The sequence below is a fragment of the Cupressus sempervirens genome, chromosome 8, assembly GCF_028749045.1.
Source record: "Cupressus sempervirens isolate cs-2001-9-10 chromosome 8, ASM2874904v1, whole genome shotgun sequence".
Taxonomy (NCBI): Eukaryota; Viridiplantae; Streptophyta; class Pinopsida; order Cupressales; family Cupressaceae; genus Cupressus; species Cupressus sempervirens.
In genome coordinates, this window is record NC_143125.1 from 572,556,760 (window position 1) to 572,628,848 (window position 72,089).

Genomic DNA, 72,089 nt, shown 5'->3' on the forward strand with positions numbered 1-72,089 from the left:
CACTTCACTATCCCCCTTTTTTGACACTAATGTCATGGGTGGTACACTTATAGTGTGTTTATCTAAAAATGATTTATGGATTTCCATTATGACTTTCAATGCTACATCCCAATTGGTGCATGCTACCTCTAGAGATTGATACTAAATGTCTAGCTTAGAAACAAGGTTAACTAAGCCATCATGAGTGTAATGATTAGAATCTTTCTTTATCAATATTTTAGTATAGGCTAGTTCCTTGTGCAATACTCCCATGTGTAGGGCCAACATGGATTAGACGTTGATCAAGGTAGCTTGACTATTGGTATCTTGTGATTTTATTGTGGTAAGACTACCTTAAGTGAATAGAAATCTCTAAAAATGTGACTGAATTTGACCAAGAGAATGTCCTGTGTGAAAAGATTCACATCACATAACTTAGTGTAAAGAGAGACAATATTCTCCAACACCTTCTTCACACTCTCCATCTTGGTTGCTAAATCAACTTGGCATAGTGCAATGACACTAGATATCTTTTCAAGTACCTTAGTGTGAAATTTTCTTTCAGATCATTCTAAGAGTTTAGTATTTGAATCTAGGTCTTCGTTACTAATCTTATCAACAATATGTACCAATTGTTCAGTAATGGATTTATCTTCATTAGTAGTTGGAAGAATGAAATCATCAATAAATATATCTTTTATTTCATGAAGCACTTTCTTCCTCTATAGAAATTCCTATAGAATTCTCATCTGCTCAATGGTGATTATGTTAAGATCAAACTTGGGTACTTAAATCACCTCATGTAGGCTTACATCCCCATAAGATATGTCATCTAAGCTCCTTGATATTTTTGCACTTGGCCTTGTTATCTTTAAGGATGTGGCATGAATGTTTGGCCTTTGAAGAACTTTACTACTAGTAGGAGTAATAGAAACCAGTAAGGTAATAAGAGTATGTATTGAAATGTGTTCCTTTGGGGCAGTAGTAACCTTCAATTCTTTAGACTTCTCATCTTGTCTCACTTATGTTTGTGGTTCACCTTGATTTTTTGGAGTAGGTGAAAGACTTTATTCTTGACCTAGTTTAACTTTAGTTCCATCTTTCCCAACTGTAACTAAGGCTTTCTTAGTTGAAATAAATGGTACCAGAGATAATGTTACTTGTGTTGTAGTAATAACACTTAGTTGTTTAGTGCTTCCACTTTGATCTTATGTGATGAAGACACAATCCAAGACAAAAATAAATGCAATAGGAAAAGGGGAATATTATTATCAAAAGTGATCTTCTACTACATTTAGTACAATGAAAATAGACCCAAAGACACACCCTATAGGCTTACAATGTTGTATGATCCTAGAGAAAAACCCTCCTCTAGTACCTTCTCTTGAACTCCACCAAAAATTGTCTTTATAATGCCAGAAATGTCCTTAAGTAAACCAAATTAGGTTTAGGGTTAGGAATACATTTTAGAATATGCTATTTGGCATCCACCTCCAAAATAGAAGGTTCTAGAAAACATGTCAAAAGTTGGTGTAAAATTAGAAGAATCCAAAAATGGTAGTCCAACTTCTGGAAGGCATAACTTTTGATTTAGGACTCTAATTGATGAATCGTTTACATTTCCAAAAAGCTCTCCAAGTGCTCTATAGCCCTATGGACTAGCTTTCCTCATCACCCATTTTTTCATCTTCTCTAAGGCTATTTAGTGCCTCAAATCTGACTTTGAAGTGCTCTTAGGAGGTCCCTATGATAATTAAAACTCCAATAAATTTCAAACTATAAAGCCTTTCACTAGTACATTTGGACCCAATTTTTGACCAAGGTTCATTGCTATTTTTCTCGTCAAAATTTTGACCAAATTGCATTCATCAAAAATTTGACCAACCTACAATTTATTCATCAAAATTTTGACCAAACTGTAATTTGGTCAAAATTGTGATGAGAAAAATAGCGATAAACCTTGGTCAAAATTCAACCAAAATTGGTCTAAATTTGGGTCCAAATTTACTAGTGTTTTGATCTAATTCTTTTTCTAGAGTGCTTTAAATTAAAAGTATAATAATCCCTCCAACTTACACCCTCTAAATCATTATAAATATGGCTCAATTACAAAATAATCTATTTTTTGCATTGGCACATATCCCAAGGTGCTCATAAACTCTAACCCAGAAAACCAATAGTGGAGCTATGAGAGTTGGAATCTTTGTTTCACCCAAGTAGGTATCGAGAAATGAAAAAAATTTAAACAAAAGCTAACACTAAGAATATTTGGGTGATACAGGATTTCCCTTACACCACTATATACTCCTGCATCAGATACCTAGGGTAGATTGAAAAGTGACCTTGTCACTTTATAGATGGTAGAAGAAAACCCAAATGGGCAACCTCCATTGTGGATATCCAAGTTGAGTCTTCTATTTGGCATCCTTTACACTTCACCAATCATTCTTCATACTGCATGTTTCTGGTACTCTAGCCTACATGACTATCAAAAATTTCTTCAATCTTTGCTTTTGTAGAAGTAGGAATTGGACATGGCTCTATAATCAACTCCTCATATGTACCATCATCATGATATTCTATCAAGTCTACAATATTGAAAATAGGAGAAATGTGAATCCCATCTAGAAACTCTACCTCATATACATTCCCTAAATCATGTTTCTTCAAAATTTTGCAAGGGCCAAATTTCATCACCTTCAGCTTGTTGTAGGTACCCATTAGAATTCATTCCTTCCTCAAATATACTATAACCTGATCTATAAATTGGAACTCCTTATGTCTCCTCTTTTGATCTTCCCTAGCCTTATACTATAGGTTCATCTTGGTAATATGTGCTCACACCTCCTCATGTAAGTTCTTGACATGTTTAGCAAAGTCTTTTCCCTCAACACTTGTCTTTTCCCCTTGTTCCATTTTCCTTAGCTCTGGTGCATTCCTTAGACTACTTCCATACACAATTTGGAATGGTGATCTACCAGTACTCCTATTTACATAATTATTGTAAGCAAATTCTGCTTATGGTAGAATTAAATCCCATCCCTTGGATTTATCTCCTACTAAACACCTCAGTAAATTTCCTAGACTTCTATTTACTACTTCTGTTTATCCATCAGTCTATGGATGATGTGTAGAACTAAAATTTAATTTTTTCTTCAACTTCTTCCACAAAGTCCTCCATAAATACCTAACAAATTTATTATCTCTATCAAAAATAATACTTTTTGGGAGACCATGTAGCCTCGCCACCTCTCTAAAAAAAAAAGTTGCAATATGCATTGCATCATGAGTCTTGTGGCATGGAATGAAATGTGCCATCTTGGAGAACCTATCAACCACCACAAATACTGATTCATTAAATCTTTGTGTCCTTGGTAATCCAAGAATAAAAGCCATACTTATGTCCTCCTAGGGCTTCGATGGAAGAGGCAATGGCAGATGAAGTCTAGTATTTTGATTAAATCCTTTGGTTGTTTGACATACTCAACAACTCTGTACAAAATTCTTCACATCTTATGACTACTAAAGCCAAAAATAATGTTCTTTAATAATGGAAATCATCTTATCTTGACCAAAGTGTCCTACCAGCCCTCCACTATGCTTCTCCTTTATCAAGTTCTCCCTCATGGAACTCCTTGGAATACACAATTGACTTCCCTTGAATAGCATACCATCCTTAATCATGTAATCTAACCACCTAGTCTTGTCTAGAGTAATAGGTTATTTACAAGCCTTCCAAGCCTCTATGAAGTCATGATCCTTAGGGTACAATTTCTTGAGTTCATTAAACCCAACCACTTCAACCTACATTACTGTCAGCAACAATTTTATCCTAATTAATGCATTTGCAACCCTATTAGACCTTTTTCTTCTATGTTTCAATACAAATGTATAGTTTAGCATGAAATTTACCCATTTAAAATGTCTCTGATTCAATTTACCTTGGCTATTTAGTACTACAATTCCTAGTGATTAGTGTACAAAAAAATTTCTTTTGGCAACAAATAATGACTCCATTTCTTTAAGGCCTGAACTATTGCATAAAACTCTTGATCATTAACAAAATACTTCTTCTTTGTGTCATTCAATTTTTCATTGAAATAGGAAATAAGCTTACCTTCTTGGCTCAACACAGCCCTAATAGCACTACCACTAGCATTGCAATCCACCTGGAACACTTTGTTGAAATTAGGAAGTTCCAATATAGGTTGCTTTATCACCTTCTTCTTCAACTTTTCAAAACACCTTGCAGCTCCTATAGTCCACTTGAACTCTTTTCTAGCTCCCCTCATTGTTTAAGTTTGGGGTGCACATATACTACTAAAATTTCTAATGAACTTTCTATAAAAACTAGCCAGACCATGTAATGACCTCACCTTAGTGGCGGACCTTGGTGTAGGCCATTCCAAGATGATCTTCACCTTCTCTAGGTCCATTTTGAGACCCTCAGTTGATACAACAAACCCCAAATAGACTAACTCCCTTTTGGTAAAGCTACACTTGTTAGAATTAATCAATAATTTCTCTTCCCTCAACCTTTCAAGGACACTATGAATGTGCAATAAATGTTCATCCAAAGAATTATTGAAAATAAAAATATCATCTAGAAAAACAATAATTTTTTTCCCAAAAATCTCTTTAGTACCTCATTCATAAGCCGCATGAAGGTGCTTAGCGCATTGGTTAGTCCAAAGGGCATGACTAACCACTCATATAGAACCTCCTTGGTGTTAAATTTAGTCTTCCACTTAGCTCCCTCTCATACCTGTATCTGGTGATAACCACTCTTAAGATCTATCTTTGTGAAGTATTGAGCTCCACTCAAGAAGTCCATAAGATCATCCATTCTTGGAAAAGGAAACTGATACTTGATGGTTATTCTATTTATGGCCTGAGAATCTATACACATTCTCCACTTTTCATCCTTCTTTGCTGATAGTATGGTAGGTATTACACATGGACTCAAGCTCTCTCAAATCAAACCTTTCCTCAATGGCTCCTGAACTTGTCTATTTAACTCCTCAATCTCATTAGGAGTCATCCTATGAGTAGCCTTGTTAGGAAAACTAGCTCCTAGGGCTAAATCTATTTGATGACTGATTTGCCTTATTGGCAAAAACCCTTCTGGAACATTATCAAAGATGATGTCTCCATACTCACTTAATAGACCTAAAACTTCAAGTGGAATTTCACTACTACCTTCCTTATCTTTTCTAGGAATTAAAGCATAACAAGTATGATGATGTTTCATGCCAGCTAGAAATGTTCTTCCATCAACAAGACAAACCCTAGCACTATTGCATACCTTTTCACCCTCCTTTATCAAGGGCTTCAATTTTTGGTGAACTCCATCCTTTATCAAAGAGTATGTATTTACATGACCATCATGTATAGAATTCCTATCAAACTGCCATGACCTTCCCAAGAATAAATGGAAGACATCCATTGGAATGATGCCACAAAGAGCCTCATCATGGTAACTCCCAATCTTGAACTTTACCAAACATTTCTCACCAACTAGGACCTTATGATCATCCTACACCCAAGCAATCAAATAGGCTTGGGGGTGTTTCTCCCTCCTAAGCTTTAGCTTTGAGACCATCTCCTCTAACACCAAGTTGTTAGTGTTTCCACAATCAACAATCACATCATGGCATTTACCCTCACACTTGCACCTGGTATGAAACAAACTCCTCCTTTGTCCAAGTTTAGTCTCACCACTTAGTAAGACCCTTTCATTAACTAGAACCTCTCCTATTTTTTCATCCTCTAAATGTGATGATTGTGCATCATCATCCACATGAGCAACCCTATCTTGACCATTAGCTCTCCTATCTATCCTTCCTTGGCATTAAAGGAATTTGAAGGCACGATGACCTTCTTCATTACAATGAGAATAGGTACCATCAAAGCCTCCTCTTCCTGAACCTTGTCCACTTCCTCTATCTCTTTCTCTTTGATCTCCAAAGTTTTGATTATGGGAGTAGTTAAAACCTTCATTCCTCTAATTTCAGCTAGTACCCACATCTTCATTTTTCTTCTAGTTCTCATTTTAGTCTCCAAATGAGTTTCCACCACCCCTTCCTCCTTGACTAAGCCCTCTTTTCCTTCCATCAAAATTTTTTTTAGCTTCTCCTCAACTTGCAAGGCAAACTGGTATGCCTCCTTAATGCTAGTCATTCTAACTAGTCTTAACTCCTCCTGAATGCTAGGTCTTAACCCACTAAGGTAATGAGAAACCTTCTCCTTGTTTTCTTTTTCATGCCCCACCCTAATAAGGATTCAATAAAATTCCTCTATGTATTCCAAGATAGATTTTCCCACTTTCTTTAACCCTTGCATCTTTTTGAATAAATCAAGCTGATAATTAATAGGAATGAAGTACGTCTTTAGTTTTTCCACCATGCGATCCCATCTTGTGATTTTCTCCTTTCCTCTTCTATTTTTTTCCAACTAAATCTCTTACCACCACATTTTGGCATGGTCTTTCATTTTTGTCTTCACAAACTTAACCCTATTAGGGTCCCCAATATCCTCATACTCAAAATAATCCTCTAGCTCATTGATCCAATTGATCAATACATCTGGGTTTAGATTTCTCGAAAACATGCTAACATCAATTTTAGGTCTTTTTCCAAGCTTGAAAATGGCCCTAAAAGCTTCTCTTCTACCTAGTTTAGGACTTTTCTATCTCCTTCCCCTTCCTGCCCAATATTTCCTTCTTCATTTTCTTCCTCACTTTTGTCACTTCTAAAAAAATTCATTCCTCCATGGATCTCCTCCTGTAATACCTAGACTTGTCTCTAGAGGGCTCTAACCTCAGGAGTAACAACTCTAACACTTCCACCATGCTCCCTTCATGGAGGCATATTCTTGTATCAAAACCCACAACCATACAGTCCTAGTGCAAGTTGCCTCACAATCAATGCTTTGTCTACACACTCAAGAAAACCTGGCTCTAATACCACTTGATGAAGACAAAATCCAAGACAAAAATGAACACAATAGGAAAAGGGGAATATTATTATTAGAAGTGATCTATTATTACATTCAGTATAATGAAAATAGACCCAAAGATGTGACTCTGATTGATGAACCATTTACATTTACAAAAAGCTCTCCAAGTTCTCTATAGCCCTATGGACTAGCTCTACTTGACCCTCATTTTTTGGGCTAGTACAAGGCCATTCAGTACCTCAAATCTAAATTTGAAGTACTCTTAGGAGGTCTTTAGGAAACTTAAAACTATAATAACTTTCAAAGTGTAAAACATTTTGACCTAACTTTCAAAGTGTAAAACATAAGTCAGTATGGACTAACTCAAGTACTTCTTTAGATGTATAGTTTTTACTCTTGAAACTTGACTTAATCATCTTTCCTAGTTGACATTGTTTGCACATGATGTTTTCAGGCTTCTTCAGTTTAGGTAAACCTCTGACTTTCTTCATTTTACTGATATTGACCAGATTATCAAAGTTGACATGACATAGCCTTCCATGCCATAACCACACATCATCAAATTTTGCAACAAGACAAGAAGCATTTTCCATATCAAGATAAAATAGATTACTTCTTGTTTGATCTCCTTTTCCTATCAATTTACCATTAGTATCATAGATTTTTGCAATTTTGTTTCCAAATTCTACTTTGCACCCTACGTTGCCTAACTGTGAGACACTTAGAAAATTGTAGTTTAGTCCTTCAACATAGTATGCATTATCACATGAAATTTTCTCTGTAAGCTTAATGGAGGCTTTTCCTTTGATTTGACATGGAGTATCATTACCAAATCTAACACGATTTCCATCATACTGAGTAAAGTTAACAAACTTACTTTTGTCTCCTGTCATGTGATGTGAGCATCCACTGTTTATGATCCATCTGTAATTCTTGTTCATACATGTTACCAGTGTTTTAGGCTCTTCTTCATCAGACTAATCCTTCATGGCCACATAAAAAACTTCATCATCATTATCATCAGAATCCTCTTCAGCAATATAGCACTTCTTGCCTTTGTCTTTGTAATCTCTCTTATCATCTTCTCTTCTATATTTGTACTTGTTGCCTTCGTTGTATTCCTTTTTCTATGTACACCTTGCAGCAATATGTCCTACTTCATTGCAATTGAAATAGATGATAGGTATCTTACCTTTGAATTTTCTTTTGCCTCTGTGAAATCTTCTAGCTAGTAACACTTCCAATTATTCCACATCTTCCTCATTAGTGCTACTATCACTGGATACATATTTCATCTTTCTTCCCTTCTTTGATTTCACCTATTCAACATCTTTTAGTGATAGCTTGGCCTTGAAAGTAGATTCAACATTCTCAGCTCTGTAGTTGTCAAATTTAGATAACTCAAATGCAGTGATTCTACCCACTATACCTTCAAAACTTAGATTTTTTCCTAGCACACATCTTAGCTCTTGTATAGTTGATACTCTAATAGCATATAAAGGGAGAAAGGTTATTAAGAACTTACTATTAATAGTATTATCATCTAATTAACCACTCAAACATCTTATTGCACTTACCACTTCCTTCATTCTAGAGGCATACTGAGCAACATTCTGATAGGGCTTTCCACATCTTGAATGTAGTGTCACATCCTTTGATATCATCAAATTCAGCATAGTTGAGTGCAGAAGCAATTTCCAACATTGTCTCATTGTGTTCCTGTTTGTTTTTCAAATCTTTTGCAGTAAGAGTACCAGTTGGATCAACGTGTTTAGTAATAATTGAATTTTGGGCATAATATCCTATGGATCCAAGATGTAGCTTCATCAAACTTTTTCATGAAAAAAAGTTGTCTTTGTTGAGCTTGGGAACTTCTCTCTTAGGCATTTTGATCTTTTCTGCTTCTAGTCCCTTTAAACTAAGTTAGCAGCAATGCTCTGATACCAATTGTCAGAATTCTTTAGAATAACTGGGAGGGGGGAGTGAATTATTTATTCAAGGTCTAAATGCCCAAATAATACTTTTTCACCAATTATAGTGATCCCATTAAGCTATTCATCCATCCAAGCTTAAATCAACCATCTTAGCAAGTTACAACAAATCAACATGCAGGAATAAAACATGCAAGAACAACACATGACACAATGATTTATGTGGAAACCCAATTTGGGAAAAACCACCAGTAACATGCTACTTAATTCTCACTCTTCTAAAGTGATGCCCTGTTAAAGGCCTACCCTATTAAAGGCTTACAACACACTGTTAAAAGTGACCTTGTTAGAGGATTTCACCATACTATTAGGAATGGGCCTGGTCAAAGGACTTTGGAACATTCACTTGGAATGTCACCTTGTTAAAGGATTTACAACATGGCTATTAAACCAACCTAAGTCCATAGGATTTATACTAACTGTTACAATTGCTAGAGAGTAACAATAATGGCTTTTGATCTGATACAACTTACAACATATCTTGCAGATTAAAGATCACACTTTAGTTCAATCCTTTGCTTGGCTTTAATCACTTCAGCTCTGTCAGCTTCTCATCTCAAGCTTTGTCACCTTGAGTCTTCTTGCTCATCATACCAATGCAACCATGTCTATGGTCATCTAATGAAACAGTGTATTTGTGTTCATTTTCTCCTTAGCACCTTCTTCAACACTTCATTCTTTCATGCTTGACCATCCCCATTGCTTTGTGACCTTATGACTCCTTAAATAGAAATTTGGAATACCTTTCCTACTTGATTCTCCCTCTCCAACTTTATGGTTTCAATAGATTAGGTAGGATACAATGTATCTATCCCATATCTTGCTCTTATCTAGAAACTTCATCTAGAATCCAATTTTATTCTCCAAATTTTTTTTACATAGTGTTCTGTGCCGCTAGCTCATCATTCTTATCTTCTATCTGATTCTCACAATTCTAGATAACTACCATGTAAGCTTAGATCTGGTGAATCTTTGATTTTCAAAATAATGTAGCAACTCGGCATCATTGGTTTATTGATGCTTAGCTTCTTCTGTGTAACTCTGCACTTGTATCATGCTCGGCACCTGTTCTTCACTCTACACCTAAAGGCTGCTCGACACCTAAAGATCACTCGACACTTGAAGATCACTCAGCACTTGAAGATCACTCGACACTTACTAAAGTTAAACTTTGCTTGGCTTCAACTTAGAATCTGTTTGGCACTAACTAGCTTGCTTGGCTCTCTCTAATGAACTTAGACAGGCTTTACAAATGACTTAGCTAAACCTTACATCTTTGATGTGTTTTAGTGTGTCCATTCTCCGTGTCTTAGATTATGACATCAATACACCATTTCATCAATGGCTTAGCTGATCCTTATACTTCATTATAACATCATAACTTCAACCTTTCTCTAGGTTCTCTAGTTACATCTTATTGATTGCCTCCTCCTTGTCAATCAACCAATTAATAGTATTTGAATCACTGAAGCAATTGTCTTTTCGGCAAGTAGCAAGTTTGACATCAATGACAAAACAATAATTGAAAATATTCTTTACCAGTTCCATTACTTTTCATTCATGATCTTTTCAATCATTTCCAACATCCTTTATATGCAATTTCAGGTATTTATCAAAAAGGTGGTTGACTTACATCATTACTAATTAATTGCACATTAAAAATCTCTCTTCCCTCTTTCTTAACACCTCTAGAAGAGCTAGCTACCATATTTTCTACTTAGGGTTCACACAAATTTAAACAGCAAAACTTGGCACTAGTAAAATACCTTTCCAATATGATGAATATGTTGAGCTATAGTTGAATTCAGTTTTCAAATGCAATAATCTCCTATTGTAATTTTCCTTCATGCTCTTCATGCTCTCTTTGATTGTTGGTGAATGTAAATGAGTGGAGAAGCAACTATATAACCCTTCGAATTTTGAAATAAATGCTTATTTCTTACATAGTTGTAAGCTCAGCCATCATAGAGTTTCCTACTCACTTGACTTACACATGATTTACACTACACATGTTTCACATAGAAAACTCACCCAATACTACCATACCTTCATTAATTTGTAACAACTTAAATTACATTCATGCTTGGTAGTAACTATGAAAATTTCCATGCTTGGCAACAACATGAAATCTAATATAACTATAAATTTATTCCAAGTTCTAACCAATCCATTTCATCTTAATTCATGCATATACAATCTTTTTAGAACTTAGATTCTTGGAACTGAAGTATAATCTAACTTTGAAATATTAGTCCCACACATACCTTTTGATTGCCTAGTTGGGGGTGATGTGATCACCTAATCTATTGGATGAAGTGACCTCATCTAAAATTGATGTATTGCAATCTTCCTTCTTCTATTTATTGTTCATCTGCACTTTGACTTGTCAAAATTCACCTTTTCTTTTCCTTTATTGTTTCCATTACATGCTGTTGGTGATCTAGTTGGACAATTTTATTGATACGACTAATCTTCAAATAGCTAAAGCATGTAATCACACTCAACCACCTATTGTAGTTTCCTCTGAAATGTGTTCTAATTCAATTATCAAGAACATGTCCATATTCTTGACAATAGTGTCAATTTTACCTTGTGTTGTAATCCCAAAAGTAGGAATTTCAATTTTTTGTACCTTTGTCTACTTTTTTTTATGTCCACTTGGCATTAGATCTGCATTCATATTCTTTATGTCCATACTTCTAAAAATTGTAGCAATATCCTTCAAATCTCTATGTGCTTAAGGTCTTAGCCCTGCATTAATGCACTTGATTTCCTTTCTCATTGCACTTATGAAAATAACCCTTGAATTTTTGCTTAGGGTTCTCATTTTCATTGTGTTGCTCCTACAAACATTTTCTACGTTTCCAAAATTTTGACAAGTGGGTTCTTAGTTCTTACCTTTTTTTTTTTCTTCACCACTTTTAGATGATTCTCCTTCCTCAACACTAGTGTATCCCAATCTAGTAGTATCGTTATTAGATCTAGGAGATCTCATTAGTTTCTCAAACTATTTGATGGCTTCACTAGGTTTGTTGGAACTTTTAGAAAATTTCTTTTCTTTTCTTAGTTCATTCCTCATTTGTTCATTCTATAACTTTAGGGTTGTGATCTAGACATCCTTTACATTTTTAATTCATGGTTTGCAATCATCCATTGATTCATTATATCCAATCGCATGTTAGAAATATTTTGCACATCTTATGTCTTCTCTTCCAATCTATTGGTTAGTGTTTAGATTTTTTCATCTCTAACCATGACTTTATTTTCCTTGGCTTTCTTTTTATACCCAGTCTCCCAATAGTCTTTCCCAACTTGTAGACTTCTATCTTCAAGATCTTTCCTCAAAGTTGCAAAGATTTCCTTTCTAGAGAACAAGGATTTGATACCAATCATTGTAAATAACAATGGGAAAGTAAACTCTAAGAGGGGGAGTGAATCAATGCTTCAAAAACTTAACCATAAAACATTAACCACACATCCATCTCACAATTTATCATGTAAAATGAAAAAGATAACTACACATGTTCATCCATAGCATTAAAAAAATAACACATAACACAATAAATTTATTACCTAGAAACCCTCCAACGAGAAGGTAAAATTGGGGTAGGGATGACACCCACAAATCTTCACTACTACAGTTGTAAAGTGTAGCCAATTAAGGTTACAATAAGTTTGACCATGAACTATGATCTAACCTATGAAAGGTCTTCCCTATTAAAGGCTTACAAAGATTGTTAAGTCTCACCCTATTAAAGTATTTAAATACCCTACTAAAAGAATGCCTTGTTAGAGGACTTAAAATTGCAATAAAACAAGCACTTAGTTAAGAGATTTACACAAGCTTGTTAAGACTAATTTGCTAGGATATTTTCTCTACATCACTTGTTAGAATGATTCATCACCATGATCCTTTAGTAGCACTCTTTTGCTGGATGTTAGATCTTGTCTTTCCTTATGTGTACTCAATCCTTCTCTTAAGATTTGTCTCCTCTATCCTCTCTTTTCTTTCCTTTGTTCTCTCTAACTAATTCTAAAATTTATAAAATTATCACAACCTCCATAGCCACCATGAATGCTCTCTCTCTGGACTTAGAATCCATCTCTCCTACATCTCCTCTTATTTCAAGTATACAAACTATTTAAACACAAGTTGGCTAGGGTTAGGTAAGAATCAACGGCTGAGGTTGATCCATTTATACATCTTCTAGAATCATAAAAAAATCATTAAGTTGGCCCAAAAATGGTTTACATAGAATTTTGTGTCATTACAAACAACTATGTCTAAAATTGTTCACTCGTCAATTCAAGAGTTGGATGCTCATCATTCACTATATCTTCAATAATGTAACTTATTTCCTAAATGACTTGACATACTCTATTAAATCATCTCATGAGTGACTTGGCACTAACCATATGCTCAAAATAGACAGGTGATTAGCACTTACTAAGTATATTACTCAGCATGTATTATCTAGAAACTTATGCTCAGTATGCTTTGATCACTCGGCTTGCATTGATTCCTTAGCTTTCTATAATCACTCGGCTTACACTATAATATTGATAGAATAATGACTAAGTATCCTTTCACTGCCTTGTCAAAATAAATCTGAGATTAACAATGACATCCCAATATTTTTAAGTAATTATTTTGGTAAACCAAAATAATTCCTTAACTAAGAAACCATTATTCTCCATGGTGCAATGTTCTATCTTGTTAACCTATTACTAGTAAATCCTTCATAACTCATACAAAACTTCATAATATATTTAGGATTCTTAGACATTCCTTCAAGTGAATGAAGCCTCGTGTTCCTCCAGTGAAGCTTGCTAAGAAAAATAAGTATCTTGAAGCATTTTTTTTATATGTACTTAGTCAAATTTCTAAATATTGTGCTTCTAGAATTCACCAAAAATCCTAGCATCTTTGAATGGACTATATGTTTCCATATTGAAAACCCTAATAAATTACCTTGGGATAATTTTCAACAAGTATATATTCTAAACTAACTTAGCTTTCATCACTAAACTATGGAAATTAAATGCATTGTAACTTAAATGTTAAATTCTAGAAATAAAATAGGTTACTCCACTGAAAGAAATTCAAATACAAAAAAGAGTCTACTATGTATGCCTTTGTTATAGGACCAACAACTAGTTATACTATTGTATGGTTGTAAGTAATAGAAGAGTGCTAAGTTACTTCTAAGAAAGCAAGAAACTAATTCTAACTACTAACTACTAACAAGATTCTCTAACCAAGTGGGACACCTTGAATGAATAAATGAAAACATTCTAAAGATAAGAGAATTGAGATCAACACTTTCATTTTATTTATTCTAAAAACACCATGAGTACAAGTTTAAATATAAATTATTATATTTCTAATGTTGTTCATATTACAATTAACTTCTTGACTAACTAAGAGAACTACAAAATGATAACTTATTTATAACAAATGAAACAAAATAAACTTCCTAAATCTATGATCCCTTCAACACAAATGATTCAGAAATAGTCTTTAATTAATTACAGAACCATGAGATATTTCCTTATCCATAGAATAACTCTTCTATAGATATAGAAAAATGTGACACTAGATTCATGTATAGGGATTTAGTAGCTACTTTGACTAGATCACAAGGTAGTGCTTGTCAGTTAACTACCTCCTTTATATATTAATGATTTGAATCTATCACTTATGTGCTTGATGACACTTAATAACTTTATTTGTCTTGTTCCTAAAAAAAAGTTTAGTAGCACATTCCAAATGTCAAAAGATATATCCATACCATTTTATCCATAAAAATAATTCATGACACTAACTAATACTTGCATATGGAGAACATTTGGCTACAAAAAACCTACCAAATGAAACTTAGGATAGAAAATAGAAATTCATTTACACATATATCACTGATGACTAATATTTCATTATGATCATAAATTTCATCCATAGTTTTATACTATTATAATCCCATATTCTCAAAATATTAACCAAAATAGGTATAGGTATATGTCACTTTATACACAAGATTGTCCATAAAGTCTTTTAGAAAACAACTATAAAAGCCTTAAAATTATCATAAACTAAGGAACTAAATCAGCCTTTAATGGGCCTCTTCAACATTCCTTCTCCTATTAAAGACAATATTAATTATTTCTTGGAGTTTATTCATACTACACTAATTCCTCTTCAAATCATTTCTAACCAAGAAGATTTACCTCACAAAGAGGTGCAAAGCCAATACTATGTTCTTATAGTTAGTATAATCAACAAAAATCTCATTTGAATAACACTAATTGATAATATGTGTAGTTTAGATATATTGAAAGTCATCAAGCCTGATATGACTACAAGTCAACATGATAATATTCCTATATGTTGGTTTGATAAGATTGCTAATGTTAATTTGGCAATCATAACCTTTCCTATCAAAGTTAGTCTAGTTAAATCCCAAATTCCTTAATCCATGTGATACTTGAACCTTTTAATTACAATATCCTTTTAGGAAGGCATTGGTTGCATAACATGGAGGCTATCCCTTCAACACTTTATCGCATGGTCAAGTTGTAGGTATAGGATTGATTACAGGGGGGTGAATTAGTAATCACCAAAACAACAACTTTCAAAATTTCTACCAATAATATCTATAATGTTGTTTTTAGTTAGATGTGATTTAAAATTAAAATAAATAATAAAATCATTCACATAATTGTAAAAAAATTATTTATCTCATGGAAATCCAGTTTGGGTGAAAACCACAGTGTGAGAACAATGCTCACAAATATTGTACTCTTTTGGACTATTCTATGTTAGGAGATTTCTTCATTAAGGGTTAGATGTACTATTAGGTGTACCTTATTATAAGAATTTCCTTTAGATATGTTAGGAGTAACCTTGCTAAAGAACTTCAACAATCTAATCTAATAATGTCACCTTGTTAGAGGTTTTACAACCACCCAATTAAGGTCACCCTTTCAAGGAAATTAGGGTCCTACAATGGAAAGAAAGTAACAAAGATAAAAAATTATATGTTATCTTTATTGGCTCGCTATCTCAATTCCAATAAACCTCTTCAATAGAAGAATATACCATTAAGTTTTCTCTTACAATTGCAACACATTATCTACCTCTGTACTTCAATAGTAATGTCTTTCTTCTCCTTTATGTCATTTCATACACTAAAAAGAACAACTTTTTTCTTAGCTTCCCTTTTTGTTGATAATTAGCTAATGAGGATATATTTTTTTTTCCATTTATGGAAACACATGATGTACATGCTTACAAGAAACCTTAGAAATAAAGATACTTAGATTTTGGTACTAAGAAAATTGTCTAAGTATGAATTTGGTATATAGTAGTGTATTGTTTTGTTTGTAACTTGTTGCTAATGTCATATTATGACTAGAAAAGTTAGATGGAGAATGTATACATGTTGATGATGATCTATATAACCTCAAAAGTTAGTACAAACTATACAAAAAAGAGATATTTGTGTTTTAGCGATGTAACAAGATAGCAGAATTAAGGGAAAGAAATTATTTTGTTTACGAAATAATTACTTCTCCAATTAGGGCTGACATCCTAGATGTTTACTCTAAGTTGGAAAAATTTCATTATGATCTTAGCCAACCTACCAAAAATTTATGTAAAGGCATGGTATTTATGCAAAGGACATCTTGTGAATTAAAAGTGTAAATTGTGTGGTAAGTTGTGCAAGTATTGTGATATGCAAACTTTTTGTGAAAGCAATATATGCAAAGTTGATTTTATGATCCGAGATTGAGTTGTAGATCAAAGATCAAATAAGAAAGAAGTTATAGTACCTACATTCTAGAAGTCTAATTACTCTTTTGGGTAGTGAGCTCTTCTTGTAATTGGAAGTGCATGCTTAAGGAGTGAGCTCATCTTGAATACATTATACTACAATTCCTAACATGGTTGGCCCAACTCTTGACAGGGTTGGAATCTCCTAACAGGGATTCAAATTCTCCTAATAGGGACACTCTATACTAAATTTTCTTATTAACTCCTAACAGGGTCCATCCTCTAAAAAGGAACTTATATATCATTATATTATCTACCAGGTATCATCCCCAGCAGGGTTTTCCCTTGGCCATGGTTTTCCTAGTTAACAAAAATGTGGTGTTATGAGTCATCTTTATGCATGATTACTATTACTGTTGAGCATTACTTTATTACTTTGTTATGCATTGTTTAAAATAACTAATAATATCTAGTTAGAGACTAAAGTTTAAAAATTACTGATTCACACCCCCCACCCCCCCCCCCCCCCCAGTATTTCCTATTTCTAACAATTGGTATCAGAGCGTAGTTACTTAGAAGAGGCTTAACAACTTGAATAAGACCCCTATGGATATAGAATAGTTGATGAAGAACCTTGAACAAACACTTTAATAGATTGATCTCCTTATTGAAGAAAGAGATAAGTTGAAGGATAGATATGAAGACTCCAAAGTATACATTAGGTAATTGAAGGAAAAGATTGAACATCTCAAATCGAAGACTAAATTTACCGAATCTAGAAATAGTGATGATAATTATTAAAAAATTAAGACAAAGTACAAGGTCTTTGTTGGCATTTTTACACTATTAAGAAAAAAAATACTTAATACCAAGATAAAAAGATCACCACAACTTAAGGATCAGCTAATTCCTATAAACAATTATATGTGCTTCAAATATCGACCCAACTTCAACAAAATCAGAAAGATTTTCTACTCTTTAGGCTCTGCAAAACCAAGGTGGGTGCACCTGAGGAATGAAAGATTTATAACATAATACTACACACATATTTCACTCATTCTATAACAATACACATCCTTTATAGTAGATTGGTCACAATTCTTCTTAGATTTATAAGCAATTCTAGAAAATAGTAGCTAACTAAGTCTCAGAGGTTAAATGTAAACAAGTGTTGACTAGCTTTGACACTCTTCAAATATTAAAGTAAACTTGATTTAATTTGATTTTAAGCTTAATGCTTGTTTATGGTTTCTCCATCCATAGACTAAACAAATAGATCATTGCCTCATCTATTGGGATTCAAAGTCTATCAAATTTCTAGACCTAATTAACTACATTACAATCAACATTATCAACAATTCTCACTGAAACTCATTCTTATACACATTCTTTTTGCTACCATGGAAATCCTATCAACTTCACTGAAGCATTTACCTAATTCATTGAATTAAAAGAAATAGTGAAAATAATATACAATTTTGACATAATTGTAAGCTTTACTTATACAATTTCAAAATATCCATGTAATAAAAATTGGAGACAAGATTCAAGAAGAAAAGATATGGGGATAGCTCATGCGTTATATTAATTTCCTTTGAAATTTTTATAACAACTATAATAGAACTCAAAATAACTAAAGATAAGACATCTTGATGTTGTAACATTAATGTATTCTCAAATACTTGCAAAGAAAATACATCACAACGTTTTCACCAAGAAATTGGACTAAAAAATATTGAATAATACTAAAATTGTAAATTACTTGGACCCTTTCTCTAGCCCTTGAATCTCATTTATATAGTATGAGATGCAACAAGCTTCAAGCATAGAGAATTGACAACTGTCCTTTAGACAAAAGATATTTACATTGTTACTACCATAAAGGACAAAAATTGTGCAACAGAAAAACTTTATATCATAAACATTCTATTGTGGGAATAGCTTTTGTTATAACTTCAAATTCTACAAATTTCATGATTGCCACTTTTGGTATTATACCTCCTTAGAATATATAGCCATTAGGTTTGTTAGTGATGTTTCTAGCTTTGATTCTTGCATATTTACTTCAACCCGAGGCTCTCCATTTTCATCATCATGTACTATTAAAACAATAGTTAGACATGTGTCCTCAGTTGCCACAACATCAATTGGGACCATTATGCTTACCACTGAGGTTGGTTTTTCTTCTTTGTCTTCATCTACATGCACTAATGTATCCATTTTTTGACTCTCATCTTGATCCACATCCTCTTCTTCTATTTCCAATTGCTTTGAATGTACAAAATCATCCATCCATTTTTTGAAGACTATCTTGACAGCCCAATGAAAACTTAAGATATCACATTGCTTTTGGATCACATAGTCTCCTATTTTATTTATCTCAACAAATTCTTCTCTGATGGAATTATAGAAAAAATTTTCCTTAACAAATTCCTCATTTTTCATTGCCCATAGTAGATGTCCCTTCTCATTTATGACTTCATTCATCCTCTAGTACAATAAATCATCTAGCTCTTTTCCCACTCTTATTTTCCTTTTAACTTATCAATATTTTTAAGAGCCCAAGGAAAGAGATCAAATTTCTCACCTACATATCTAGAAAGACAAATCATTATTCTTTTTTAAACTACCACCATCTTTTCATCAAACTCAAACAAATTTCTAGTCATATCAAATGTTCTTTCTATCTATTCACAAGAAGGAGTAATAATTGAGATATACAAAAGGGTGATATCTTTATCTCTTCCATCCCATTTTTTCATTATAGGCTTTAAAGTTTCTTCAGCACTTCTTATTTCATTTCACATGTCTAGGATTTTCACCAAATACTTAGAAAATGCTGGCCAGTCAATCTTATCTAGTAAATATAAGATTATTTTTTAAGTTTTTCTTCATATTGATTATTCTTTTTAACATGTAAGGCCCATAGCTTATTCTTTTCCTCCTCAAACTCCTCAATAGTATAAGACTCTAGCCTATGTGGAGTGTTAGGAAGCTCTACAATTAGAGTTGACTTAAATGGCTCAATTGGGGGATGAGAATAAACAATTTTAGGCCTACTAGATTCTCCCACTTTTCTCTTTCCCAATTGTTTGTCCATTAGAGATACTTGAGTCTTTAGCTATTGCATCCTATTTCCTCTTTCCTCATATGCCTTTAGTATTTCTTCAAACTTGGCATTGAGCTCTAGGAATTTATTTTTCTCTTTTCTAGCAACCATTATCCCAAATTCCACCATTTCTTTAGTAATTTTACTTATCTCCTCGCTATCCACTTCATCTACTTTGTATATCATGATAGTACTTGTATCCTCTACATTGGAAATTTCTTGTATCCTAGTTTTGTCTCTTTTTTCAATACACTAGATCACCAAAGCTTGGTGATCATTTATGTACTTTATTCCTTTATATTCTTGCAGAATCTCCTCCTTAGTTTTGTAATGGACATCCTTTTCTTTTCTAACAGAGTAAAAAATCATAGCATTAGCTATGTCCCATTCAGGTAATATCAAAATGCCTAACTCTTTTAATAACTGTCTTCCCCCTTCAGGGGTCAGTTGTGCAAAATCTTCCATGAAATTGGCCTTTACCTCTTCCTCAATATTAGAGTCCAATTTATTTGGTTATTCTACTTTTATTAATTTTCATTTTGCCTCAAAATTGCTAATGTTTTTTCTTCATAGGAATTGTGCAAAGGTCCTAGATTTTACAAAATTTTCATCATCAATGAATTTTTGAGAGGCATGTGCAATTATAGGATCTATCTCCGTACCTCTAAAATATGCAATAGTAACATCCAAAGATGGCATGGGAGGCTCTTTAGGTACTCCTTGAAAATCAGTAGTTGTAATCACAATCTCCCCCTCTCCTCCAATTTGCTTCAGCTATTCTCTCTGAGATGCCTCATCATCTATTCTAAGTGGAGTCTGGGATGGTGAGTATTCTCCTAGTTGAGAAGATGATCCTTGTTCTAACTATTGTTTCTTGTGTACACTTGTGTCAGATGGGCTTTCTGATCTTGGCCTCTTGTAAGGAGGGATATTGTAATGTCCCCACTAATAGGGTTAGTTAGGGACAAGTAATATACCTGTAAAAATAAATGTTAGAATCACAATAATAATAAAACTAACTATATTATTCTACCCTCTAAATTAACCCCAATCTTAAGGGCGTCTCCAAATCAGGCTTCATATGTCATAGCTACTTCTTCATCATCCTGAGAGTGCACCCCTTAAGATTCTTCTTAGATGGGCATCCTCTATCCAATGCCAATGACATATGCATATGTTTGACAACATCAAAATTTTCTAGCAACATGGAGAATTCTTGGCCATGGTGGTCGACTCAAGGTGTTAAAACCTTGCTACCCCCATGCTTCAAGTCTTAGAATTCTCCTAATAGATTAATGTATTATTACTCGATTATCAGCCATGGAGGACAATGGAGATCTTAATATCTCCATGCTCCATGCTTTGATATCGAGTCTTGGCCATCACACATAATGTAAATATTAATATCTCACATGCTTCATGCTTTGAGTTCACATTGATATCCATGATGTTAACCCATGAGCTAACACCATATTATCCACAAGTATTGTTCATAAATAAATTCATAAACATAATTAAACAAATATAATTCATAAACATACCTTTTTTACCTTCGTCTCTTCCAAGAGTCACACCCTTTCATAATACCAATCCTTTGAAAAGTCATAGCACTTCATATGTATAATCCTTTCAAAAAGTCACAACCCTTCATGACTAAAGTCCTTTGGAAAAGTCCCAATACTTTATAATTAAAATATTTTTGAAGAGTCGCAACTATTCATAATTATGACCCTTTCAAAGGTTTGCATCCTTTCAATATCATTGATACCTTTTTAGAAATTCACTTCCTTGTTTTCTTCATATCACTTTCCTCTTCCATTTTTCCATTTGAACTCTCTTCTTCTCTTCCTTTTTTCCCCTCTCTAAAATTAACTCTCCTCCCTTTTAAATCTTAATATTAAGGAGTCATGTCTATTCGTTAAACATCTGTAGAATTTTCATTAGATTTTGTTAATTTATATTATTCTATGTTATATTATTTATTTACTTGTATTTGTTTATTTTATTTATTATTAAATTCTATTTAGAAACTTAACATACTTTCTACAATATTGTCTCTTGTATTTAATTTTATTTATTTCTTTCTTCACTCATTGAAATTTTGTTAATTTTAAATTATTTAAAATATCATATTAAATATTATTTTATTAATAATATAGATTAAATAATTAATTTTCCTCAGTTTATAGTTTAGTATTATTTTTAATATAACTTTATTATTTATTTAATAACATTGTATTATCTAATTATTATTAAAATTCTATCTTAAAATGGGGATATGATAGGTATACTGTACATTTTGAGCCACAACATATTCAGCTTTTCTTTGCAACATATACTGCCCTAGAGTTACAATCATTCTGCTATTTGATTTCCTCTCCACCTTAGCAACTTTGTTTGGATTTTCCTTTTCTATAATGTATTTCTTCTCATTTAGGGTTTGAAATTATAGAAAAATTATTCATCAACATGTCCATTTTGGCCACCCAATATTTATTATCTACCAAAGGATCATATTTGGGCTCAAAAGCATTTATGAAGTCAAGGAATTTACTATAAATTGTCCATTTCTCTTTTCTAACCTCTTGCTCCCACAGTGAGAATTTGTTCCTAATTATATCCTCAAGGAAATATACAGTTTGTATAAGAGCCTTAGCTTTACTTCTTTCCCTAAGGAGGTCATAGAATTCTTCTAGATCAATATAACCAGCATGGGATTGGGCCATTTGATACTTATCTAAAATTTCCCCAAAATTCTCCATCCCTTCTTACAAATACAAAATCATGAACAACACTCGCCACTAGAAAAAATGTACCTTTGGATTTTCCTAGTAAATCCCTTTCATCAATTGACCCAATCTACCATAAAAATTCTACAATTCCCACCTTTAAAGCACCTGATAGGGTAGCACATGGGGTTTTCCCAAGAAACCATAAACTCTAAAAATAGTAGAAATAGGATATGGGATGATAGCTCCCTAATTATAACTTACCAATAGTCCCCTAGCATGATTCTCAGGTCTTATTAATTCTAATAAGGGTTGTGGTATTCTAGGGTTATCTCCTCTTAACAACAATCTAAGTCTTGAAGTGAAATTTCTATCAAATCTAACAAAGTTAGCATCAGTAACCTCCCATGTCATGTCTTTGCTCCACAATTGGACAAGGAGTTTCTCTCCATATCTCTCCAATTCCAATATCATCTCTTTGGAGAAGAAAGTAACCCCTTTATAAAAACATATATACATCAACAAAGAATACCAACAAAAAGGCCTATTAACCTTACCTTGTGCTATTCAAAAGCTAAGATGGAAGCCAACCACATATCAACATCCAGGATCACAAGGCCGACGAGGAGGAAAGAATCACAAAGGTTGAAAAAGAGTCCAAAGGATGGAGTTCTTCCACCAGAACCTAGCAAGTCAGGTGATCGCCACCTTGAATATCCTGAATGAAAATATTGATAGCCTAGGTGAATCACTGATTAGTGTTGGATTTGGTGAGAAAATTTTGGAGAAGGCTAACCTAGACAATGGGTAGGCTATGGATTATCTAAAAGAGAGCAAAGACCAGGTGGATGCTTAGAACTAGGACCAGGAGGACGTGGACAACAAGAAAACCATCAAAGCTATAGAATCCCTGTAGGTTCTTGATAAAGAGAATTGATAGTTAGGTTATTGTTATTTCTTAGTGTAGCTGGTTCTTTTTTGAACTAGTTTTACTAATTTTTTGTTCCTGGCTGAGGGCCAGTTTTACGGTTGGCTTGTATTAAGCAACTTCGTGTATGCTAGACCTTACTAAAAACTTTTATTTTTGATTTTTTGTAATACTTTTGAGTTTCAAGATCCCTATAAAACCTATTTTACTTAATCAAAAACCTTATCTTGTGCTATTCCAATTAACCCATTATGAATCTCCTCAGTTAGAAAAGAATCAAAATCCAAAATTGAACTCATTCCAAACTACAAATTTTGAGCTATGATGAGAACAATGGAACCTTGAATGTGATCTTTCTCATCCATTCCAAAGATCTTGTAGTGAGAAAAACATAAGGCCTATGCCCTAGGATTAAAATATTTTTTCAACAAGAGTTTTGGGGTATTCATTATCACCAATGGAAATGATCCTATTTTTAAAAAAAATTATTGCAATGGTCCTCCCCTTAGGTATACCCTTTGAGCATCATACCTAGCTTGAAAATTTTCCATTTCAATTATTTCATGGACAACATGGTTAGGGTTAAGCTTGAACACTTCCTTGATTAATTTGAGTAAAACCCTAAAAAGGTTATCCCTACATGGTTTTTAACAATCCTGATAATTGGATCATATTTTCTAGCCATGTCTGCTAATAGGTCACCATCAAAGAAAACTGTAGCAAAAATCTATTTTCCTATATCAAATTCCCACACATTGCTCATTGGGGTGTCCAAATTTCATGTTGTAAACTATTTCTTAAATAGTTCTAAACCTCTCACAAAGACCTCTACATCCCTCAAGTAATTGGCCTTATCATTAAAACCCTCATTAACTAACAACCTAGGGTTTTTTGGGATAAATTATCTACCCTTTGTTAGCTTATTTACTGATGGAGACATCTATTCAAGAAAATCATCATGCACTGCTCCTTTTAGGTAATCCACCTTGCTAGAAAGAATCCTTACAATGAGGCATTTTCTCAACTTACCCTAGCACAGTTACAAATTTTCAATTTTTAGAAGTTTCAAACAATTTATCAACCCTTTTCTTGTTGATTTTTCTCAATGAATTACACTGCAAATCTCTGAAAACCTTGAAAATTTTCATGCCCTAGCTCTAGAAACACTTGCCCTCTAATAATTTTACAATTTTGTGGCTCAATAATGGTTTATTTAAAATTATACTATAGCATTAAGGTCACACACAGTGGCATTAAAAAAAATTAATGTTTCGAACAATTAATTTTCATGTCATGCCTTGACTTGAAATTCCCTTGTTGATCCTAAAGCATCAGATGACCTATTTTAAATTTAGAAAAACTGTGTTAAATTTTTTGAAAAACTTGACACATGTCATGCAAGTGCTTCCCTAATTTGACTAAAGTTTAGTCATTTTTATAATGCAGTGAAGTGCTGAGTATTGATCTCCCAAAAAATCAATGATCACAAAGAATCATTATAACTTCATAATCATGGCTTTAAAATGTGACCCCATCAGTACATTCATCTCCATCCTGGAAAGTACATGTATTGCTTTACCAATTAATATGTTCCATTTCATCACATTTTTCCATCCTGGCATGACTCGATAATCTTCTTTATGATAAGTCCCACTTTGCCACATGGTGTGCAGGTGCTTCCTCACTTTGTTTAAAACTCACTCAATATGATAATATGATAATGTGAGTGAGTGCTACCCGTTGTTCTTCTCAAGATCAATAGTGTTATAAAATCATGCCTTTTAAAGATCTAGTTAGACAAACTAACCAATAAATGCATTGTTTTGCACCAACATGTCTGACCATTGCCAACTATCCATACTTTACTAATATCCTTCAAAGACTGCAAGCCCATGACCTCATCATATTCCATGTGTTTGATAGGTTTTTTCCTGCATTACATAAACCTTGAGCACATTCTTATAGCATGCATGCACCCAAAGAGATCAATGGCCTACATAATCTATGTTCTTTGAATTGCATGAAGTATCTTTGGTGACATTATTAGGGACAGGTGTCACCATAACATTTCTCTGCTTAGGTTAAAATCTTCACATCTACCTGAAGGGGTAATATTCCCACCATTGATCTCTCAAGGATCAATGGCTTAATGATAAGGTAGCAAAAAGTAACCCCCACTACTTGGATTTAACCAATGACATCACTAGAAAATCAAATGTGGACTGATCCTTACTGAAAACCCTAAAAAAGTTCTGACAAAGTACTAACAAGCTCTAGTCTTTGCGGTGCAATTAAGACCCAACATCACCAAAGATATGTGGCACCAAGTCTCTTGCCCATTTCATGTAAAAGTTATAGAAATTCATATTAAAGGCATGCACTCACCATTGATCTTAGAGAGATCAACAATTGACCAAAACAAACAACCACAATTAAGATGCTTCACCAAAATGCTTAAAAATATTATCACAGTTAGGGAATGTTTAACATGAAAAAGGTTTATTTTGTGAAAAGTAATAAAATAATTATAGGACAAAAGAAAAATTAGGATAAGAGCCTCCCACACAATTTCATTTAAAATGTTACCTTTCATTACTTTTGAGGGCTAGTGCATGAAAAAAAAGGTTTATGAAAATTTTAAAGGATTTCATCTAGGGTTTTAACAGACTTCACTAAAATTTTAAACATAACACTATGATTTTTCACTATAAGGTATAACAAAATTGTAAATGGTGAAAAACCAAGCCAATAGTGGCTCTATTTGGGGATAATGAATAAGCAATAACTCATATGAGGGCTCAGAATCCCTAGGAGAAGTAGACCACACACCTAACCAATTCTCTTATTTGACAACTCTAAGAGAGAAACAACACCAAGAAAAGAACAAACAAGGACTATGCAAAAGACACAAAGTATTTATAGAATGTACAGAAACCCTAAACTATTGTTCATGGAAGAAACAAGTATTTTAGCAAAAATATCTCTTCAAGAATTGTCCATGAACTAGTAGTTCAAGAATGTTGTCTAATAGATCCTTCAAAATATAAGAGTCCTCCCCCCATCTGGCTTCAATTATATAGGGACCTAACTATATAGGATCAAATTTTCCATGATTTCCCTTATCATCAATCCTGGCATTCCACATGAGGACTAGATCTTCAATTTTAAATTTCTTACTCATTGTTCTTCTATCATAGATTGCCTTGACTTGTAATTACAACTTTTGATTTCTGAGAGATGCTTCTTTCTTGGTCTCAATCAACCCTGCCAACTCATCCAACCTTTCTTTCATATCATCAATAATGTATTCATCATACATTTGAGTGTAATTATATAGTCCCACTAAATTTTTTTGAGGCATCCTTGCCTAGATTCCATACACAATGTCAAAAGGTGCTACACTTATGGCCTTTTTTTGGAATCCTAGGACTTCTTGTTATCATCCAAGGTTCTTTTTATTACTTTCAACAAGCTTTTATTTGTGGATTCAGCTTGTCCATTTCCTTGTGGATGATAAGGAGAAGATGCTAATCTAGTTATTCCATATTTACCACAAAACTTTATAAATTCCTCATATCTAAAACACATTGCATTATTTGTCACAATCTTTTGAGGGCATCCAAATCTTGAAATGATATTATTGAGAAGAAAATTATTCACAACCTTTCTAGTTGCATTCCTTTTAGGAATAGCCTCTACCCACTTTGTAAAATAGTCAGTAGAAACCAAGATCCATGAGTAACCAGTGCTACTCTTAGGGGAGATTTCACCTATAAAATCCATCCCCATTGTTGGAATGGTGCTTGGACCTCAACTAGTTTTAATGGAGTATTCCCTAAAAAATTTAGTTTGCTTGCAAATCTTTGGCAAGCATCACACTTTCTAATCAATACCTGAACATCTTTGAAAATTGAAGGCCACTAGAATCTAGCTCTAATTACTTTGTGTATAGTGGTTTTGGCCATATAATGTCCTCCACAAACTCTAGCATGCATTTTAGTCAATATCTCTTTTGATTTCTCTTGATTAGCACATTGCAATAGCACTCCCTCAAAATTACTCCACCATAAAGCATCCCCAACAATGATGTATCTGATGGCTTGTAATTTTGTACTTCTCCTCTCATTTTTTGTTAAATGGGTAGGAGCCTTCATGTGTTGCAAGTAATATATGACATTAGTATATCACTCGTAGTGATCTATATCACATAAATCTGATATCAGGTCATCTACTACTACATTTATCTGTTTAGCATCCAAGTTGGATTGAGCCATAAGCTTTGCTAGCTCTTGACCTCGTACCAATTGTGTGATCTAGATATCAGTGTTAAATTTGTAGATCCTATTGATCCATCTACATCTTCTACTCGATACTTCCTACTGAGAGAATATATCTTTTATAGCTACACTAGGTACAAATGCAATAACAATGGCACCAACCAAATAACATCTAAAGTCTTTTACATATTTCACCAAGGCATAAGCTTGTTTCTCATTTATTTCATACTTTAGTTTAGTAGGTTGCAAGGATTTGCTAAAGAATGCAATTGGTTGTTCATATCCCTCCTCATTCTTCTATAATAAAACTATAGCCACAGTATGGAAGGATGCAAAAGAAAATATGTACATGGGCTTTGTGTAATCTAGGGTTCTAAGGACTGGGGCATTCTTTATAGTAGTTTTTATGTCCTAAAAAGCTTGTGAAGGCTCACCATCCCAATTAATAGTAGTTCCCTTCTTAATAATTTTGGAAATAGTTCTGTTAATTTTATCAAAATTTGTAACAGAACTTCTAAAAAAATTGACTTTCCCAAAGAATAATTGTATTCCTTTTATAATCTTTTTCTTAGGGACCTTGTCAATGGTAGCTACTCTTTCAAGATCTATTTTCACATCATCCTTTGACACTATCTATCCCAACAATTTTCCTTCTACCACCCTAAATGTACACATTTTTGGATTCAATGATACCTCATATTCCAAAGCTTTGATAACAATGTTCTCCAAATTTCTATAGTGGTCCTCAACCTTCTTGGATTACATTGTGAGGTCATCTTGATATACCACCATAAACTTGTTAATATAATCATGGAAGACTACATCCATAGCCCTTTGAAAAGTTGCCCCTGCATTAATTAACCCAAATGGCATTCTTACATATACATAGGTACCCCATGGAGTTGTGAAAGCTATCTTAAATTGTTCATTTTCCTCCACTAGGACCTAATTATATCTTGAGAACCCATCCATCATGGACATCAATTTAGAACCAATCACTTGTTTTAGCATAGCTTTCATGTTTGGTAACCCATCATTGTCTTTCAAGGAAGCAATATTCAAGTTTTTGAAGATTACACATAGCCTTATGTCTCCATTCTTCTTCTTAATAGGCACCAAATTTGAAGCCCATGTAGAATGCCTAATTGGTTTGATTATCCCTCAATCCCTTAGCTTCATTAGCTCTTCTTTCATTTTGGGGGCTAAGGTAGGATTCACTAGTCTCTACTTCTACCTAAAATGTTTGACATTCTCTTTCAGTGGTATGACATGTTCAAATAAGTCTTCTCTATAGGACTTAAGGTCATCATATGACCATGCAAAAACATGTTTATACTTTCTCAGCAAGTCAACTAAAGGCTTTCTAATTTTAGTAGATAAATTTTTACCAATATAAACTTTCTTTGGAGCCTTTGAAGTACCTAGATTTATTTCTTCTAGCTCTTGGGGTTTATTATCTCTAATTCCAGATTTTGATCTGTCTTGGTTGTCAAAAATGTTTTCTAGAATAGCAACCCTTTAGGTACTTTATTAGTCTTCAACTATATGATATCTTGACCAAAATAGTTTCCTTACCATCTGTGGTTTCAATTAAATCACTACATTCTAATTCTTAACCATGGTATTTGTCTTCACTTAACAAGAAATTTATTATATCTTTATCATCCTCAAAGACTTTCTAGTGCTCTATATTGTCAGGTATGGAAGGCTGATTCTGAACCTCAATCTATGAAATTCCTACAAATGATACATCCTTGGTTTTGATAGCTACATTTTCCAATAGATATGCCATCTTATTCTGACTTCTATCCCTCCAAGAAATACCAAATGCATCAAATAGTTCAATTTGATCCCACATAGCATTTATATACTATTTCAACCTTTTATTTTTGGAAGCATAAGTTTCCCTAACTTTAGAGATTACTAATTCAGAGTCACCTATGACATATAGCTTCTTGATTCCATGGTGGGTTGCAACTCTCAATCCTAATAGGAGAGCCTCGTACTCTACTATATTATTGGTACATGAGAAATTCTATGTGAATGAATATCTAAATGTGTTCTTCTCAAGGGAAAAAAAAACTACTCCTACCCCTGAACCTTATTTGGAGGTGGCCCCATCAAAGTACATGGTTCACAAAATTTGGGAATCTATGCAACATTCAACTTCATGTGCAATCATAGTAGGAAGTTTCTCAACTTCTTGAATAATCAATTCTACCTAGAATGCATTCACACTAGTGTCCAAGAGGCAAGTTTAATCCCTATCAATTCCTTCTCCTAGAATATGATTGACCCTTGGCTCCCTATCTACCCTAATAGCTTTATCACCTATATGAAAAGTTTCATAAGACAAGTCATAGTGTAGGCTACCTCCCATAGCAGCACTCCATTTTCTAGAGAGCAACATTCTATAGTGTGGAGGAATATCAACTACAAGAACTAACATTGTCAATTCTAAATCAGGGTATGCAACCAACTTGAATGGTAATGCATTGATAGTACCTATGACTGGGACTTTCCTAGCTCCATACCCCTACATCTACCTTGTTTGGTGTCTACCTTCAAACCTAAAGTTTTCATAACTTTAAAGGGCATGATGGTATTAGAGGCTCCTAAGTCTATCATGCAATTTTTTAGAGTCTTCCCTTTTATAATCAGACTAAGAAAAAATGGAATAATATCTTGTGAATAAGCCACAAATAAATCATCTAAGAACATTTGAGGAATTTGGGAGACAATGCCATTATCTTCAACTATCACTGGGCTTTGTTGTTTGAAATTTTTCTCAATAGTATCTCTACTATTACGTATTCCAGTTAATCATGACAAGGATTTATGCTTATGCTCATCAATCCTAAATAGTTCAAATAAAGGTACTTTTCACTTTCACAATTTTTTGTCCATCAAAAATATTTGAGTCTCTAGCTATTGTATCTAGTTTTCTCTTTCCTCATATGCCTTTAGTATTTCTTCAAACTTGGCATTGAGCGCTAGGAATTTTCTTTTCTCTTTTCCAACAAACATTGTCCCAAAGTCCACCATTTCTTTACTAATTTTACTTATTCCTCATTGTCCACTTCATCTACTCTATATATTATAAGAGTACATGTATGCTATGCATTGGAAATTTCTTGTATCCTAGTTTTATCTCTTTTTTCAATAGACCAAAACACAAAATCTTGGTGATCATTTATGTACTTTATTCCTCTATGTGCTTGCAAAATCTCCTCCTCAATTTTGTACTGGACATCCTTTTCTTTTCTAACAGAGTCAAAAATCATAGCATTAGCTATGTCCCATTCAAGTAATATCAAAACTCCTAATTCTTTCAATACCCATCTTCCCCCTTCAGGGGTAAATTGTGCAAAATCTTCCATGAAATTGGCCTTTACCTCTTCCTCAATATCAGAGTCCAATTTATTTGGTTTCTCTACTTTTATTGATTTAGATTTAGCCTCAAAATTGCCAATGTTTTTTCTACATAGGAATTGTGCAAATGCCCTAGATTTAAAAAAAAAATTCATCGTCAATGAATTTTTGAGAGGCTTATGCAATTATAGGATTTATCCTCCTACCTCTAAAATCTACAATAGTAAGATCCAAAGATGGCATAGGAGGCTCTTCAGGTACTCCTTGAAAATTAGTAGTTGTAATCACAATCCTTCCATCCACTCCAATTTTCTTCAACTATTCCCTTAGAGATGCATCATTATCTATTCTAAGTGGAGTCTATGATGGTGAGTATTCTCCTACTTGAGAGGATTATCCTTGTTCTAACTTTTATTTCTTGGGGGCACTTGTGTCAAATGGGCTTTCTGATCTTGGCCACTTGTAAGGAGGGATATACTATACATTTTGAGCCATAACATATCTAACTTTTCTTTGCAATGCATACTACCTTGGAGTTACAATCATTCTATTATTTATTCTCCTCTCTACCTCAATAGCTTTTTCTACATGTGCCTTTGCTATAATGTTTTTCTTCTCATTTAGGGCTTGCATAATTACAGCAAAATTATTCATCAACATGTCCATTCTGGCCCCTCAATATGTTTTATCTATCAAAGGGTCACATTTGGGCTCAAAAGCATTTATGAAGCCAAGGACTTTAGTATAAATTGTCCATTTCTCTTTTTTGGCCTCTTGTTCCTGCAATGAGAATTTGTTCCTGATTATATCCTCAGGGAAATATATATTTTTTATAAGAGCCTTAGCTTTACTTTTTCCCTAAGGAGGTCATAGAATTCTTCTAGATCAATATAATGATCATGGGATTGGGCCATTTGATACTTACCTAAAAAATTCCCCAAACTTCTACATCCCTTCTTGACAAATACAAAATCATGAACAATAGTAACCATTGGAAAAAAATGTACCTTTGAATTTTCCTAGTAAATCCCTTTCATTAATTGACCCGATCTACCATAACAATTTTGCAATTGCTATCTTCGAAGGTACCTAGTAGGGTAGCACATGGGGTTTTCTCAAGAAACCATAAACTCTAAAAATAGTAGAAATAGGATATGGGATGATATCTCCCCAATTATAACTTACCAATAGTCACTTAGCATGACCCTTAGGTCTTATTAACTCTAATAAGGGTGTGGTGTTCTAGGACTATCCCCTCTTAATAGCAATCTGAGTCTTGAAGCTAAATATCTATCAAATCTAACAAAGCTAGCATCAATAACCTCCCATGTCATGTCTGTGCTCCATAATTAAATTGGGAGTTTCTCTCCAGCTCTCTCCAATTCCAATTTCATCTCTTTGGAAAAGAAAGTGATCCCTTTATATAGACATATATACATCAACAAAGAGTACCAGCAAAAAGGTCTACTAACCTTACCTTGTGCTATTCCAATTAACCCATTATGAATCTCCTTATCTAGAAAAGAAGAAAAACCTAAGATTGAACTCATTCCAAACTTTAGAGTTTGAGCTATGATGAGAACAATAGAACCTTGAATGTGATCTTTCTCATCCATTCCAAAGATCTTGTAGAGAGAAAAATATAATGCTTGTGGCCTAGGATTAAAATACTTTTTTAGCAAGGGTTTTGGGGTATTCAGTGTGACCAGAGGCAATGATCCAATTTTAATAAAATGTTGTTGCAATGGTCCTCCCCTTAGGTATACCTTATGAGCGTCATACCTAGCTTGAAAATATTCCATATCAATTCATTCATGGATAGCATGGTTAGGGTTAAGTTGGAATACTTCTGTGATTAATTTGGGTGAAACCCTAAAAAGGTTATCCCCTACATGGTTTTTAACAATCCTGGTGATTGGATCATATTTTATAGCAATGTCTCCTAGTAGGTCACCATCAAAGAAAACTCTAGGAACAATAAATTTTCCTATATAAAATTCCCACACATTGCTCATTAGGGTGGCCAAATTTTGTTCTGGAAACCATTTCTTAAATAGTTCTAAACCTCCCACAAAGACCTCTGCATCCCTCAAGTAAATGCCCTTATCATAAAAACCCTCACTAACTAACAACCTAGGGATTTTTTGGGATAAATTGTTTACCCTTTGTTAGTTCATTTACTAATGGAGGCATTTGTTCAAGAAAATCATCATGCACTTCTCTTTTTAGGTAATCCACCTTGCTAGAAAAAATTCTTACGAGGAAGCATTTTCTCAACTTACCCTAGCACAGTTAAAAAAATTCAATTTTCATGAGTTTCAAACAACTTACCTACCTTTTTTCTTTCTATTTTTCTTAGTGAATTACTCTACAAATCACTAAAAACCCTAAAATAAATTGTGCCCTAGCTCTGGAAATAATTGTGCTCTAATAATTTTGCAATTTTATGGCTCAATAATGGTGAATTTAAAATTATAATTTAGTATTAAGGTTGCATGAAGTGGCACTAGACAAAATTAATGTTTCTAAATAATAATTTTCATGTCATGCCTTGAATTTGAATTTCCACCATTGATCCTATTAAAGCATCGAACGACATATTTTAAACTCAGAAAAATTGGGTTTAAATTTTTGAAAACTTGCCATGCGTCACATAGGCACTTCCCCACTTTAACTAAAGTTTAGTCATTTTCATAATGCAATGAAGTGTTGATTTTTGATCTCCCAAAGATTAACGATCACAATAGATCATTATAACTTCATAATCAAGGGTTTAAAAATGTGGCCCCACCAATATATTCATCTCCAACTTGGCAAGTACACGTATTACTTTACTAATTACTGCATTCCATTTCATTCCACCCTGGTGTGACTCAAGAGTCTTTTTTTTGATACGTCCACTTTGCCACATAGCATGCAAGCACTTCCCCACTTTGTTTAAAATTCAATCAATTTGATGATGTAGGTAAGCACTACCCATTGATCTTCTCAAGATCAAGGATGTTATAAAATCATGTCTTTTTAAGATCCAGTCAGACAAACTAACCAATAAATGCATTTTTTTGTGCCAACGTGTCTGACAAGTGCCAACTGTCCATACTTTACTAATATCGTTCAAAGTCAGCAGGCCCATGATGTCATCATATTCCACGTGTCTGATAGGCACTTGCCCACATTACAAAAACCTCAAGCACATTCTTATAGTGGGCATGCACCCTCCATTGATCTCTTTGAGATCAATGGCATATATAATCTGTGTTCTTTGAACTACATGAAGTATCTTTGGTGATATTATGGATAGGTGTCACCATAGTGCTTCCTTGCTTTGGTTAAAATCTTCACCTCTCCACAAAGGGGTAATACACCTGGCGTTGATCTCTCGAAGAATAATGGCTTAATGATAAGGTAGCAAAAAGTAACTCCACTACTTGGCTTTAACTAATGACATCACTAGAAAATCAAACATGCACTGATCCTTACTGACAACCCTAAAAAAGGTCTAACAAAGTATTGGCAAGCTCCAATATTTGTGGCACAGTTAAGACCCAACATCACCAAAGATACATGGGACCAAGTTGTTTGCCCACTTCACATAAAAGTCATGCAAATTCATATTGTGGTCATGGGCTCACCATTGATCTTAGAGCGATCAACAACTAACCAAAACAAACCACCATAGTTAAGATGCTTCACCAAAATGCTTAAAAAGATTATCACAGTTAGGGTATCTTTAAAGTGAAAAATGCTTATTTTGTGAAAAGTAATAAAATAATTAGAGGACAAAAGAAAACTTAGGACAAGAGCCTCTCATGTAATTTCATTTAAAATATTACCTTTCATTCATTTTGAGGGCTAGGGCATCAAAACAAAGGTTTATGAAAATTTTTAAAGGTTTCATCTGGGGTTTTAATAGACTTCACAAAAAATATAGCACTAGGGTTTTCACTATAAGGTATAACAAAATTATAAATTGTGAAAAACCAGGCCAACAATCTTGAAGCATGAATTGAAGATTATGAATCTAAAGTTAACGTTGAGGAGTGATCCTAGAAAAATTGAAACTAATTTAAAGACTAAGAATAAAGATCTTAGAGCAAGTCTGACAAAGAATACATTTGAGCTCGAAACATTGTAAGAAGATGATAAAGAAGTACAGAAATATAATACTATTGTGAAAGGTGAATTAACTTTGTGCAAGCAACAACTTGAGAAGCTTTATTCTAGTAGAGAAAATCTTGATGATTCAATGTCAATACAGAGTCCTACTTATGATAAGACTAGTCTTGGTTATCTATTTTGTTGGATACAATTGGTTAATTGAGTGTTGTCTTTGATGTTACACAAATGTCATATCAGTCATCAGACAGAGTCTACTGAGCTCAGAAGGTAAGCATAGTAGTTTACAGAGTCTACCAAGCGTTGCTGTATATTACACTGTAAAGATAGCTTCTACCGAGCTAACTTGGTTAACGAAGGAAGTTCAGTACTTACCAAGCTCACTCGGTGATCGAAGGAAACTGTGATAGAGTATTTACCGAGCTGGGAAGGTAAGAAAAGAAAATTTAGTGTTTATCAAGCTGGGAAGGTAAGCGAAGAAAAGTTAGTGTTTACCGGGCTGGGAAGGTATGCGAAGGAAAGTCATTGTTTACCGAGTTCACTGGTGACCAAAGGATTTTTGTACAATTCGTAGTGCTTACCAAGCCTCACTTGGTTAACACTAAAGATCATTATGGTATAGTGTTTACCGAGCTGGGTTGGTTAGCGAAGGATTTTTGAAAAGTGTGGAATTAAGGCTAAAATTGATTTATGTGATGAATGTAGCTGACCCACAGTATAATTATTAATAATTTTAACTTGTATTTAAGGCTGACTTGATAATTAGAAAGGTATATATGAAGGATCAAGTTGCGAATTCAAGTGTGCATGTGTGGATAAGATGTATGTGTGAATTGTGAAGGTACAAATGAATTTTTGAAGGATCAGATATCCTTGTGGAGCTACAAAGATTTTATGTGATTAGAGAGGATCTAGTGAAGTAGAACAGAGATCTGTATCAGCAAAGATAAGTTGCATTATATTCAGATCATTCATTGTTACTTTCTAACAATTGTAGCTGTGATTTCAAATCTCTTAACAGAGTGGGTTTAATAGCCTTATTGTAAATCCTCTAACAAGATGACAGTTCAGTTGAATTGTTCTAAAGACCTCTAGCAAGGCCACTCCTAACAGGGTGATTAAATCCTCTAATAGGGTCACACCTAACAGTGTGTTTTGTAACCTTTAACAGGGTTGGCTCCTAACAGGGCTCACTTCAGAAGAGTGAAAAATAGTAACTAGTTACATTGGTGGTTTTTCCCATATTGGGTTTCCACGTTAAATCTGGTGTTTCTAGTGTTCATGATTGCTGAATTGTTTTGGTTATCAGTTCTTAATAATTATTAGTATTTTCTGCGTTATCAAGTTTTAGTAATCTGTAACTAAGATCAAAATTTTAGACATCTAAGGGACTATGAAATATTTTTGTGGTAACTGATTCACCCCCTCCCCCTCTTAGTTACTCCATTCTCATTTCCAACAATTGGTATCAGAGATTTTTGGTGCTTGTAGGAAAGGAATTCAAGGTTCTAAGCCAAAGATCAAGATGTATTACAAAAGAGAAATTCCAAAACTTAACAGAGATAACTTCTCAGCATGGCAAGAATTGATGAAACTTCATCTGGCTACTGTTGGTGATACTGGACTGAAATACCTTGAAGAAAAATATGAAGAACCTTCTAGCACATTGTCAGTTAATGATATTGCTGAAAAGAAGACTCACAACAATATGATGATAGACATAGCATCTGCTCTCAGCTATGAAGAATTTGATGACATTAAGGATTGCAAAACTACCTTTGACATGTGGAACAAGCTAAAGGAGATCTATGGAGGGGATGATAATGTGAGAAGAGAAAAAGCAGAAAGTCTAAGAGGACAATTTGATCAAATGAGGATGAGAGAGGATGAAAACATTGCAAAGTATGATGAAAGAGTTAAAGCATGTGTAAGTGCAATCAGGGCAGCTGGAGGTGACATCAAAGGAGAAACAGTTGTAAGAAAAGTTCTCAGAACCTTGCTTCCCATTTATGCAATCAGAGTCTCTGCAATACAGGAAAGAAGGTGTGAAGCAAATCACAAAATAAATCTTGAGGCCATAGTCAGAAGACTCTGCATTTGAACTAGATAACTTTGACAACTATGTTCCAGCCTCCAAAAACATTGAATCAGCATTTCAAGCCAAGCTCTCACTCAAAGAGAAAAGAAAAAAGAATATAGAATCATAGTTAGAAAGTGAAAATGAATCAAGCCAAAGTTCAGATAGTGATCTCGAAGTGATTGAAGCTCTACTAGCCAAGAAATATTCTAGAGGCAGAGGAAAATACAAAGGTAAAGTTCCTCTAATTTGTTTTTCTTGTGATGAAATTGGTCATATTGCAGCAAGGTTCCCAAACAAGCAAAACAATGGTGAAAAGAAAGATCACAAATGGAATGGCAAGAAAGACTTTAAATCATCCAAGAACAAAGGTAAGAAATCATGTTTCATGGCTGAAAATTCTAAGGATTCTGATAATAGTGAGGATGAAATTGTTTATATTGTTGTTAAAGATGACTCTGATAGTGATGACAAAGATAAAATGGCTCTTATCTCTCATGTAAGTAAGAATGATACATGGATTATAGACAGTGGTTGCTCACATCATATGACTGGTGATAAAACTAAGTTTGATAAGTTTGAAGACTATGATGGTGGCAGTGTGAGGTTTGGTAATAATGAACCTCGTTTCATAAAAGGAAGAGGAAGAATTTTTCCATCCAAAGAACTTATATGTAATAATGCCTAATGGGTTGAAGGTCTCAAACATAATCTGCTAAGTGTTGCACAGTTACTAAATACTGGATTCAAGGTAGAATTCATGCATGGAAAGGCAAGACTGTTGAATGAGCAAGGAAAACTGATAGGATCTGGCACCCAAACTAAAGGTAACTTGTTCTATCTAGAACTTGGTGAATGCTCATGTTTTATTGCTCAAATTGAAGAGAGTTGGTTATGGCATAAAAGGTTGTGTCATGTCAATTTTGATAATTTTTTAAAAATAAGCAAATTCAAGAAAGTAAGAGGCATTCCTAACATTAAGAAACCTGAGGTTGGTCTATGCAAGAATTTTCAGATTGGTAAAATGGGAAAAACTAGTTTTAAAGGTAAAAACTATCAGTCTGAAGATATATTAGAAATTGTGCATACTGATTTATGTGGACCCATTGGAATAGAAAGCTATACTGGAGAAAAGTTTTTCATTCTTTTTGTTGATGACTATTCAAGAATGATGACTGTCATGTATCTAAGGAATAAATCAAAAGCATTTGAGAAATTCAAATGGTATTTGGCAAGAGTTGAAAAAGAAACGGGAAAAAGGCTGAAATGTTTAAGGTCAGACAGAGGTGGTGAATTCATTTCACATGAATTCAATAACTTTTGCATTGAAAGAGGTATTAAAAGATAGGTTTCAGCACCAGGAACTCCCATGTGTACTAGATGGAAACTTACCAAAGATGATGAATCCAAAGAAGTAGACCAAACATTGTATAGATCTATGATTGGAAAGTTGCAACATGTAGTTCATACCAGGCCAGATATTGCTCTTGCAGTTGGTATTGTTGCAAGATTTTCAGCAAAACCAAGAGAAACTCACCTAATGGAAATTAAAAGAATAATGAGATATTTGAAAGGAACTAAAGATTATGGACTATGGTACAAATTTGGAGGTAATTTGAATCTAAAAGTTTTTACTAATACTGATTGGGCAGGGAATCTTGATGACAGAAAAGCACAAGTGGAGGAGCATTCTTTCTTGGAAAGAGATTGGTTTCTTGGACAAGTAAAAAGCAGAATTGTACATCCCAATCTACAGTAGAGGCAGAGTATGTTGCTGCAGCAGTAAACTGTTCCAACATTGTTTGGTTTAAGTAGTTATTACAAGGAATGAAGATGGAAATCAAAGAACCAGTTGTTATGCTCTGTCAGAGAATTGGTGTAGGAAAAGGAGATTAGATTGGAATATGTGCATACAAAGGAACAAATTGCTGACATATTCACAAAGCCATTACCTAAGGATACATTCTTGTATCTCAGAGGTAAGTTAGGGGTCACTCCCCTATTTGAAGTTCACTAAAATAAAGTTTTAAGTGATGCATCAACCTATGACAAGTTGAAAATCTATCAAGTTGATGCAGCAGAGTATTGAAGTCATTGCATATGAATCTATACATAAGGTACATTGTAATCTAGTTGAGAGTACTTTTGGCATACGAGAAGAGCTTTTACTGTGTTGTATTGTCTTTGGCATGTGTTGTCAAAGAGGGAGAGAAAAACTATAATATCTATTCTGAAATTTGTAAGCATTTGTAAAGGGAGAATAAAACTATCATATCTTTCTGTTATACAATTCCTTCATAGAGGGAGATTACTAAAAGAGGGAGAAGTTTCTATCTAAGAGGGAGAAGTATTATGTTGACATATTGTGCTGCACTATAAGAGAAAGACTTGTTTTCAAATTTCATTCTGCTATGACATGTTGTGTTGCCATCAATGCCAAAGAGGGATATTGTTGGATACAATTGGTTAATTGAGTGTTGTCTTTGATGTTACACAAATGTCATATTAGTCATCAGACAGAGTCTACCGAGTTCAGAAGGTAAGCATAGTAGTTTACAGAGTCTACCGAACATTGCTGTATATTACACTGTAAAGATAGCTTCTACCGAGCTAACTTGGTTAACGAAGGAAGTTCAGTACTTACTGAGCTCACTCAGTGATCAAAGGAAACTGTGACAGAGTATTTACCAAGCTGGGGAGGTAAGAAAAGAAAAGTTAGTGTTTACCGAGCTGGGAAGGTAAGCGAAGAAAAGTTAGTGTTTACTGGGCTAGGAAGGTAAGTGAAGGAAGGTTAGTGTTTACCGAGTTCACTCGGTGACCAAAGGATTTCTGTACAATTCGTAGTGCTTACCAAGCCTCACTTGGTTAACACTAAAGATCATTATGGTATAGTGTTTACCGAGCTGGGTTAGTTAGTGAAGGATTTTTGAAAAGTGTGGAATTAAGGCTAAAATTGATCTATGTGATGAATGTAGCTGACTCACAGTATAATTATTAATAATTTTAACTTGTATTTAAGGCTGACTTGATAATCAGAAAGGTATATATGAAGGATCAAGTTGCGAATTCAAGTGTGCATGTGTGGATAAGATGTATGTGCGAATTGTGAAGGTGCAAGCAAATTTTTGAAGGATCAAATATCCTCATGGAGCTACAAAGCCTTTATGTGATCAGAGCGGATCTAGTGAAGCAGAACAGAGATCTGTATCAGCAAAGATAAGTTGCATTATATTTAGATCATTCATTGTTACTTTCTAATAATTGTAGCCGTGATTTCAAATCTCTTAACAGAGTGGGTTTAATAGCCTTATTGTAAATCCTCTAACAAGGTGACAGTTCAGTTGAATTGTTCTAAAGACCTCTAGCAAGGCCACTCCTAACAGGGTCACACCTAATAGTGTGTTTTGTAACCTTTAACAAGGTTGGCTCCTAATAGGGCTCACTTCAGAAGAGTGAAAAATAGTAACTAGTTACATTGGTGGTTTTTCCCATATTGGGTTGCCACGTTAAATCTGGTGTCTCTAGTGTTCATGATTGCTGAATTGTTTTGGTTATCAGTTCTTAATAATTATTAGTATTTGCTGCATTATCAAGTTTCAGTAATCTGTAACTAAGATCAAGATTTTAGACATCTAAGGGACTTTGAAATGTTTTTGTGGTAACTGATTCACCCCCTCCCCCTCTTAGTTACTCCATTCTCATTTCCAACATATTTAACACATCTGCAAAGAAACCTAAGATTAGAATAGATCCAAAAGAAAAAGATAAATTTGATGATAATATTGAATCCAGTCAATCTTCTAATAAACCTAAAAAAGTTGGACAAAACAAGGAAGTTGAGATTTTGGACGAACCAAAGCAAGTGGAATCTCCTAAGGAAACTAGGTATGCATTTAGAGGTAATTGTTTTTCATGTAATGAAATAGGTCATATGAAAAGAGATTGTGCAAATAAATCATTTAATCATATTAAGGACTTTTATTTTTATTATTGTCATGGTATGGGTCATAAAGAAATTGATTTTAGGAAACCTAAATTTGATAATAATAGAAGGAATAGTAGAATGTCTAGGAATACTAACCCTACAAATAGAAGAAGATCTAATGAAAGGACATCAAGAGAATGATGACCTTATGAGGAAAGAATAAAGATCATGTGTCATAAGTGCAACAACTTTGGACACAGCTATGAGGAAAGAATAGAGATCATGTGCTATAAGCATAACAACTTTAGACATAGCTCAAAATTGTCATGCACTTGGTGATCAGTAGAATACTAGAAATAGAACATCAATATGTCAATTATGCAACAACTTTAAACATACAACAAAGTATTGCAAAATACATAGAAACTTTGAAGATAGCACGAACAATGAAAGAAACTTTGGAAATAGAAGGAATGATGGAAGAAATGTTGAAAATGACAAAAGGAACCATGAAAAGAACTTTGTAACTAAGAAAAATAATGAGGAACAAAGAAATGTAGTCAGTGAACTTTGAGAAGAAATTAGTGAGGCATTTGTAAGAGGATTAGATATCTCAAAAGAAATGTTAGAAGATGATGAGATAGGAAAATTGAAGTTAGTTATCAAGTTTGATTCAATTAAGTTGAATTAAGCTTGTTTACAACACCACAATTTAAAACTTCATCTAGAGATTAAAATAGAGGTAGCGAAGTTAGGAAAAGTCCTATTAGGATAAGTTTAGATGGTACCTAAGCTCACTTGTACTATAGAGCTTATCTAAACTTGTTACAAAGGAATTAGGGGTTACTATTATTACAGAGAAAGTTAATTCTGTAGTAGAAGATGAAAACTATGTTTTTGCAAAGAATTTTACGAAGCAAAGTTTTGTGAAGCATTTTCATGATGAGAGGAAGCTATGGTAAACCTTAGGTGGCATCTAAAGATTGGATAGAATATCTTGAGAATTTATTTATTTTCAAAATGAAATTGACATATTTTTCATGTTTGCAAAGTATACAATTAATGCAAGTTTTATTTCAAGGAATAAATAGAGTACAAATTTGATTTTCACTTCATTACGATTACATCAAAAGAATAGAGCACCCAAAAGTGACTTAACAAGGCAATTTCAAAGAAAATCCTATTTTCAAAAAATGTCTTTTATAATTTCCCATAGAATTTATTTCCATGATCTAAGCTCTCCTCTTGTGCACAACCCTTTTAGAGCAATTTTTTCTAATTTCTATTCACTTCTCAACTTTCATTTAATTTATTTCTAAATACACATTCCATTCCTGTAATATTTTTATCTTTAGGTCTAGGAACTAGTGAGTAAGTTTTTTTTTATCAATTTATTTCAGTTCTTCCTTCATATTAAACATGTTTCAAAGCATCTTTCACCATTTTGGATTCCATTTCTAATATTAAACATGCCATGTTCCTTGTTCTCACTTCACATCTTTCTAATACTCCATTTCTATCTCCAATTGTGTCTAACAAATTGTGATTGATCGTTACTTGCTTTGATGTTATAGGTTATGTATTTTTATTTTTCTCTTTAGTTTGTTCTTGTTGGGGTGATGTAAATATAGTGTTATGGGTTCCTAGAGTTTCTTGTTGTGCTAATTTCTTCTCAAGTTAAAAATATATCAATTCATTTTGGTTGGCATTAAGTTATATTTTTCATTAGTGAAAACACTTATTCGTAATTTTGTATGGTTACCAAGTTCATCATTTAATCTCCAGTGTTTACCGAGCATTTAATGGTTTCCAAGTGAGTTCAGCAATTTAGTAGTTCACACTGAACATTCCAGATGCTATTGAGTGAAAACAGGCAATGCAAAGTCCAGTAGTTATCACCGAGCAGTTTACTTGTTACCAAGCTTTGCAGTATCTATTGAGTCATCAGTTTCTATGATTTGAAGCTAGTGTTAACCAAGTGATGGGATGAGTAGTGATTACCAAGTACATGCAAGGTAGACATGGCATTTAGTTCTTACTGAGTGACACTATATCTATTGAGTCTCTAGTGTTCACCAAGTTGGAAACTACATTGAGTGATTAGTATGGATCAAGCCTCTACTTCTACCAAGTGCATGATGATGTTGAGTAATGTAGTGGATGCCACGTATCAGAAGGTCACCAAGTCAATTTTAGAACCCGAGTTTGTTCTACATTTGGGCTGACTCAGTAATATTTGTGTTAACTTATGTTTTAGCCAACCTTGTAATTATGAGAATTAGGATGGTATATATGTAATATATTGTATCATTCCCAAGTAATATGTAGAAGTAATGTTTTGAGAAGAGTGAATGCAAATGTGAATTAGTAGTAGAGAAAGATATTCAACAAGGTCAAATTATGGACAATAAAGTCTTATCTATCACAAAGAGGTGATCATCATTTCAAGGATCTAAATAGAAATTAAGTTGTAAGTCAGATCTATTATTTCATCCTAACAGGTGAATCAGATTCAAATCCTTTAACAGGGTAGACTTAACAGTATTTTTTTAAAATCTCTTAACAAAGTGCATACTTCATTATTTGTTTGTAAAACCTCTAACAAGGTGGATCTAGTAGTCCTAATTGCTCCTAACAGGGAAAATCATCAGAAGTGATCATTGTAAGCCTTAACAAGCCAACTTTATACTGTAGTATTGAAGTTTTGTGGGTATCATCCCCATCCCAATTTTACTTTCTTATTGGAAGGTTTCTAGGTCACCAAATATTGTGTTCATGTGTCGTGAATGTTAATCTTTTAGTTTCTCATGCATACAGTAGATTAGATCAATTAATCGTGAATGGATTATGTTTTTAAGTGTTGAATTTGTTAAAATTTTTGAGGTTACTAATTCACCCCTCCCCTCTCAGTAACCTAGCTAGTCTTGATTATTTCCAACAATTGGTATTAGAGCATTATGGTTCTAAGGATAAAGTTTAACAACTTGAACAAAGATCAAGGATAGTGGAGATATTCAAAATTGACAAAGCTATTGACAATGAGAAGCTAGATCTAGAAATAGCCATAGCTCAACTCAAGGAAGCAAAAGAGAATCTTTCCCAATCCCTAAAAAGAAGGAAGGAACTTGCAAAATAGGTGAATGACAACTAGTATGTTGAAGAAAATATTGAAGACTTTTTCCCTTCAAGCAGTTCAAATGAAGCAAATGAGGCAATCAAAGAACTCCTAAAAATGAATGGCTTCCTACAAGAAGAAGTAAGAAAATTGAAAAGAGAACAAGAAATTCAGTCAATAAGATTGTATGAAATCTTAGAGAAAAGGAATAAGGAAAATGAAGACTTGGAAACAAGGAGCAATGAAACTCAAAATCAGTCCCTTCAGCAAGAAACTCTTATCAATCAGCTCTCCAATGCAAATGAGGAAATCATGAGTTTGAGATCTGAAAATGAAAGGTTAAGGAATGATTTAAGGACTGAAAGACAAATCATTAAGAGATTGAAAGTTGATCTAAATTTTGAGAAGCAGCTCAATGAAAGAATAATGAAATCCAAGCAAACATGGATCAATTGAATCAGCAGAGTGAGCAGAATCTTTATAGACAAAAGAGGGAAAAAGGACTTGGATACAAAGAAGAAGGTGAATCCTCCCAACAAGGTACTAAAAGGAATCAAAGACCTACTTGTACTCACTGTGGTAAGATAGGTCATACATCAAAAAAAATTTGGAGCAATGGAAAGGAAAAATTCAATGGAAAATGCTACAATTGTAGTGAACATGGTCATAAAGCTAATGAATTCAAGGAGAAGCCAAAGTTTGAAGGTAAATGTCACAAATGCAAGAAAAAAGGTCACATGGCATCTGAATGTAGATCTAAACCATTCAATCTAGCTAAACAATTTGTAAAGGCAATATTTGGTTGGGACTACAATACTTGGTGTAGATGTCATTACTATGGAGAATATGGACATATTGGCATAAATTGTGCAAAGCATCACTTGAGAAGAAAAGATACTACAATAAGATGTTACACATGCACTAAACTTGGTCATATAGCCAAGAATTGCATGAATATAGGTAAAATTGAAGATGAAGAGAAAGCAAAAGTTTTTAACATCAGGAAGTAGATGAGACATCAATGGATTCCCTAGTTGAGTGGGATGTAGAGGACTAAAGATTAGTAATATATATGATGTGAAACTTAGTTTTGGTATTCATATCATTTCACATAAGATATACAACTCTAGTTGACTGAATAGTGTGTCATGTGAGGCTGTGGACCTAGCTTACAAAAGTTGTTAAGAAGAAATTGGAATATGATTTAGTAGATTTAATGTTGAAATAGTTGAACAAGAACATGGAAACCATCAAGACATCGAAGAATAACCCATTGAAATTTGGTTCTTTGTTAACTTGTTTGTTCTTTTATGTTCAAAAGTTTTTCCCCTCAAAAGGATCAGTGGTATGGAGAAAGGACACTCTAGTCTTGTACCAAATTAATGAGTTTATTTTAGAGATGGGCGAGAACTTTGATAGTATAATGGAAAAATATTTTGAAGTATTTAAGGAGAAGAATAATAACAAGTTTTGGATTCCACCAAAATTAGTGGAAGACTACAAGGATGATGTTTGTTTCATGGTTGACTATGACAGAGTGTACATTCAAGCAGTTAAGCCTAGAATTGTATGGGTGAAACCTCTTCCCTATGAGGTTAATATTGATGAAAGAAAAGAGATAATTGAAGCCCTAGTGAATGATCCTGTAGATCCAAAGGTACCCATCTTTGGAACTTATGATGAAACAAAAGCTAGAATAGAGCTAGAAATCAAGCTTCCCCAGGCAATAAACAAAGGTAAGAGAAGGATACCTAAACTAAAAATTGTAAGTGCCCCTCTTATTCTTATTGAGGGAAAAGGAGAAGATGAAGAAGAATATAAGGATGAAGAAGATTAGGAATCAGAAAAGGAGGAAGAGCTTGTAAGAAAGAAAAGCAAGGTGATTATTACCAAGCCACCCAAGGCCTCCACAACTATGTTCACAAGAAGATCCAAGAAGAAAGGAGGTAGTGAAGTAGTGTTTAATAAACCCCCTCACATATTCCAAGAAAGATAGAAGCAATTAGAAGAAAGCGTTGGTATTATAAATAAGGCATTGAAGTATGAAACCAGAACTGATGTACAAAAGATGTAGATTGAGGAGCTAGTGTTGACAAAGATGGGAAAATGGAAATATTCCCAAGATCAAATTGCCCCTCAGATTTCCAATGAGTTATTTGCAAGGTTAAAACCTAGATGGGAATCAGCTATGCAAACAACCAAAGACATATATGAGCAAGCTTTGAGACAGTTGCTACCGAATCTTACTAATGTAGAGGTTAAGGAAGCAATGAAGAAAAATGAAGATGAGGTAATGATGAGATTTCATACTTGTTTGATTTTGGTGAAAGATATTGAGCATGTAGTAAAGGATGCTACATCCATGTGGAAATTTTTTTATCATATGCATAAGCCAAGTGAGGATCTAGAGGAAATAAATGATGATGATAGTGATAAGGATGAAGACAATGAAGAAGATAATACACCTCATGTCATTGTAGATGCTAAGGATTATCAAGCATTGATGAAGGATGGTGAAGAAGAGAAAGAGGAATATAGGGAAGGAGAAGAAGAGAATGATCTAGTTAGGATAGTTGCAGAAGTTATAGCCTCCCTTCCTCACTCTCCACAAAAAATTGCTACATTAATTCGGCATGGAGACAGCTTCAGCAAGTGTGATTGCAACCTCAACAGATACATCATCTACTCAATCACTCTTTTCACCCTCTTAGCTCCAAGTATCTCTAATGGAACTATCTACCACTTCATCCATCGAGCTATAGCCCTCCTCTTCTTCAGCTCTCGAGTCAGGGACATCAAAAGTATGTACAACATCTAGCTCTATAATTTTGTCTACTTCAATTTTGCATGCTCCTGTAAGTGATTCAATCGTAAGTACTTCCATCAATTTTCCACCTATAATTACTTCAATTTTGGGTAGCACATCAATTTTGAATTCTTATGGTGCTCCAGTTAGCATTCCTTTAGTAGGCCCTATACAAATTTTCACTGCAAGCCCTACCATTTCTACCATTGTTTTTGCTTCAAAGTCCAAAGCAATAATGTCAGATGTTGAACCGAAGACACCACTTAAAATTTTTATTACTAGAAAAGAAATTGATGAAGATATAGACTTGGACAAGGAAATTGAAATACCTAAGTTGGATTTTGAAAATGCTATTGTTGAAAAAATGAGATTGGTCAGCCAACTTCTTGAATAGAAGGCTAGACAGAAGCAGTTAAGAAAAGAAAGGGATAGAGAATTTTGAATCATAGAAAGTGCAAAGAATATCTTGATAGAGGCTATAGGCATGGATTTTGAATCATCTCAACACATTTTTTTATAGTTAGAAGAATTAGTAAATAAATTCAATGAGGACTCTACTAGCCAAGAAAAGTTGATAGAAAAAACTGAGAAAAAGTTTGACAATAAAGTGCTTGAGCACATTGCTATTCATTAGGTAGAGCTTTCCTCAATTTTGGTAAATCTTGAAAATTCTTTTATGAATATAACATCGCTTTTTTCCAAGCTATGTGATGTTACCGAGTATAAAAAAGAGATAAAGGAAAAACTAAATAAGATAGATGAGGATCTGAAGGCTAGTGCTCAAAAGTTATAGCTTGACCCCAGTTCAAGCTCAACACATCACATGATGGTCTGCTTCCTATCGGACATGTAGGCTAAGTTGTTGAGAGAGGAAGAAAGGATTAGATCTACAATAATAGACATCCAAAGCATGATCCTTCCAATCATGGACTCAATGTAGAAGCATCTTGCTCATTAAAAAACATCGATCCATGATAACAATTTTTCAATTGCAGATCATATGATTGAACTCTTAGCAGAAGTTCAAGTTGCACTTGCAAGAAAATTGGGATAAGACATTAGCTCTTATTTTGAAGGTACATTATGAGTTTCTCTCACATTTTAGTGTCTCTATATAAGTATATGTTTGACATTACTATCAAAAAGGGGGAGAAAGAGATACTTATGGAGAGATATATGTACAGAATAAAAGGAGAGACTTGTGCATAATAATAAAGGGGGAGAAATTAAGAAAAATAAATATTTATATATACACTTTGCATTATATTATGTTATGATATGTACATTGTATTATGGAGATATGTATATACAGTAGAATTACAAAGACAAATTTTGAAAAGTCAGAAATCAAAATCAGCATGACATTATACATAAGCCTTGGCTAATAAGTGTATTTGTCACTAATGCCATAGGGGGACATTGTTGGGATTAGGTTATGTTTGTCATTAGTTACAACACTTATTCATAATTTTGTATGGTTACCAAGTTCATCATTCAGTCTCCAGTTCTTACTAAGCATTCAATGGTTGTGAAGCGAGTTTAGCAGTTCAGCAGTCACACCAAACATTCCAGAGGCTACCGAGTGAAAATGGGTAGTGTGAAGTCCAATAGTTATCACCGAGTATTTTAGTTGTTATCGAGCTTTGAAGTATCTATTGAGTCATCAATTTTTGTGATGTGAAGCCATTGTTAACCGAGTGATGGGATAAGTAGTGTTTACCAAGTGCATGCAAGGTAAACATGGTATTCAATTCTTATCGAGTGACACTATATCTACTAAGTCTCCACTGTTCTCCAAGTTTGAAACTACATTGAGTGATTAGTATGGACCAAGCCTCTACTTCTACAAAGTGCATGATGATGTCAATTAATGAAGTGGATGCTGACTATTAGAATGTCACCAAGTTAATTTTAGAACTCGAGTTTGTTCTACATTTGGGCTAACTCAGTAATATTTGTGTTAATTTGTGTTTTATCCAACCTTGTAATTATGAGAATTGGGATGGTGTATATGTAATGTATTGTATCATACCCAAGTAAGATGTAGAAGAAATGTTTTGAGAAGAGTGAGTGTGAATGTGAATCAGCAACAGAGAAAGATATTCAAAAATGTCAAATTAGGGATAGTAAAGTTTTATCTATCACAAAGAGGTGATCAGCATTTCAAAGATCTAATTAGAAATTAAGTTGTAAGGTAGATCTACTAATTCATCCTAATAGGTGAATCAGATTCAAATCCTTTAATAGGGTAGACTTAATAGTCTTTTCTTTAAATCTCTTAACAGAGTGCATACTTCATTGTATGTTTATAAAACTTCTAACAAGGTGGATCTAGCAGTCCTAATTACTCCTAACATGGCAGATCATCAGAAGTGATCATTATAAGCTTTAACAGGCCAACTTTATAGTACAGTATTGAAGTTTTGTAGGCATCATCCCCACCCCAGTTTTACTTTCTTATTGGAAGGTTTCTAAGTCACCAAATATTGTGTTCATGTGTCATGAATGTTTATCTTTCAGTTTCTCATGCATGTAGTAGATTAGATCAATTAATGGTGAATGGATTATGTTGTTAAGTGTTGAATTTTTTAAAAGTTTTGAGGTTACTGATTCACTCCTCCCCTCTCAGTAACCTAGCTAGTCTTGATTATTTCCAAAAATTTTATCCCTCTATTTCCTTCTACTATTTTCCTCATTTCATTCAAATAATCCATCTATCTTCACATTTTCACTTTCAATAACTTTGTTTGTCTTCACATTTAGAAACTTGTATGCTTTTCTTTTGGTTGATTGTCCAAGAAATATTCCTTCTTCACTTTTAGTGTGAAACTTCCCATGCCTTCCATCTTTCCTTATGTAACACTTTCTGCCAAATATTGTTAATCTCATATTATTTTTTACAAGGAAGTGAAAAATCACTTAGTCATTATCTATCACTATTACAGTGCAAGTCAAGTGATCAAAGCAAGCTTAGAAAATGGTGTGAGCCAAGTGATCAAAACATGTCGAGAATAAGTTGACAAAAAATACATACAGAGTAATATACTTAATCATTGTTGAGCACTAGTATGTGTCAAGCAGATAGTACCGAGTCACTCATGAGTTGAGTAAACAAAGTATGGCGAGTCATTCAGGAACTGAGTTGCTACATTGAAGATATAGTGGATGTTGAGAACTAGAGACTTCAATCATCAAATGAGTAGTTTTGGACACAGTTGTTTGTAATGGCACAAACTTCTATGTAAACCATTTTTTATCTAACTTAACAATTTTTTTATGATTCTAGAAGATGTATACATATGTATATTATTGTATACGTGAAAATGTAACCTTAGTTGTTTCACCTACACTTCAACATGGTCCTTTTATGTGGATTCATCCTAGAATGAACATGAGATTGTTCATTAGGGAGGTCCAACAAGCCAACCTATTGCCTTCTATCTAGGTGGATTTTACCTACTTATGCTCTCAGATTTGAGGTACAGTTAATCAAACCATGCTAGAATGAAGGGTTTAAATATGATTAAACCTATATGAGTGCAATTATTCTAAATGTTATGAAATCATTTATGTAAATAATAAAAGAAATTAAGCTATATGTAATGCATTGTTTAATCTAAATGAATACTAAGATGTTTAAACAAAAGCACATATAAAGCTATGAAAGTGGGTATGCAATCCGACAACAATTTAATAGCATAAAAATCCAACCTCTATAATGAGGAATTATGAGCCCCTTAAAGAGAATTCTTGGAATCCATCAATAGGTGAAATCAACTTGGATTGATGGTTAGGATTGAAGCAAAGATTTAGTCAAAATGGAAGGTTCCCAATTCAGATGCAGTTAACTGCCTTAGATCCTGAGTGCTAAAAAATGTTAACTCAAATTTACTTTAGTGTGAGAGTGAGTGATTTGAGTCACTTCTAATTCAAGAAGTAGTTTAACTAAGACCTTCCATTTTGAATTGAGGAGTATAATTTAGGAAAGAGATTTAATTCAATAAAATGAGATATGATCTTGTAAATAACCTTTTTATTTAATTGAATAATTACATTCAATTAACTAAAATAAGCATAATTATTAAATTAAATAAATTTAATCCCTTAGTACATTAGTCTTAGGAGATAATTTAATTTACTTAAAGTATACATACTTTAAATTAAATTAAATCTTAATCAATAGGTTTAATGTGACTAATACGAGTCGATACTTTAGGAATTAAATAAATAGCATGATTAATGCAGATTAGGGTCTTCTGCATTTGACAATTAAATCAAGTAGCAAGAAGCAGAATAAGAATTTCCTAGTGACATAGGACTTAGGATTGATAGACTAAAATTGGTGATCATGGAAATGAGCCAATTTTGGGGTATTACCTGAATGTGCATAGCACATTCAATTCAAAGAAAATCAAAAAGCATGATGCGAAGATGAGATTGGTTATGAAGTTGATGATACAGAGACCAATTGATAAGCTTTTAAGGACCATCTCCAGAATAAAGATTAATCCCAAGGAATCCAATCGTAGCACCTAGATACCCAAATTGACAAGCATTTTAAAGGTTTCCATCAGAATGATATTTAACCTTTAAGTATCCGAAAAAAACGTCTAGATACCTGAGATTGATAGCATTGAAAAGATTGTCTCTAGAATAGAGCCTAATCTTTAAGGATCCAAATAGAATATCTAGATACCTGATATTGATAGTGTTTAAAAGATTATCTCTAGAATGGAGCTTAATCCTTAAGGATCTAGATAGAACATCTAGATACCTAATATTGATAGCATTTAGAAGATTATCTCTAGAACAAAGCTTAATCTTAAGGATCCAGATAGAACATCTAGATACCTAAGATTGATAGCATTTAAAATATTATCTCTAGAACAGAACTTAATCTTTAAGGATCCAGATAGAACATCTAGATACCTGAGATTGATAACATTTAAAAGATTATCTCCAGAACAGAGCTTAATCTTTAAGGATCTACATAGAACATCTAGATACCTAAGATTGATAAGGGATCAAGATCGGATTATGAGTCATAGAATTATCCCCAGAATGAGGCTTGATCCTTAGGAGTCAAGGTTTAGATTTTTTTGATACTTGTAATCAATCAATGACAAGATGAAATAGATGAAAAATATGCTAGAAAGAGGGAAACAAGATGCCCCTAGTGATGAGATGCCCCAAATGATGAGGACATAAGATGGAATGAAATGCCTCGAGCAATAAGGATTCAATGACATATCATCCTACCCCCTCGGGAGCAAAATCAAAAAATGACACACCAAAATATGACATAAAGAAATATGTTAAGAGATACAGAAGAAATCCAAGATTTAGCAGAATGTAGAAGAGATCAAAATGATCAAAAGAAAATTTAGAGTTGATTTGAAGTGATTTGGAGATCCAGAAGACCAAGTTTGACCAAAACTTGACTAGATTTAACCATAGTTGACTTGAGTTGATTTTTTCCAAAATAAATTTGAAGGTTTGAAGAATTTTGAGTTAAAAATTTCAAGAATCACAAAGTATCAAAAAAATGTGAACTACATAAGCATTCGATTGCGTCGGTCCCAAAAAATTTAAAACACATTTTTGAGCTTCTTAAGTGTGTCAAATTTTGAATTCGAACCCGAAAATGGATTTAGAATAGTCAAATTAGCCAAGGGGTGATTTTCGTGCAAATTGGAGCACTTTGAAAAATTTGGTCAAACCCTATATAAGGGCCCAAGGGGTCATTTTCAATTCTTTTGAACCTTTTTTCCTTTGTGAATAGGAGCTCTGAGAGGAAGATGGTAGTGAATGTGAGATATCACCATTTTGATTGCTCCCAATGACATAGTCGGCTAGGAAACTATGGACCGCCGGTGAGTGATTGGTAACTGTCCTTTGTATTATTCATTTTCATGCATTTTGAGGTCATTTATTGCATTTTTAGAACATTTTTAAGAAGTCCGAATCAGTCTTCATGTGAGACTATCTTTTCTCATGTGAAGGTGGTCTCTTTTTGCACAAAGATTCACCAAACCAGCATATCTTCATGCGCATCGGCAGGGGTTCTTGTGTGGGAGATACCCACTTCTTACTCAAAGAACATTGGAATTCTGCCTAAATGGTTGTCGCCTTTCATGTACGACTGTCTCTCTTTGTGCAAAGACTTTTTTCTTCACGTGAGAGAGTCTCTCTTCTCACAGGGTTTTGATTTCCCATGCAGAATAGTATTTCTTTGCACGAGGACTTATTTTTTCGTGTGAAGATGTACAATATTGTGCGAAGAAATGAATTATCCCACCTTCCACCTACCTCAAGGAGAGATGACTGTGACTCCCAAGGATATATATAGGATTCTACACATACCATTCCATGGACTGAGGGTATCATATGATATAGTGCCCTGGGCAGGTACAAAGGCCTTGTGTGCCATTTTTTAGAGGGAGCTAGCTATTGGATGAGCCATTACCTTGGATGAGCTTGTCCAAACATATGGGTAGACACATAGATTGGCCATGGTTTTGTCCATTTTCATCAACTATTTCTTGGTTCTAGATAGAGGATAGCATGGATTAGAGTGCAGCTGGGGGGTTATGCTTTAGAGGATGTTGGATTCTCTAGAGAGATTTGGATGGGGCTAGTGCATGCTAGCTCATATGTTTTATGAGATGCATGAGATTGTATACCACAAGTGGAAGATTATGGTCATTGGTGTGTATGTTCTTTAGGTCTAAGCATGGGAGCACTTGCATATTACATGCCTCATTTTCGATGATGCTTGGGAGCTTGTAGAGCCATATATTTGCAAATACAGGGGGCAAACTAACTAGGCAGGCCTAGGTAAGAAAGAACACTGGAGGGCCCATCTCGATGACCTGGTCTCTGTCATATGGCGGCCTTGGTGAGAGAGGGAGGATTGGGATGATGCTTCCAAAGAGTTGGGATGGATGTTTTTCTCATGGCCACTAGTGGGTAGGATGATGCAAATTATTGAGCGGTTCACCATTAGTAGGGTATGGAGATAGTATGGGAGGTAGCAGGACATCTCCCAAGAGTTTTGTGCCTACGCATGATTCATGAAGGATCTAACATAGGGATGGCCAACAAGGATAGATGTAGGGTGGTCTATGATCAATGTATTCAACCTAATTGTGACACAGTGGGACTACCATCTAGAGGTAGTAGATGCAAGGGTGATGCCAGCATATCAGGTGTATCTTATTAGTCACCCCTTCCCACAATTCACAGATCCCTTGGGGGGAGTAGTACCAGCCCCACAATAGGCACTAGCATAGTAGTAGTAGGCTCCCTAGTAGCAGGCACCATAGGGCCCACCACTAGAGGTGCAATAGAGAGTTAGGCAGGTGCGAATCCATGCATGACAGATGGGGTCTGACCCAAGTGCAGGAGGCAATGATAGAGAGCAGAGATAGTGACAAAGGCCTAAGGTGGAGGAGCAAGCACCCATAGAGTAGGCATCCAAGATGCCTAATGAGGAGATGTAGGAGCAACTTACCAGAGAATCCTAGGATGCATTTTGATGACAAAGGAAGTAGATTTGATAGGCTTCTTGGTAGATCAGAGAGCTACAAATCATGGTAGTAGTGAGGGATGCACAACTAGCTAAGCAAGATCTGGAGATGTAGAGATTGTGGGAGTAGATACAGGCAACTGAGCATAGTGCAAAGATGTTGAAGGATGAGGTCAAATTGTAGATGGTCCAAGCGGCTTATTACTTCTTAGTGTACTCTATAGTTGTGCCTGTTGAGGCTCAATAGGCTCCAAAATTTTCCCAGTATGCTTGAGATTTTGGGGGTGCACGTCCTCCTACGAGACTAGATATGCCATCTCTTCCCCCTCCTCTAGCTACTGGGGGTGATGGTGCAGGACACAACTAGCTATTGATTTCTTTTATCCCTGATTTTGATTCTGTCTATGTATCCATTGGTGTGCCAGCACCATTTTGTATCATTTTTTACCAATAGTGCTCGAGTAGCACTCATCTTTTGTATTGACACACATTTTTTATATACATATATATGAGATTTTGAGTTGAGTATCCCTATGTACATGTCATTGTTAGTGTTTGTGCTTTACTTTGATAGACACGAGATGTTTATGTGATGATTACGAGATGCATGTGTTATGTTATGAATGCATGTGTGATTCGATATGATGCAATTATGTAGTGTAGATGATATGAGTATATGGATGCAATGCATATGGAAATGAACTGACATCTCACGTAGTGTTGTAAATTTTTGGTTGATAGTAACAAGTACCCCCTCAAGGAGCATGTGAATATGAACCAAAGAACCAAATGCTTGTGTAGCCATGGAGAATCTTGATATGTTTGTAGAGATCCACAAGTCCCCCATCACAAAGGATGAAATAGAGTTGCAATTGAATCGCGTGCTTATGCAAATGAAGTATGCAATGCAAGACTATGTTAAGTGCAACCCTAGGTCTAATTACCAAGCCTTAACCATTGATCATCACTAAGCATAGGATGAAATCTCATATGTCATACAATTCCCACTAACATTACAATCATGAGAATCTGAATAGGACATATGTTTTAAGTTTGTCGAGATTAAATGTAAGCATTCGATGCACAAGAAGCTAGAATGACTAGAACATGTGTCCCTTTTATTGTAGCAAGTTAACATAAGCATCAAGACATAAACATTAGGATGACCAAAATGTTGCTTGCATGGTAGACACACAAAACACATGAGAGATCCATCTTATGCTAAGTATTTAGTAAGTATTATATCTGCAATGACCCTTGTGTTTGTAACCTAAGATAGAAGTGTGCTAGGTATACTCGTAGTGACCCATATGTTCACTTAGTAGGATGAGTATCAGTATGTACTATAGCATGAAGAGTTCACCCTAAAAAACAAGGAGAAGAACCAACATTATTGATATATTCATATAAAAAGAGTCAAGGTACACCTGGTCATCCAATACGAGATGGAGACTCTTATAGTGGACTCCCTTTTTATTGGAATAGGTCAACCAAATGGAACTAAATCGTACATAGAAAGAAAAGAAAAGATCATGCCCCAATCATTACTTCTCTAGTCAAAATGACATCATTGAGTTACTTAAGGAAACATGATAAAGCAACAACAAAACACATAAAGAAAATGCTCAACATATCCAAAAAAGTATGTCATTTTGAGTTCATTTTTGTGTTATAGGATTGATGTCAAGTATCAGTGTCCAGAAAGTGTTTGAAAGAAATCTCTTCACTAGGGTGACAATAGTAGGTAGATGCAGCTAGAACAACTGGTGACTGAGGGCAAAGAGGAATCTTTGAGGTGAAGAACCTAAGAGAACTGAGCAATAGTAGACAGACATAGCCAGGACAACTGGTGACTGATGCAAGAGAGATTTTCCATAAAGGAATCTAGAGACATGACCAAAGCAATAGTAGGCAAAAAAAGTTAAAAAAATAGGTGACTATTACAAAAGAGATTCAATGAGGCAAATCTTGAAAAAGAGTGACACTAGCAATAGTAGGAAAACACAACTATAATGATTAGTGACTGTCACAAAAGAGATTCAATGAGGAAAATCTTGACAAAGAGTGACATTGGAAATAGTATGCAGACATAGCCAGAATGACTGGTGACTATCATGAAAGAGATTCTATGAGGAGAATCATGAAAGGAGTGACACTAAAGTGGAATGCCCCCGAGCTATAAGAAGAGTCAATTCATAGATACATGAGCAGAAAGCAAGAAAAGCAGTAAAGCAACTGTACAAAAAGCTAGAAGATGCACTATGAGATGTAGCATTGGGAACAAGAGGCACATGTTTGCCAGGTTTTCACCTTCTTGGCAGAGATTCTCCTTTTTTTGCTACCATGATGTGTGTTTCTAGGTTTTCACCAATGGCACTTTTTTTGTTTTTCAATTTTTTTGTATTTTTCTCTTTTTGATTTTTTTTTTTTAATTTTATAATTTTTCAATTTTTTGGGTGTTACCAAGGCACCTATTGCTAGGTTTTCACCAAGGTAACAATTTTTTTCAGGACTTTTTCCAATTTTTATGATTTTTTTTAAGGACATATAGATATGTACAAAGAGCTACTAAGATGAGATCAACTATAAAACCACTTTAGGTGGGGAGTGTTGACAGGTTCCTTGAGCACTTCTCCTTCAGTTGTGGAAAGCTGGTAGGTGCTAGATCCATATATTGTAGTAATGATGTGAGGACTGAGCCAGTTTGGTTCAAACTTCCCTTTTTGGACTCACTGCTATTGATTCTTAGGGTTTTCTTTGAGGACAAGATCACCCAGGTGGAGGTCACATGGCCTAAATTTTTGATTTCTAGCTTCTTGACATTCATTGTTGATAGGCTTGCAGATGATCACATGCCACTCGTTGATGTTCATCCAGTAACACTAGCTCTTGAAGTCGAGCTATCCTATAATCTTCATCAGTAATAAGGCCTTTCTTAGAGATTCTCAAGGTAGGAATCTCGACCTCTATTGGGAGCACAACATCCACTCCATAAACCAAAGCAAAAGGTGTTGTACCCATTAGAGTCCCGATGCTTGTCCTATATGCCCACAAGGCTAGATTAATTTGGAGATGCCAGTCTCTCCCATATTTAATGACTGTGCAGTGAAGAATTTTGAGAATCACTTTATAGGATTCCTCAACCTGGCCATTATCCTAGGGGTAATAGATGGAAGACCAATGTTGTGTGATTTTGAATTTCGTGTATAGTTCCTTGAGGCCTTTGTTCTTGAATTGTCCTCCATTTTCAGTAATGATTGAGGATAGTACACCATATCTGTAGATGATGTAATTTGTGATAAAAAGAGCTATAGTTTTTCCATTGGTGACTATGAGAGGTACTACCCCTACCTACTTTGTGAAGTAATTTGTAGTTGTGATAATGAACTTATGTCCATTAGAAGAGGTTGGGTGAATCTGACCCACCAAGTTGAAGGCCCATTGTTGAAATGGCCATGTTGTAGTAGAGGGAATTAGCTCTCTAGCTGGAACATGGATTAGATTCCCATGAAGCTGACACTACTTGTAGGACCTAGCATACCTAATAGCTTCTTGCTCCATTTTAGGCCAATAGTAACTAGCTCTAAGGAGTTTGTGACCTAGTGTTATGCCATTTGAGTGGGATCCACAAAATGCCCTCGGGAATGTTAATTAGTGCACATTTGGACTCTTCAAGTTCTAAACAGCTAAGGATTTTTTCATCGAGATCTCTCCTATATAGATCATCAGCAATAATGACATACCGTAAAGCATTATAGATTAGGTAATGTTTCTCATTCTGGGTTAGACCTTCCAGAATGGTTTGATTACAAAGATAGGAATAGATGTGATGGTAGTAGGATGACTCTTGTCCTACAATAGAATAGATCATCCTAGAATCGGGGGTGTCGTAGGCTTGGTAGTGTCTGTAGCAAGGAGGCCAAAGTAGCCATAGCATTAGCCACTTTATTATCTGCTCGAGGAATCTGCTAGAAGGTGATGTGAGCAAAATACTTCTTTAAGTCATCAACCATGCATTTGCAAGGAATTAATTTCTCATCCTTTGTTTGATACACATCATTAGCCTGGTTGATTACAAGCTAAGAGTCACCAAAGATGTCTAACTGGTCCACTCTTCATTTAGCTACAATTTTTATGCCATTGATCAAAGCCTCATATCCAACAATGTTATTTGTGCAAGGGAATATAATCTTGTATGCTTTGGGAAATGAATATCTTTGTGGTGTTATGAAGAGTAAGCTAGCACCAGATCCCTATTTTTTTAAGGACCCATCGAAGAACATGACCCAGGTTTGGTGTGTGAGTGTTAGGATTGATTCATTAGGAAAATTAATGTTCATTGGTAGGAGACTCTACATAGGTGCATTAGCTAGTTGATTTGCAATTGCCTATCCCTTGATAGCTTTGCATTCAACATATTGGATGTCAAAGTCACTAAGTATCATAACCCAATTAGCCAATCTTCTTGTGAGAGTTGCCTTACTGAGCAAGTACTTTATGTTGGAAATATTCAAGATATGACAAGTTACTGAGAGGGGAGGGGTGAATCAGTAACTTCTAAAATTTCAAACAATAAAGCTGTATACTGATATATTCACCATTCATCCAAGTAACCTACTGTAAGCATGAAACAAAATCATTTGCAACACTTGAACACACAGATTTGGTGACCCAGAAACCTTCCAAATAGAAAGTAAAACTGGGGTGGGGATGAAACCCACAAGCTTCGTTACTGCAGTATGAAGTTGGCCGGTTAAGGCTTACAATGACCACTTCTGGTGATCTGCCCTATTAGGAGCACAAAGGATTGCTAGATCCACCTTGTTAGAGGATTTCCAAACATACAATAAAGTATGCACTCTGTTAGGAGATTTACAAAAGACTGTTAAGTCTACCTTGTTAAAGGATTTACAAAAACTGATTCACCTGTTAGAATGAAACAGTGGATCTGATTACAACTGATTGCTGATAAGATCCGCTATGCTCTGATTCACCTTGATGTGATAGATAAAAACTTTTCTGCTTCAAAACTCGACCTACTGAATATCTTCACAATTCAGCCCATATACTTTCGCACGCATGTATTTCTTTCTCACTTTCACACTTTCACACTTTCACATTTCCACTCATTACCATTGCCATGACTGTCCTTGAATGATACAATACATTGCATATATATACCATCCATATAAACAATACATGCAAGGTCGGCTAAAACAAAAAGTGAAAATCTCTATACAAAGTCAGCCCAAGGTAAAAGCTCGGGTTCACTGAACTGACTCGGTGTCCTTCTGATACTCGGTGTCCACTGCGTTACTCAGAATTGTCATGCACTCAGTAGAAGTGAAGGCACGGTTCATACTAAACACTTCGAGTAGTTCTGAACTCGGTAACCACTGGAGACTCGGTAGAAGAGATGTCACTCGGTGAATACTTCTATCTGAACTGTTGCTTGGTGATCAAAGGAAATACTTGATAGAACCTTGTGACTCGGTGATAGTTAGTTTCCTTGATATCCGTCTGAGCTCGGTAAAAATTAATTTCCTTGATAACCTCAGGAGCTCGGTTATCATGAAGTTCTCAGTTACTTAGTACATCTTTACTCGGTCAAAACTGATTCCTTTCTTTACCTTGAACACTCGGTAAACACTGGTTGCTTTGTTCACCTTGATCACTCGGTAAACACTAACTTCTTTGTTCACCTTGATTACTCAGTAAACACTGACTTCTTTGTTCACCTTGATTACTCAATAAATACTAACTTCTTTGTTCACCTTGATTACTCGGTAAACACTGAGAACTAGGTAAAGCTTGGCTTCCGATGAGAGCTCGGTAAGCATTCAGAATCCAATAAGTGTTGTAACTAATGACAAAAATGTATCATTATGCCAACAATCTCCCCCTTTGGCATTAGTGACAAAAACACTTATGAGACAAAATTTATCTTACATGCTGATGACTGATTCTGAATATATATAGCTTTGTTATATACAACTCCATATACAACTCCCCCATAGAATAACTTTGTTATATACAACTCCCCCATAGAATGTACATACATTATTTACATGAGCTGTATATCTCTTCCTTTGTACAATTTTTCTGAAAACACTTATTCACCCATAGTATACATATCCAACAATAATCTCCCCCTTTTTGACAATAATGCCAAAGAATAAAGAATATATATACTTATATAGAAACACCAAAATGAGAGATGAACTCTGAATGTACCTGGAGAATAAGCTGGAGAGTCTTATCCCAATTCTCTTGCAAAATTTTGCAGGTGGAAAGAGCTATTTGGACTTCAGCCGAAAGTTCAATCACATGATCTGCAATGGACAAGTTATTATCATGGATTAATGTCTTTGAATGTGCAATATGCTTCTGCATTGAATCCATGATGGGAAGGATCATATTTTGGATATCTATCAATGTAGATCGGATCCTTGCCTCTTCCTTCAACAGCTCTGCCTGCTTCTCTGACAAAAATTTGATTCTGAGGTGATGAGATGAGCTTGAACTAGGGTCAAGCTTCAAGTTCTGTGTGCTTACCTTCAGATCTTCATCAATTTTATTTAGTTTCTCTCTTATTCCTTTAGTGTATTTGGTAACATCACAAAGTTTAGCAAAAAGAGATGTTACATTATTAAAAGAATTTTCCATATCTGCCAAAACTAAGGTTAATGCAACCTGATTTATTGCAATGTTCTGGGCAATATGCCCTAATACCTTATTATCAAATTTCTTTTCTGCATGCTCAATTAGCTTCTCTTGTCCTGAGGCATCTTCATTGAATTTATTAATTGCCTCTTCCAGTTGAATCAAAATGTGTTGAGAGGTATCAACATCAACACCTATAGCCTCAGTAATTATGTTCCGGGCTTCCTCAATTATCCTATATTCCTTATCCCTTTCTGATCTTAACTGCATCTGAGTAGCCTTTTTCTCAATAAGTTGACTAGCATACCTCATTTCTTCAATGGTAGCATTATCAAAGTCAATCTTTGGAATTACTATCTCTGTGTCCAAGTCAATGTCTTCAAGAATTTCCTTTCCAGTGATCATAAGTCTTAATGGTTGCTTTTGTTTGACTTCTGAGATGACTGGTTTGACCTTTGGAATAGACACAACAGTAGAGACAGAAGGACTAGCAGTAAAAATTGGGATGTTTGAGGTTTGAGTGCCAATAGAAATATGTACAGGGTCAAAAATTTGAGTGCAGGCCAAAAATGGTGATACACTCGGTAATATAGTATCTGAGCTCACTGTGCCTGAAGTAGATGGTGACAAAATTGTAGAACAAATTTGAGTTGTCAAAATTTGAGAACTTACAGCAATACCAACTGATGATGATGGAGTCGAGGAGGCTAACTCGGTAGATGAAAAGGGGTGCAGCTTGGTAGATGAAGTGGTAGTCACTTCCATTGATGATACCTGGAGCTGAGATATGGCAGGTGTAGATGGTAAAACTGGTGTAGATGAACCTGTTGAAGCTGACTCCAACCTTGATGATGTCACAGGTTTGTCTGGGGAGTGAGGAAGGGATGCAATAACTGCTGCTGCAATTTTTACCGTATCATCCTCCTTATCTTCCTCTTTAGCTTCTTCCTCTTTGTCTTCTTCCTCCTTTTCTTCCATCATTGCATGAAACTCTCCTGGTGTAACTGTGATGGATGGAGTGCTATCTGATTCATCACTGCTGCTGCCACTGTCATCATCCTTTATTTCTACTGGGTCTACACTGGGCTTATGTAGATGATAGATGTTTTTCCACATGTTTGTAGCATCATTTACAACATGCTCTATATCTTTGATCAAAACCAAACAAGTGTGGAATCTGATCATCATTTTACCTTCATAGGTTTTCAATTCAGATTTTACCTCTGCTCCAGTGAGACTAGGCTGAAGATTCTTCAGGGATTGCTCATATATATCTTTTACCGTCTTGGTGGCTAACTCCCATCTTGGCTGTAGTCTCTCCAGTAGTTCTTTAGAGATATGAGGAGCAATCTGGTCAAGGGAGTATTTCCATTTTCCCATTTTGTTAAGTACCAGTTCCTCAATTTGCATTTTCTCTGCATCAGTCCTTGTCTCAAATCTCAATGCCTTGAAATTTGCAATGCAGCCTCCTTCTTCCAATGTTTTGAGCCTTTGCTCGAATGTAGGTGCAGGTTTGACCAATACAGGTTCCTGAATACCTTTTCTCGTTCTCTGAGTGAATACTGTAGTAGGCTGCTTCTTGGGCTTGGTAATGATTACCTTGCCTTTCTTCTTTGCCGGTTGCTCTTTTTCTGATTCTTTTTCTCCTTCTTCTTCTTCTTCACTTTCTTTATCTTCATCTTTTCCCTCGGTGACCATAAGAGAACTCATTTCAGTTTTCAGTTTGGCCATTTTCCTTTTACCTTTGCTGATGGCCTATGGAATTTTGATTTCCAGTTCAATTCTGGCCTTTGCTTCATCATAAGTACCAAAAATTCATTGCCTGGGGTCTACTGGCTCATTTACCAATGCTTCAATGATATCCCTGGTTTCATCAATATTTACCTCATATGGAAGAGGTTTTACCCATGCAACTCGGGGTCTAACTGCCTATATGTATACCTTGTCACAGTCAACCATGAAACAGAAATCATCCTTATACTCTTCAACAAGTTTTGGAGGTATTCTGAATCTGTTGTTCATCCTTTCCTTGAAATCTTCAAAATAATTGTCCATTACTTTGTCAAAATTCATACCCATATCTACTATGAATTCATTTATTTGATAGAAAATTGGAGTATCTTTCCTCCATACAACTGTACCTTTGGATGGAAAGAATTTCTATATATAGAAAAATAAACAAACTAGCAAAGAACCAAATTTACAAGGGTTTGTCTTTGCAGTCCTTATGCTTTCCATGTTTTTATTGAATTGTTTTAATAGCACATCAGCTAGGTCAAACTCCATATTTTTCTTTACAATTTTATATGCCAAATCTACAGCTTCGCAAGGTACACTATTCAGCCTGCTAGAACTATATAGTTTGTATGCAATAACATAAATACCAAATTTCAGTTCTATATTTGAAACATTGTTGAGTTTTAAACCTCTGCCATCCCATTCGGCTTGGGTTTTCTTCTGTAACTCATCCCGTCCTAGGGTTTTGGTGGTTTTGGCTTTGCTGAGCATTGGGAGACCCATGATTTTGTGAATCATCTTCTTGGTTATCAAAACTGGTTGTTCCAACCACAACTGACCATTATGTACTCGGCTCAAGATATACCTCACCCATTTCACTTGGAGAGTTCTTGGCAGATGCGGGATATGGGTTAAGCCTTTGGTTTCCAAATGTTTGAACTCAGGTTTTAGGGTTCCATCCATGCATAACTCGGCTAGGGTGCTATCCATATCTAGTGTCCCTATTTCTTGCACAGTGCACTTGAAATGAGTACGAATATCATTGATTAGAAGTACCTTTGGAGGAATCTGTGATTGAGCTCCATGCGGGTCGAGTGATTCAGCGATGGCAGGAACAAGCTTGAACGTCGGTGCCTTCCATTCCATTCCCTTTACAAGCATTTCAGATCCTTTCTTTGCCTTGCTGCTGCTGGTGCTTGCGGAAGCCATTGCTGCTCGGTGAGTAAGAAGATTTCGTAAGAATACTTTGCTGGAAAATTTCTTCAACTCACTTGAATTCGCTTGAAAGCCCTCTTTTTGTAAATCTCGAATTTGCGGTGAAAAATGAGGTTGAAATCTGCCCTTTTGATGAAAAATTCATCATTAATGTTTAGCACGGAGGTAGCTGCGATCGACAGGCTGTCATCCACTAGCTCGGCTTAAACTTCGCAACTCGGTGACCAAAAGAAAATAGGTTAATCCACCCTTAACTCGATAAGAGAAGAATCAACCATGCTCGGTAAGTGCAACTTGGTGAAAGAAGCCTTATTGCACCCGACTGAGCTCGGTAAGGTCATGTACTGACCATGATCCTGATGTATCTGAAATACTGATTTGATCATATTTTCATTCTAGGACTGCTTAGGATATTGTTTGTAGATACAGTCGTGGTCTTATCCTGATGAGTCTTAATTGGAAATGGGAGAGTCACTCACTTCTTGAGTGACTGATGCAGGAGCATCCAGAGGTATAAGGGCAATCCTGTGTCACCCAAAAAAATGTACTTAGACTTAGTTTCTGTTTTATGTCTTTACATTTTTGGATACCCATTTGGCTCAAATAAAGGTTCCAACTCTCATAGTTCAACTATCAGTGCATTTGAAAATCCCAAAAAAATAGGAGCATGCAATTTGACCATCATTTTGGTGACCTAGAAGGTGTGACTTTGCCAGATGAATGTAATTGAGATTTAGAGCATTCCAAAAAAAGAATCAGGTCAAAAGGCCCCACGGTTTGAAAGTTATTGCAGTTTTTTGGGTTTTGGAGACCCCCTAAGAATGCTTCAAAGTCAGGTTTGGGGCATTAAATGACCTCAAAAAGGGCCAAAAAATGGGGGACGAGAAAAGCTAGTCCATAGGGCTATAGAGCGCTTCGAGAGCTTTCCGAAAATGTAAACGGTTCGTCAATCGGAGCTACGGTTCAAAAGTTATGCCTCCCGGAAGTTCAGCTACCGTTTCTGGATTCTTCTAGATTTGCACCGACTTCTAACGCAGCTTCTGGAACCTTCCATTTTTTCGGTGGATGCCTACTAGCACTTTCTAGAATGTACTCCTAGTCCTTAACCCTCCGAGATCTATTTAAGGAGATTTTTGGCATTGTAAAAGGCAGTTCGGATTGGAGCTTGAGAGGAGGTGCTAAAAGGAGAAACATTCTCCAGATTTATGCCATTGTAAGCCCGTAGGGCATGTTTTGAAGTTTATTTTCTCTGCACTGTTTGTACTAGCTTATTTTCTCAGTTAATATAATTCCCCTTTTCTATTGTGTCCATTCTGTTGTTGGGTTGTGTCCCCATCAGTGACCATTCCATCACTTGAATTATCTGGCTCGATAGACTTTGGAATCCATTGCTGCTTCATTTGTTTCCGAATATTGTCTACTTTGATTTTCTTTTCATCCTCGACTTTCTTTATGTTCATGCAATTTTTAGATATATGACCAAGTTCTGTACATGTATAACATCTTACAGTGGTATCCCTTTTTCTTAGGTGATGCCTTGCACAGTTTATGCCAGTATGACCATATTCTCCACAATAATGACATCTGCACCAAGTGTTGTAGTCCCAACCAAATATTGCTTTGACAAGTTGTTCAGCTGGATTAAAAGATTTGAATTTGCATTGTGATGCCTTATGACCTTGCTTTTGGCATTTGTGACATTTACCTTCAAATTTCGGTTTCTTTTTGCATTCATTGGCTTTGTGTCCATGCTGATTGCAATTGTAGCACTTTCCATTAAATTTGCCTTTTCCATTGCTCCAACATCCGTTAGATGTATGACCTAACTTACCATAGTGGCTGCAAGTAGGTTTTTGATTCTTTTGAGTACCCTGTTTGGAGGATTCACCTTCTTCCTTGTATCCAAGGCCTGCTTTACCATTTTGTTTATGAAAGTTTTCTTCATTTTACAGATTCAATTGATCCATGTCTTTTTGAGATTTTACCATTCTCTTATTGACTTGTTTTTCAGAGATTAGATCACTTTGTAAGCTTGCATTGATTTGTCTTTCAGTAATTAAGTCATTTCTCAAAATCTCATTCTCAGATCTTAGATTCATAATTTCTTCATTTGCATTAGATAATTGAGTTACAAGATTTTCAAGCTGAGAGGATTGATTATTCCTTACCTCTAAGTCTTCAGCTGCCTTGTTCCTTTGCTCCAAGATTTCGTATAGCCTGATGGACTGGATTCCTTGTTCCCTTTTGAGCTTTCTTACTTCTTCCTGCAGAGATCCATTCTTTTCTAAGAGTTCTTTGATTGCTTTGTCAGCTTCATCTGAACTATTTGATGGTGAGAGATCTTCAATCTTTTCTTCAACATACTGATGGTCATTCATTTTCTTTGCAAGTTCTTTTCTTCTTTTCAAGGATTGTGAAAGATGCTCTTTTGCTTCATTGAGTTGAGCCATGGCCATTTTCAGATCTAGCTTTTCATTCTCAATAGTTTTGTCAAGTCTGAATATCTCCATTGTCCTTGATCTTTGCTCAAGCTGTGAAGCTTTTATCTTGAGAACCTTATAGCTCTGATACCAATTGTTGGAAATATTCAAGATATGACAAGTTACTGAGAGGGGAGGGGTGAATCAGTAACTTCTAAAATTTCAAACAATAAAGCTGTATACTGATATATTCACCATTCATCCAAGTAACCTACTGTAAGCATGAAACAAAATCATTTGCAACACTTGAACACACAGATTTGGTGACCCAGAAACCTTCCAAATAGAAAGTAAAACTGGGGTGGGGATGAAACCCACAAGCTTCGTTACTGCAGTATGAAGTTGGCCGGTTAAGGCTTACAATGACCACTTCTGGTGATCTTCCCTGTTAGGAGCACAAAGGATTGCTAGATCCACCTTGTTAGAGGATTTCCAAACATACAATAAAGTATGCACTCTGTTAGGAGATTTACAAAAGACTGTTAAGTCTACCTTGTTAAAGGATTTACAAAAAATGATTCACCTGTTAGAATGAAATAGTGGATCTGATTACAACTGATTGCTGATAAGATCCGCTATGCTCTGATTCACCTTGATGTGATAGATAAAAACTTTTCTGCTTCGAAACTCGACCTGTTGAATATCTTCACAATTTAGCCCATATACTTTCGCACGCATGTATTTCTTTCTCACTTTCACACTTTCACACTTTCACATTTCCACTCATTACCATTGCCATGACTATCCTTGAATGATACAATACATTTCATATATATACCATCCATATAAACAATACATGCAAGGTCGGCTAAACAATACATGCAAGGTCGGCTAAAACAACAAGTGCAAATCTCTATACAAAGTTGGCCCAAGGTAAAAGCTCGGGTTCACTGAGCTAACTCGGTGTCCTTCTGATACTCGGCGTCCACTGCATTACTCGGCATCGTCATGCACTCGGTAGAAGTGAAGGCACGGTTCATACTAAACACTTCGAGTAGTTCTGAACTCGGTAACCACTGGAGACTCGGTAGAAGAGATGTCACTCGGTGAATACTTCTATCTGAACTGTTGCTCGGTGATCAAAGGAAATACTTGATAGAACCTTGTGACTCGGTGATAGTTAGTTTCCTTATATCCGTCTGAGCTCGGTAAAAATTAATTTCCTTGATAACCTCAGGAGCTCGGTTATCATGAAGTTCTCGGTTACTTAGTACATCTTTACTCGGTCAAAACTGATTCCTTTCTTTACCTTGAACACTCGATAAACACTGGTTGCTTTGTTCACCTTGATCACTCGGTAAACACTGACTTCTTTGTTCACCTTGATTACTCGGTAAACACTGACTTCTTTGTTCACCTTGATTACTCGGTAAATACTGACTTCTTTGTTCACCTTGATTACTCGGTAAACACTGAGAACTAGGTAAAGCTTGGCTTCTAGTGAGAGCTTGGTAAGCATTCAGAATCCAATAAGTGTTGTAACTAATGACAAAAATGTATCATTATGCCAACACTTTACTGGGTCTATTTTAGCTATGAGCCACGTAGTGTGGGCAAGCATGTAGTGTCTCAACTTCTAGGAGGCAAAGAGACTACCGAACAAGCTTACTCAATGATGTTGTAGTTCCTCTCATAAGAGGTCAGTGTGCGACTCAAGTAGTAAATAGTTCTCTCTTTGTTGTCATTATCTTCTTGAGCCAATATGATTCCCAGAGATGTTTCAGTTGTTAAAATGTACAAAAGCAAAGGCTTCCCATGGATAGGAGGCATCAAGATTGGTGGATTGACAAGATATTTCTTGATCTACGTTAAGCTTTGCTCACAATCCTAGCTCCAATTGAATTTCACACCCTTATGTAAGGTCTTTGTGAAGGGTTGTGATCTATACACCAACTGTGAGATAAACCTATGAATACATTGAATCCTGCCTTGTAGACCTCTCATCTGACTAATGTTTTGAGGTGGTGAAATATACATTATTACTTGTACATTCTCCAGATCCACCTCAATTCCTTTTGTAGACATGATGTATCCCAAAAATTTTCCTAATGTAGCACCAAATGCACATTTCTTAGGATTGAGCTTAAGATTGAACTTTTCCATGTGATCTAGGATGGGTCCCAAATCTTGCAGATGAGTATTGCGTTTAGCACTTTTGACCAAGGTATCATCCATGTAGTCCTCCATGGTCTTATGCATCATGTCATGGAAAATTGTAGTTACTACACTTTGATAAGTTGCACCAGCATTTTTCAAACTAAATGGCATTACGTTCCAGCAAAAGGTTCCCCATGCACATGTGAAAGCAGGTTTCTCCTGGTCTTCTGGCACAATTTTTACCTGATTGTAACCAAGAAATCCATCCATCAGTGAGTACATCTCATAGCCTGTCATCATGTCCACTATCATATCAATGTTGGGTAGTGGAAAAATTTCCTTAGGACATGCCAAGTTGAGATCACAAAAGTCAATACAAACTCTGATAGATTTATCATGCTTGGAGACTGGAACAATATTGGATATCCACTTGGCATAATCAATTACATGGATTAATCCTGCCTTTAGAAGTTTCTCCAATTCTACTTTGACAAGCAATGCAACATGAGAATATATTTTTCTGAAGTTTTTGTTTAACTAGTTTGATGCTTGGTGCGATGGACAAGTGATGAATGATAAGATCAGGATCCAGTCCTGGCATGTCATAATATGTCCAAGCAAAATTTATCTTCTTTTCTCTAAAAAAGGCAATGAACTCTTCCTTTTCTTTGGGTGACAATGACTATGCTAGATGTATCATATGAGGATGTTCTTCTATACCTAGGTTAATTGGTTGTGTTGGCTCTTTCAACACTGATGATCTCTCCTAAAAGTGACATGCAAGTGCATCACATATCTCATCTTTAGGTGCCTCAGAGAGGTTTTCACCATTGGATGCATCTTTTGTTTTTACTTTTTTCGGTTTTGAATTTACCATAATGTGGTTTTCACCATCAGACCTTTTGCATTTTTTCTTTTTAATTTTATGACTAAGATATTTGATGTTAGCTTTAGTCATGTTGATTCTCTGTTCATTGGTGAAAGACATTACAAGTTTGACATAGTTTAGGTAGTAGGCAAGAGCATAGTCATTTTGGAACATGGGGACTTCATTAGATGTGTTAGGGTTCTATTCTATAAGCTCAGGATGTGTGAGTGAAATAGGAGTGACTGGTTTGATTGCATTCATGGTATAGTCATTAAGTGCTTGGACTAGTAATTTGAGACCTACGGTGACTTCATCTACAAGTGTGTTCAAACACCTTTGAGTACTAACATTAGTAATTGACAACTCTAGGACACTAGTTGGATCAAACCCATCTGACCTAATCCTAGATGTTTCACCAACTTCAATTTGGTTTTCACAGACATGAACTTGGTCAATGTCTTTATCAGTAGTCACTTCTAAAAGAAAGTCAAACTCATATTCCTTAGAATCAGTGCTACATGGTGAGAGACTATAAAATTCTCCAATAGTGATAGTGACATACTTGTCTTCATCATCTAGGTTCTTACATAGGTACTCAATACACAATGATTGACTAGACTCTCCCCTTTTTTGAATGAGCTTTTGGGTTGATTATTATTGTCCTCAGAAGAATTACTAGTATCATCCATAGTGCTAATATGTGGCACAAAGTCATCTGGCTCAATAAAGAATTAAGTGAGATCATGAGGAATAGGATAAGGATAGGTATCCTCATCATCAAATTGTTCCTCTTGAGTGTTTGACTCAACTTGTGACTCATGTCCAAATGAACTCTTAGGTTCTGGTATGAATTTATTAGGTCCCAAATGGAAAGGAACCTTCTTAAATCCTAGGCCAATTGTATCACTGTTTCTTCGAGCTATTGCCTTGATAGGATCAATTAGATCATTATTATTGCACCCAATAGGGCCAGTTCCTTTGTAGCCAAAATACTTCATGAGCCTAAGACCAGACCAATATTTCTCAGGAGTGATTTCTCAAGCTTGCTCTATTAAGACTACTAGAGTCTCTTCTCTATAAAGCCATGTAGCAATGACTTTGTTCTCACCTTCATCCTCTAGGGGAACTATAGCCTTGATAAAAGTGCCATTATACTTGGTTTGAGGTGTCAACACAAACAACTTCTTTGCCTTAGAAGGTCTCCCATAATGATGAGGAGACTCTAGAAGAGATGTTAATGATAGAAACTAGTTCAATATGGTACTCTCCCATGCTAGTTTCTTTTAGTTTGAATGACTTGATTTTTTTCAGCTTATTGTCATGATAATCAATGGATTCTCGATTAGTAGGGATGAAAGTTTCAGCATCTTTGAGCATATTGCAGGTATAGCTAGTAGTGGTAGGAATAGCAACTTTAGAGCCATGAAGTGGGAATTTGATGCATTGGTGATATGTGGATGGCATAGTGCACATCTCATGTATCCATGGCCATCCTAGTAGAATGTTATAAGCCAAGGGAATGTCAAGCACCTGATAGGTGACATCCCTTTCTACAGGACCGACACAAATGGCTAAGACCACAAGACCTAGAGACTTTCATTCAACTTTGTCATACGCTTTGATAGTGATCTTACATCAAGGATCAATAGAGTCCTTAGAATAATTCAATTGGCTAAGTAGAGTAGTAGAGACAATATTTAGGCTAGCACCATTGTTGATGAGTACCCAACGAACACGTGTTTGATGCATCATAACCTTGATGTGTAGAGGTTGATTGTGTGGGTGACTCGGTCAGTTATAATCCTCCTACAAGAAGATCATAAGATAAGGTGAGGTCAAGTGACCTACCATGGATTGAAATCACTCAAGATCAAGCTCTTGAGGAACATTTACCTCAGTGAGGGCTTTGTCCAAAATCTTCCTGTGATTAGGTGAGATTTTAAGTAGCTCGAAGATAGAGATTTGAGTATTAGTTCATTTCAATTGATCGAGAACACTATAACTCGTTACTATTGAGTTCATTGTGAGTTTTACACCTTTTCTAAACAAACTAGCAAGGGTTTTGTCTTTATGTTGTTCAAGATTGAGAGTAGAAGGTGCAAGGCCTTTGAGCACCAGCTTAGTGTGAGAGTGGGTAACAACATTAGCACAGTGTTGCAAAGGTGTGTTATCCATTGTGTTGGAAGTAGGGCCCCTCAAGACAAATGATGTCTTAGGTTTATCATTATCTTTTTTTCCCTTAATGGTAATGATGTCACAATATCCAAAATCTACAGGTTCAACCATGTTAATCACATTGTCATCATTGGAGTATACATAGTTGACCTTGTTGTTGGGCTTTGGTTTTGA